The sequence below is a fragment of the Gymnodraco acuticeps genome, unplaced genomic scaffold (assembly GCF_902827175.1).
Source record: "Gymnodraco acuticeps unplaced genomic scaffold, fGymAcu1.1, whole genome shotgun sequence".
Classification (NCBI taxonomy): Eukaryota; Metazoa; Chordata; class Actinopteri; order Perciformes; family Bathydraconidae; genus Gymnodraco; species Gymnodraco acuticeps.
Window position 1 is genome coordinate 241,028 of NW_022992062.1, and position 66,303 is coordinate 307,330.

A 66,303-nucleotide genomic window follows, 5' to 3' on the forward strand; every position below is an offset into this window, starting at 1 on the left:
TGTTCAACTAAAATTGGTTACGCGGCTGGCAATACATCAAACTTGCACACTCATTTGAAAAGGCATCACCCGAACGTGAATATCACCGGGACCAAAAGAAAAAAGACTGAAGTGCAAACCCAACTCCTGCTAGCATGTAAGCCTCCACCACTCGCAGAGAATTCAGACCGAGCCAAAGCTATTACAAACACCAAATATCCTTATGTTGCCATGTTAGCAAAGCGCTACCTGGCTGTATCTGCTACCTCTGTCCCTAGAGAGAGGGTTTTCTCCACATCAGGAGACATTGTTAGTGCCAGCAGATCTGCCCTTTCAGCAAGCAATGTGGACAAGTTCATTGTTCTTTAAAAAACATGAAAATACAATGACAAGCAAGTCATAATGTCAAACTGGCTGCTTAGGTACAGTACAGTTCAAATACAGATTATTTCAATTCATTGAAATGCTGCACCTTAATGTTTATTTTATTATATTTTGTATTTATTTTAGTGAATACATTAGTCACAGTTTAATAATAATTTAAAAAATATATTTTATGTTTTGTGATAATTGTTTCTGCTGTACCGAAAACGTACCGAACCGAACCGTGACCTAAAAACCGAGGTACACCGAACCGAAATGTTTGTGAACCGTTACACCCCTAGTATGTAGTGTCTCTACATGTCTCCATGCTTTAATGTTCAAAAAGCTCTTAATTGTTCTCATACTGTCTGTGCTGCAGCACCTCTCTGTCTGAAACCAGAGCCCAGTCTGCTCTGATTGGTTAGCTGGCCGGCTCTGTTGTGATTAGTCAACCGCTAAGAGATGTCCCGGGGCAGGACATCTCTTAGCGGTTGACTAATCAAAACAGAGCGTACAATGTGTTGGAGCGCTCGCCAATAGGAGCGGGAGTGTTACATAGTCAAAAAATAAAGAAAGGAGTCCAATGGAAGCGTCACATGGATTCTAGCCTTTGCAGACCATTTACATGCACAAAAACAGGAAAGGGAGAACCCCCAAAAAAGCATATTAGGGCCTCTTTAAAACAAAGTTTTGCCACTTTAAAACTGCATTGGTTACATCCAGGTTAGCAGTCATTCTTATTGTTGTCTTTTATAGCTGAATTATGGCAAGATATGCTTTATGGCACAAGTCAAAAACATTTTTATGAAGGTTTCTTCAAATGGTAAAACGACTCCATTCTGCATTTTTATTTCACTTTCATCATCGTTTTCTTTATAACTTCCTCTCCATCCCCAGCATGTCAAAACAAACTCCCCTGGTCTATTTTTGGACTGTCTTTTTTTTAATGACCCTTGTGTCACACCCTCATTCCATTAAAAGCATTGGACCGGTAGGAACATATATCTTTTTCACTGACTTGGACCTCAGTCCGTCGTCGCCTCCTCTGGAGAAATCATCTCAGAGGCAGGCAATACTCAGAGAGTGCTGGAAGTTAATTACCACATTAACTCTGAGCGCAGTTGAGTAGAGACGGAGTCAAACTCAAAGAACATATACCCAGGATTAATTAATTAAGATGACTTCAAGCCAGAATGTGTTTTTGCTATTCAATTCATTTAATTGTATCATTTAATTGTTTGTTTAACCATTTAAATGCATTTGAACGCATTTGAACTGTTGTTCAATTACACTTTTAGTCCGCAAATCTCAAATAATTACAATCTTCATGATAAGTCAATTACAAAATGTATAGAAAAATATAGTTTTTAGTCTCAAGGTAAGAATTGAACAAAGTCAGCGCCTGAAATAAAAAGAATGTGTATTTTAAATGCTCCAGGGGCTGAACTAATAATACAAGAACAAATAGATGATAATATAAGAAATTAATATAATATGATAATTAACAATAATAAAATAGAATAATCTTTATACTATTAGTATAAAGATAGTACAGCGACCCTTTTCATCCTCTCACACACACACACACACACCGGGCCCGGCGCCACGAGGGGGCAAAGGGGGCATTGCCCCCTCAGTTGTATTCTTTGCCCCCTCACTTTGAGCATCATTCATCCATCAAAAAGTACAATAAATGTCACAATTATTAAATAACTTTAAATAATTATTTTCCCCAATACGCGTTACTGTGTTTAGATCAGATGTGTGGGCAGGCAGTCAAGCAACGTGTAAACAAGCCTCAACCCCAAGTGAGCTTGTCGTCTTAATGTTAGCGCATGTGCTAGCTGTAAACACAGTGGGATGGGTGACCAAAACGTCCCCGTTTTCCGGGCAGAGTCCCCGTTTTCGGTGGCCGGTACCCGGTTGAAACTCCCGAAAATGTTCCCGTTTTTGACCGTGCGTTAAAAAAATAGAGCAAGGTTAAATCAAATGTTACATGTCAGTAAAAACAGAGTAACAGTGTTGTGCCTGTTTGTAGCGTTAGCGTATTTCTTCTTCTACTATTTATTCTTCTTCTTCTTTTGTCTTTAATGGTGAATCGCATATATCGCCACCTACTGTTGATTTATCAAATGTTCATATTAAATGCTTGTCCTCAGAGCAGTGTTTTTGAGGAACTTGAAGATCAGCTTGTTTACTTCATTTCTTGATTTTCCTATATTGACTTGAAATCCATGTTGTTTGACATCAACAACAAATAAGACAGAAACTACAGAAAGCACCACACATGATGGTTACTTGTTATTATTTAGGGCTGCCTGTATGGATCAGGTTTTTGCCAAAGCGAGCCCTTTTACTAGAATAATAATATGTTATGTATTATATCAACCGTATTGGTACAATGAGCGACATCTAGTGACGGATTGTGGAACATTGATTTGATTTTTCTCATGGCAGTTAGACTCTAGAGACAAACCCGGGGACTTTATTTTTAATCTGTGTCTGTCCATTTGGTGTAGTGTTTGATCCAATATACATTTGGTTTATATATTAGTCACTTTCTTATGAAATGCCAGGTTTTAGGCCTTGGTTTGAACATTCAATCCTGAAAATAAAAAATCAACCAGATTAATGTTTCTTTAATCCTGACCTGACTAGAGGTAAGTGAATCTGTATAGGAAGACGAGTTAAGGGATAGAGGAGAAAAGGTTATGGTATCATTACAGAGCCTGTCCATTTATAAATTGAGGAAATCAATGTTAGTCTGTGAACCAAAGTGCAGCCATCTATCTATCAACTATCTACTATCTGTTATTAAAGATCAGAGGAAAAGAACAGAACGAGAGGGGTCAATCCAGAATAAAAATAAAGAAGCAAAGAGATTGTAGAGCAGTGAGAAGGAAAAAAGCTCGGTGTGTCAATTCATTTGTGAAAAAAAAATCGCCCCCTCTGATTTTTAAACGGCCCCCTCAGTAATTTCATCCTGGAGCCGGGCCTGGCACACACACACACACACACATACACACACACACACATACACACATACACACGTACACACACGCACACACACGTACACACACACAAAAAACACACACACATACACACACGCACACACACACACATACACACACACACACATACACACACACATACACACACGCACACAAAAACACACACACATACACACACACACACATCTCATACTCCAAAGTCAGTGTTAGTTGTAGCTGTCATTCAAGCCCTTCAATAGTGTTTTATTTGTCACATAGTATCTTCTATTTTGAGTTGTTTATATTGTATAATTGATTATTTTCTACTCTTTTCTTTACTAATTACGAATGAAAACATTCTCCCAGTTTGGGATTAATAAAGTATGTCTTATCTTGTCTTTTCAATCATAATGCATGCACCAGCCGATCGACCTTACCTAAAGTATTATGTACGTCTTTACAACTTTAGATAACTTTGGAGAGATTGTCCTCGGGGATCGGAGTTTTTATTTAACAGCATGAGGCTGAAGCAACATACTGTGATATGCATGCAGTGTGTCTTATTTGCTACTGCCATCTAGTGCCAGAAACAGTTCTAGACCACATTAGACCAGGTCCTGATCTAAAAACCGAGATGTGAAAAAAGCAGTGAAATCTCCCTTTTTTGCATTTTCACAAATGAAGGTTTCACAAATCTAAAACTGTGTCATAAAGAATCTTTAGACTCTCTGGGATAATCCAGTCTAAATAAATCGGCTATGCAGCGATTTAAGAGGTTCAAAAACGGAGGATTGTTGGCTCAGCGCTGTAAATTAAATGTCCCTTAACTTTCCCCTTAACTGCCGAATCGGAAGCTCGGAATCGGAATCTAATTTCAGCGACGTAGAAAACGAGCTAATGAGCACATTGGGCCACAGACCAGCATTTGACACACCTTATCTAGCAGTCTGTGATAATTATAGCATTGTTAAGAAATACATAATATTTTCTACTCACATCATATTCATTAATGTACTTTCATGGGCTTGAAAGAGGCGTCATGCAGATTATTGTATTGTGTCATGCACTGAAAAAAAAGGCTGTTGGATTCACATGATTTTAATATGGACATCGGTTGCACATATTAAAATCATGTGTTCAAAACTATTCCATTATGTTAAAGACACACAACTATGTTTTGTTAAAGAAACATTACATTGTTATGTTAATGGAAATATTTCCTTTAATATTTGGTATATTCATTTACCCTATGTTTAACCAACATGACTTTTTAATGTTCATTTGATATCTACAGCATTTATCACAACATTTTAAAACAAAGTCAATAAAGACAAACACATTTCTTTGAACAATATTCATGTATTTTTCTCAAAAAATAAAACAATATTAACAACCACCACACATCCAGATGAGCTTTTGGTTTCTCAACACTGAAAAAAGGGGAAAGTGGGGTTGTTCAATTTGCAAATATGCAGTTATATGAGACATAATTTATTCATGTTTCTCGTCGAAACATGAATCAATCATGTAGAACTATTTTAATCTTGAGGGGTGTAGTTCTATTAATCTCAATCATGTTAAGAAATAAGAAAAAAGTTATGTTTGTCTCTGTAACTCCGCCCACTGAGCACATGCGTCAGCAGCTTGCTCTGCAGCGATTACTCAGCTTCTAATTATTATTTACAAATATTGTATCATAAATTAATATGGTCGGACTCAAACCCGTACTTTAATAGTTTCGTAATTGAACCTGAACAATATGGCACTTTAATGGACAAGATGTAAAGCAGAAAACAATTGCTAAATATATTTATTTTTAAAAATGTGAAGCTTTTTCTTTTTTAAACAAAGGAGGGGGGAAGGGGGTTCTACCATCTTTTCCTCCCGCATCGGAGGAGTAAGCTGGTTCTGTCCCGAGAACATCTCTACAAGGTAAAAGTTCTTTGAAGTTATTTAATGTCATCAAATGTTCGTCATATTTACAGGTTATCACAAGACGCATTGTTTGCAAAAAGCAGAGTTCACATTTGCCGTTACAACGAGCAACGTAAATACAGCTGTCAATTTGTAAACATTGTCATTCACTGGTGTTAGCTAGGATAAAGCCATGAACATCATAAAGTGAGTTTATATTGATTGACTTGTGTTTAGCGTGTTTTTATACTGTGAGTATTTGTAGAGCGTAAGTCCGACAGTTGCTTGATTCACAATATTTAAAACTATGAACCTTGCCCAAAGTGATGCACATTAAACCGAGCTCAGTGGGGAGGGGGGAGTCATAGATGATGGATGAGCTTGCGGCATGTTTGCATTTCTATACGTCTTGTTTAAAATGATTGTTCATGCTGTCAGGCGGTGGAGAACTTTACTGCGTCGGTCCGGCTCTGCATGTCTACTCTTGTGCCGACTTTTAAGGGCGCTGATGCAGGTTGTAGGCCTACCTTACGTTAAGCGACCATCTTTACCCATTTAAGGTGTTGATTGTTAAAGATACAGTATTGTCTGTGGGACCGCAGTGTTTTCCCTAAAAAACTGTGTTTATGTCTCTGCTTTGATCCGCTCTGTGTTCATGTAAATACCGTAAATACACACAGATCAAAACAGAGACACAATATTGTGTGTGGGGGTGTGTCCCGGAAAGCGACACTTGATACTGGAAAGTGGAGGATATTAATGATTGTGTTACATTTTAGCAGCGGTGCACATACCATGAATATGGGGGACATGCCGGACAGATCAAGTAAGGGTGACGATCCACCCGCTGTGAAATGAACTTATCTTCCATATTTGCCGTACACTTGTGTTTACGGAAGTTGAGATGTTTCTCGGTTGTGATTGGTTGTTCCTCGTCACATGACGAGCGGTGCGCGCTAGTGATGGCAAACTGAAGCTTTGAATGAAGCATCGAACCACTTGGACAATTGTGTCGGAAATAGGTTCATTTCTCGAAGCTTCAGTTACAGCGACCTCTCCTGGCGAAGTGCAAGGCTGCAGTGGGTTTAACGTATCTTTGCCTTGAAAAATATTCGATGCACACACACACACTAAGACTGAATATCATGTTCTATTTGCAATTAAAGATTGATAATTGTGTGTATTGGGTTATTGAGAAGAGAGAGAGTGCTAGACATGTTTTTGGGCGGAGAGGGCCTTTTATCAGTTATTAAAGTTGAAAAGCAATTATTTATTCAGGGATTTGAACCAGCTGCAGGAGGACATCGCCGCATTCGGGCTGCCGGCTCTATCCACTGGGCTATCTATTCCTTAAAATATTTAACTGTTTTTATATTACTCATAATTGTCTTTTTGTTCACAACTTCTCCACATTTCGAAGTGTTTCCCGAGCCAGAACGACCTATCTTTCTTCCTGGCTTGCTCTATAATGATATATGCAATACCAACAACAACTCAACAGCAACAAAGCAAACTACGACAACAACCCACACATTGTGCATTGTTTAGAGCGGTCATAAAGTGTTGAAGCGCTCAAATTTGAAACTGTTTCAACCTGTCACCTGTCAGAATCGAGACGAGGCAGTGCATTGAATCGCGTGAATGGACCGCGAACCAGTCAAGTGATTCATTCAGGAAATGAAGCAGTTGCTGCTTCGGACGTCACATGTCACGTGATTTGAAGCAAGCTTCGAAGCACTGCTGATATGGAATAGGAAGTCCAGGGTTGAAGCTCCGTTTGAAGCTTAGCTTCAGTGTCAAACTGCCATCACTAGTGCGCGCTGCTGCAGTGCATGTCTCCATTGAAACCAATGGAAATGAGCTCGCAACGCTGATGTGTGCTCCGTACAAAGTTGTACTCATTGCATTAGTGTAGGCTACTGTAGCTTTTTACACTGGAGGCGCCCATCTCGGCCGAAGTCGGTTCATATTAACCTAAAGGTACATAATTAAATGGTAAATGTCTTCTTTAAGGAGCAGAACAGTTTTGTTTTATTTGTGTGTGAATAATGAAATAATTTCCAATATGTTTTTCTGTGATAGGTCATTGGTGTGGAGAAGATTGACCTCAGCCTTGCTTTGAACATTGTTCCAAAGGCTCTGTAGTAAATGGTGAGTATTCAAATGTTTTGTGTGATTTACTTGACTAACTTAAACTTGATCTTTCACTAATTGAAAACTGGTATTAGTTTGACAATTTCTGAATATGTATTCATAACATTTACATACTGCAAACATTGCAGGGATATACACATGTTCTGATTTATTAGGCAAAAGTTATTCAGTTGGCAAAAGCCAAACATTCTGCGATAAAGCCTCCTTCACAAAAATGATCATGTTTTGTTTGTTGAAATGGCTATAAGGGTGTTTCTTGTAGTCTTATATTACAGTAATACTTACTTTAAGTCGCTTTGGAAAAAAATGTAAATGTAATGTAGTCTAACCTGGTTGTTCGTACTTGATATAAAAAGTTATTCTCACTATGGAGCCAACACAGGAGTCATGTGGTCCCTTCTCCGTGCTCTGGTCAATACATGTTGAATTAGCTGAAACAACTTCACTGACTTGTTGGTACACCCTGATAATAAAGAGCTACAATAAGCTAGCCTTGAAGTAACAAATGCATGGACTAGTTTCTCTGCATCGTTTTGAGGCAAAATATGCCTGGTATGTGATTTTGTAAATACATTTAGCACACAACTACAATCATAACCCTGCACCAACCTGTGAACCTTCGGGGATAGAGCCTTCAGTATGGCAGCCCCCACTCTCTGGAACGCTCTCCCTGCGGAGATCCACAACATCCCCACACTTGACGCCTTCAAAAGGGCCCTCAAGTCCCATCTGTCTGCCAAGGACTTCGGCCCCAAATCTATTTGTTGTTTTGTCTGACTGCCTTTTGTTATGTTATGTTTGTTTATACTCCTGTTCTTCCTTGTAAAGCGACCTTGTGTATTATGAAAGGCGCTATAGAAATCCAAGTTATTATTATTATTATTATTATAACATCATTAGAAAATGAAATGATTTCATGATTTTTATGACTGTGATATTTAGTTTTCTTTGATAAATGCGGAGTTTAAGCGCATAACAACCCTGCCCCTCCAATCAAGAGTTCTCTCTCAGCTGGATGTGCTGTCTGACAAACTTCTGAAGGTTTTTGAGAAGAGAGGAGGACAGATAGGCCAGCGTCTGAACTGTATTATGTCAAACATGACTCAAGTCAGAATTCATTTTAAGGAAATATTAGGGCCGGGACTCGATTAAAAAAATTAATCTAATTAATTAGAGGCTTTGTAATTAATTAATCGAAATTAATCGCATTTTTAATCACATATAAATATTTGACCTAAGAACAGTGAGAAGCAATTTTTTTCACATGGATTTTAGTATACCATTAGGCGCATTCACACCGCAGTACTTTTCCCACAAAGGTTCATGAGAACTTAGTTCATGAGAACTCTTTGAACCTGGGGGTGGATTAGTCAAATTAAGCCGCTGACGTCACTTCTTCTTCTTCTGCTTTGGGTTTACTGGCAGGCCGCAAACCACTTCACGGCGTATACTGCCGCCCAAAGTCCCCGGCCGGAAGTCCCCGGAGTTGGGGAAGGCTTCAGTAGAAGCTGCTGGGAGTCCCAGCAGCCTTCCGAGTAAATCGCCAGAACGCCGACACCTCCTCATCTCCACCGCTCCCATGTTTTATTTTGTGTTGCCATAAGTTAGTCTCTCTGCGTTTCTGCGCTGGGCTAATGCTAATAATGCTAATGCGAGGATAATAAAATGGCGGCTTCACAAAACTTTTTGGGAGTTTTACGGGGCGTGGTTTGCAATCCGCCCAGCCAATCAGAAATATAGCTCTTTTCTCACAAGAGAGCCGTACGAAAGTCCCTGCTCTCTAGCAGCTCTCTGCTCTCTAGCAGGGACTTTCGTGGGGGTAAAAAGGTTCTCATGAACTAATTTTAGTACCGGCTCTTTTTGGTGTGAACGCGATAAAAGAGGCTAACGTCCACGCTAGCTGCTATATGTTTTGCATTGAGGTGATACTTGAGGCTTGATGTGCTGCGGTGATATGCGAATTCCTTTTTGCATAATTTGCACACAACCGTGCTCTTATCAACGCTTCCATCCGTCCGTTTTTTAAAACAACATTTCCCACTGTTGTTCACTGTGGTTTGTTGTTGTCTGAAGTCATGAACGTTAGTTGGTGCTCCAGTATAATCGGTACGCCTGAAACTCATCCAGTGAGAAACGTTCCGCGGTGCAAAAATAAGTGCGATTAAAATGCGTTAATTTTTTTAACGCGTTAATTGTTGTGTAATTAATTAATCTTAATTAACGCGTTAAAGTCCCGGCCCTAGAAATTATACATCGAGTCAATAGTGTACACATTTCATTGAGCAAAACAGATTCTTTCTTTTCTTATTCCCTTTCACTTAGGTTGATGTCGATTTAGGGCGGGAATGTCTTCTCAAGGGGCTGTGTGTGCACCTCTGTGTGTATACCCCAATGAGGACCCAGAAGTGCTGAGAGAGTTTGTGGTCAGTAGAAGTAATATTTGACCTTTTGATTTTTTTGTTGGACTTTAAAATATGTATTTATTGAAACACCACATAGTAAAAAGCCTAGTGTGTGAACATCCCTGTTTTTTGTTTAATAGCCAGACTACACTGAAAAGCTAGAGGGCTTTTAATTTAAAACGGATACAGGAAGTGAAACATTTTTTATCAGGTCAGACAGGAGTATATCAGATAACAAGGAGGCTTAAAAGTACTGAAATCTGACCAAATGTACTTGTTAAACACAGGGCCTTAGTAATGGGTATATGTATTGATTTGTTAGATCTCACTCTGTTCCTTTTGTGACTGTGCTCTGCAGGCAGAAGATGAAGACGTCATTCTGCGGTCCATTCAGGGGATTATAGTGGGCCTTTATGTTGTCAAACACAATTCCACCATGAGACCAGAGGACAGAGGAGACCAGAGGACAGAGGAGACCAGAGGACAGAGGAGACCAGAGGACAGAGGAGGACAGAGGAGACCAGAGGACAGAGGAGACCAGAGGACAGATGAGAGCAGAGGACAGATGAGAGCAGAGGACAGATGAGACCAGATGACAGATTGTCCTGGAAGGCCAACAGGTACTAACCGATGTGGACAACATTGCATTAGCTGCTACCATGCAGTTTGGACTCATGTATGCCATGAACCTGAACTACCCCCCTAAACTAAATTGCACGTTGGAAGTGCTCCAAAAAAATGTAATGGAGCTAGACGGCAACATGCTCTCCAAGAAAGCACAAGCGTTTTTCAACGTGCATTTGAGTGAGCTGTTGCCATGGACCATTGCTGATTGGTCCACCTGAAGATACAGGAGTATTTCAGCTGCAGCCATGTAGTCCATCTGCCCTCTCACCGACCTCTCCTACTCCCAACTCTGTGTCTGTGGTAAAAGATCTGATCTGTTGTTCTGTGTTGTACATTTTTGTATTATTGTAAAGCTAAGCTATAATGTAACCTGTCTTGAGGACACGCTTTGTTTTGTTTAGGAGTGAGAAACCCTTTTCGTTTGAACCCCTTTTTCTCCTGTTTTTCTGGTAGGAGTTAGGTAAGAAGCCTGTATTTTATTTTTATTTTTTTCGGCTAGGCTTTGGCGTTTTTTGTTAATGAGTTACAAAAATAAGCATTTTTTGGCCATTTGGCCGAATAAACCTTTATCCTAGTCGGGAGAATAGTTTCCTTTAAGCTTCCTTGCTGTGTTCTAACACAATAATGTATATATACATCACAAACATTTTCTATTTATTGTATTTCTTTATTTTCAATGTATTTGTTAATTCTCCTGGCATACTTTAGGCTGCATGATGGAAAAACCAAAAGCTCATCTGGATGTGTGGTGGTTGTTAATATTGTTTTATTTTTTGAGAAAAATGCATGAATGTTGTTCAAAGAAATGTGTTTGTCTTTATTGACTATTTGTTTTAAAATGTTGTGATAAATGCTGTAGATATAAGAGATTAGGATGGATCCTGTAGAAGAATGTACGAAATGCCTCTAATTACATAAAATCAATAATCTTATGTACCCCTTGAGCACTAGGTAGATTAAACAGAAAACTATAGCATGTAATTTAAACAAAACATTAATGTGGCTTTAACAGGTACAAATGAAATATACTGAGCATATTAAAAGCCTAAAATGAACATTAAAAAGTCATGTTGGTTAAACATAGGGTAAATGAATATACCTATATTCAAATGAACATAACAATTTACTGTTTCTTTGACATAACATAGTTGTGTGTCTTTAACATAATGGAATAGTTTTAAGTTCACATGTTTTTAATGTGTGCAACCGGTTTCCATATTAAAATCATGTGAATCCAACAGCCTTTTTTTCAGTGTAGGAGAATTAACAAATACATTGAAAATAAAGAAATAGAATAAATAGAAAATGTTTGTGATGCATGTACATATACATTATTGTGTTCGAACACAGCAAAGAAGCTTAAAGGAAACTATTCTCCCGACCTAAATAAAGGTGTATTGGGCCAGATGGCAAAGAAAGGCTTATTTTTGTAACTCATTCATGTAAACAATTAACAGAAAATGTCAACGCCGAAAAAATGAAATGTTCTTGCAAATCCATTATTGAAATAGTAACCTGCTAATATGAAAGGGCACTTTAATACAAGAAAGAAATGGCATTGCTTTGGAAAAACACATGAAAGTATAATAATGGCCTGGTTTCTCACCACATATGCACTAAAGAAAGTATTACAAATAAAAACAAGAACTGACATTTTGAAGTAGCGCAATTAGATCAAGACAATTCTGCAAATCTGACATCGCACTTTGATGCAAGTGGTACATTCTGAAACACATGGAAAAACACACATTTTTTAAACATGCAAATCAATACAGCACAAAGCATGAGCAAAGGAAGTGCAAGACAGTTGTATCGATGAAAGTCCAGTATGAATGCTGTAAAAGTGCACAATGGTCCATGGCAACAGCTCACTCAAATAGCTTGTTTTTAAACGCTTGTGCTTTCTTGGAGAGCATGTTGCCGTCTAGCTCCATTAACATTTTCTGGAGCACTTCGAACGTGCACTTCAGTTTAGGGGGGTAGTTCAGGTTTATTGCATACATTAGTCCAAACTGCATGGTAGCAGCTAATGCAATGTTGTCCTCATCAGTTAGTACCTGTTGGCCTTCCAGGACAATCTGTCCTCTGGTCTCATCTGTCCTCTGGTCTCATCTGTCCTCTGGTCTCATCTGTCCTCTGGTCTCATCTGTCCTCTGCTCTCATCTGTCCTCTGGTCTCATCTGTCCTCTGGTCTCATCTGTCCTCTGGTCTCATCTGTCCTCTGCTCTCATCTGTCCTCTGGTCTCATCTGTCCTCTGGTCTCATCTGTCCTCTGCTCTCATCTGTCCTCTGGTCTCATGGTGGAATTGACAACATAAAGTCCCACTGTAATCCCCTCAATGGACCGCAGAATGACGTCTTCATCTTCTGCCTGCAGAGCGCACAGTTGCATGATAGGATCAAGGGGAAGTACCCAAAGAGTACAGTAGAGGGTGGAGCCTGTGAGACATATGACTGCTTTACCTGTCTTTATCAATATCAACAAAAAGTCATACGGACATCATACGGAAATGTTTTCCTGGGGCGCTTCCCCTTAAGAAAACAAAACAAAATGAACTCAACATTAGAGACTCTTTTATATTTGAACCACCAAATGAAGCCAACATTTGCCACTGGTATAAATAGCAAAGGGTCCTTTCTGAAAAACATCTTGAATTGGCCATCAGGTCACATCTGGCACAGTGATAAACACATGCTGTATATAATCTGTATTTCTGCCCTGAAGCTGCTAACATTACAACACAAAGAAGCAGATATTGGCATTGTAGAAACCATTATTGTTTCTACCAATGTAACAAACAGATGCAACAATCCCACCACCTTACAAAACATGTGGTAAAACAGCTCTTTGTCAGAGATTAAAACTATGTCACAGAGAATAAGCCAATTCAACAAAATCATGATTGTATTCTGAGAGCTTTTCTGCAAATGATTGACATTTATTCTGAGAGGGTGCAGTTGCACTGGCCTTCAAAATAAAACACTATTCTTGTATGGAGGATTGTATCTGTAACTGATCCTGTCAAACGCCTCAGGGTAACTTAGCTATTCTTCTCTGGACATTATTTTGTGTTAATACATGATGAAATTATGTCAATGGCTCTTTTATGAAATGATGAATGGCACCGAAAACCAGGCCCGGTTCTACGGGGGTGCATAAGGGTGCATTGCACCCTCAGTTGAGTCGTTATGCACCCTCATTTGAAAAATTAAAAGTGAAAAAAAAAAAAATCAAAAGTGAAAAATATTACATAATAACAATAATAATAATAATAGTAGTAGTAATAATAAGAAGAAGAAGATAGTTGAAATAAAATAAATTGTGGTTAAATAACATTGTCTGCTGCATTTATTTGGTCAATTTAAACGGTAAGTAACGTTATAATGTCAGGTGCGCGTGACATGTGCCGCTGCGCGTTCGTCATCTGCAAGGTGCTTACACAGCAGTCAATGATGGACATCAGAAAATGGTTAAAACAACCAGCCCTTAACACTGCATCTACTGCAGGTAATAACAGTTCAGATCATGGGGACATTACGTTACCCGCGGCCACTGTCGTGGACACTACCGTCCTCCCGCCCGCCTCGCCAGCCGCAGCCGTCTTTGTTGCCCCAAACACCGCCACCCCTCGGCGGCCCGCAAGTGCCAGAGGACCTCGGCAAAACAGAGCCTGTCCAGATATATTTAAGAAAGTACCCAACTCGCCTGTACAGTGGGGTAAGGCGCTCATTTTGCTGCTCATGGTTTCAAAACAGAGATTGGCTGGAATATTCCTGTAAAAAAGATGCCATGCCTGTAGACATTTCGGTCTTAAAAGGGGAGTGATTTGTAAAATATCCATAAAGAAAAAGTAAATCTGTTTACAGTTGTTTCAAATGGGTGTTGAGATGTATCCATAGATCTCTTAATGTTGCTCTCAAAGTGCACCAGATTGATGCTTTTAACTTCAATATTTAAAAAAAAAATCTTCCTTCTACCCTTCTTAAACTTGACCCACTTATAAAAATAGTACTTTACCACTGCACCCTCTCTAATCTCAGATGCACCCTGAGTCATTTTGTTCTGGAACCGGGCCTGCCGAAAACACAGGAAAAACAAACCCAACTCACATATAAATGCACGTGGCGAATGGCAAGGTGAATTCAGTCTGAATAAAACACGACATTTAGATATAATAGAACAAATGTAAAAAACATCCATGTATAAACAGAAATTGAAATATGTGGAGGAGGGGGGGGGGGTAACAATACAGTACAGCGAGTGTTGAGAGCAGTGCATTCAAACTGAAAAACACACATTAATAGGTATATAGAGGATATCCAGGTAGAAATGTCTATCTGACCAACAGTGGTAATACAAGTAGTCTATAACAGAAATGTGTAACAGTACAGTAACTCACAAACACTGGACTCCCAAACCAAATGATGTGGAATGAACAAAAGCTGATGTTTTTTGTCGTTTTTCTCTGATGTGTTTTTCGCTCACACACAAATCACTGCCAGTGTCCCGGGTCAGCAGGGGGTCCTCGGGGTGCTGCCCTCCTCTCTCTCCTCCCTCTCAGGGTGAGCCACAGTGGGTGAGGGGCTCTAGGCCATGACGTCCTCCAGCGCCGGCAGGAAACCCTTCTCCGTCAGGTGAGCCTTCAGGGAGTTGAAGATGTGGAGCTGCTGGTCGATGCGCAGCGCCAGGAGCTGCTGGATCACCTTGCTGGGGTCCGGGCCCCTGAGAGGAGAGGGGAGATAATTAGGGAGGGAAATTACTAAGATTAGAACCGTCAAATCTCTCCATCGATCCCAAATAAATTGATGGGCGGTAGAAGAATAAATACGTGTATTTATTTATTTGTATTATATAAACTATTTTGTATGTTCTTTCACAGTATGACTATGTATGTCATTAAGTATAGTATTGCTGTCATGCTATGTTCTGTCTTTGTTATCTCTTGTTGGCTGTTCTGTTTGTCTTCTATGTTGAAAAGAAGTCTGTACCATTGCTAACACTTGTATGCTTCTTCTCAATGAAAATATTTGAAACAAAAAATATGAACATGTTAAACTTGAGGACTCCTTTTCTGAGGGTTCAAGCTGGAACCACGTGCTTTATCTGCTTTGAGTTTGTTTATAAAAAGTGCTGGAGCTTGACTGCATAGCATTTTTACAGCCTGATCTACATCGTGAACTCAATATGAAGTTACATTTAAAATCTTTGTTTTCAGTAATCATGAAGTCTCAAAGGCACCCTACAGACATTAAAAGGGATGGTTGGATTGTTTTGAAGTAAACAAACGTGTCAGAAATCCCTACTTTGATCTTGAAGGCTCTCTTGAAGCCGCTGGCGAAGAATCCTCCGAAGGGTCCCATGATGGAGGCGAAGGAGGAGAGAGCGATGCTGCGGATCTGGAACAGATACAGACGCACCGTGGTCTGCGGAGACAAGGAACATGTGTCAGACTGAAACAGTGACCAGCAGTTCAGTCAAACTAAACTAGTTACTAGTTGTTTGGCTAAAATAGGACTTGCATCCCCAGGCTTTTAGTATCAGAATCAAACCTGGCTGAGAAAAATATGATGAGGTTGAAACATATGATACAAACCTGGTGTTAAACGGGACTTAGGTTCTGTTAATGTGTACTCTAGAAACAGCATTTAGATATATTTTAACTTTACTTAATGAGTAACACAGGATGAAAACTAAATAACATAGATGACACAATTAAAGTGTTTGAAAGGTTGCGACACAAATACATGATTCTACAAATATTATGGATCCCTCTTGTTTTTTGGCATACTGGATTTGCAATATAGTGATTTTATTGTTTCATAGTTACATTCATGTTTATATGACTTGTGATGCCAGAAAACAGGAAAGACAGATGAAGGTCAGGAGAGTCTTACCCACCCGGTGAAGGACTCCAGGACGGAGGGCATGGTGTAGTCCTGCAGCTGAAAAAGCTCCAACGGCTCGCAGTCCACCTGGAACCGGTTGGAGTCGCTGTTGAACTCCACCGGGCAGACGAAGTAACGCCAGCCGGACATCACGTAGGAGAGCTGGGGGAGAACAAGCTTCAAACACTATCACAGTTTCTTTCTTGTTAATGTACAACTTTATTATGAGTTATTTCCCAGACTAATACACCCTTCCGCTGGCTTTTAACCGACATAGGTCCCAAAACACTGTGATATCCTTCTCTATGTGAACATAGAGCCTGGATTATGAACAAACATCACAGGATTTATGTGTCTTGTACGCTGAGTTGATCTTATCCGCTTCACAAATGTTGTCCTAGATGATTGCTTTCCCTTTGATTAAACAGGCACTGATTTTTCTGCTTGAATATTTCTAGCTGTGAAAAAAGGCAAGATAATAAACAAGGTGACACAGAGAGATATTTCTGGCTGTGAAAGACTTGAGCTGTGTTTATAAGTGTTTAAATCTGCAGTGTATCTTCCAGTCGTCTCGTTAATAAATGTCAGACTTGCAGTGTGGTATAAAAGGCTAAATAAATCAATAAAATGCAGAGCGTTAAATGTGTGCAGCGGGCGACGCCATCTGGTCACAGCTTTAAATATTTTACCATGTTTATGTGCAAATGAAGAACTCTCACTGGTTCAGAACCTTTTCAAGTGAGTCACTTTTCTTTTCTGACTTTATGGGTATTTCACTTTATATTAAATATATAACAATAACAGTGCAGAACATCTAATACACTTCACTCTGAATCCAGAACAATACAACTGCAGGAGTTTGGATACAGCCAGATGTTTGCATTCATTTAGAGCAGAATCCAGCAGAGTGGATCGTGCCGTTCATCCTATGTAATCTATATGCAAAGAAAAAAGTCTAAATATTTAAAATAAAGCTGTGAAACAATCTCAACAACTGGCAGCAAAAAAAATTGTTTTTTTTAAAATGGAATAAAAGTATACATGTTGAGATAGGAAGTTCTAATATCTTAAGAGAAGAGCTTGAATATTAAAAAATATAAACTCTTCTGGCTCCTTCCTGTCTTTGGGTCTTTCTTGGCTTTGTGCTGGCTATCTTCTAGCTCTATTCAGGCTTTTTGGAGTTTCTTTCTCGCTCTATCCCTGATCATTTTCAGAACCTGAAGGCTCTATACGGACTATCTTCTGGTTCTCCTCTGGATCCATCCACTATCTCTTGTCTCTGTCCAGTGAATTATACTTGTGTTACTGGAGCAGGTAAAGCATACAACAGATACTTTCAGCATCATCGGAGCACGAAGTGGAAGCTTGGATGAAACACAGCGGACTTCTAAACAATGAACACCCACAACTTAGAAGAAATAAAGTTGGGTTTTATGAGTTCTAATATTGCAATGCAAACCCATGATGTAATGACAGTAATTAAGAATAATGTAATCATTGAATGCTCATTTCAGTAGATTTAATCAAACAAAACATAAACATATTGGACATGACCTCAAGACTGTAACCTCTTCACATTCTGTTGAAATAATCAATTACTAGCCATATCTTACATATTGCTGTTTTGAATCATTAATATGTGGATGACAGTTGAACTGAATGATGTAACATGTATGCCATCTGCTGGAAAGAAGACGTATCGCTCTGTTGGCGTCGTTTAGACACCAAAAACAGAGTGAAGCTCTCATTTCATAAACAATCTTTGAGTACAGACACCGTCCTGCAGAGAGCACACAACCCAACAACACGTTTTTGGTCTAGCATCACTTTACAAAACGTTTGCATTAAGACACTAAGACTAGCTGGTCATTTGTAAAGGTCAGTCCACCTTAAATAACGGTAACGGGGTACAGAGTCGCTTAGATAAGCGGGGAGTGCATCTGACGAAGAGATAGGTTATTGTGCTCCCTATCTCTGGTTCTTATCCTATATCTATAGAACTGCTCGGGTCTTGATAGATTGAGTGGGGAAGTTCATGAGATCTTTCTAGAGGGTTATCAAGAATAACTTTTATCCAATGACCTTCTCCCTCTCTGTCTGTGTCTGTGTATTCTCTTGTTCCGATTAACCCAGCCAAATCTTTGTTCTTGTTTTGTATCTATATCTACGCCGGGATCCAGAGTCGAGGCTGATCCTCTTGCTGTAGTCCTGTGTCTTGGATCCTCTATCCTGAGTTCTGAATTAAGTCGTGGACTTCGGGTCGTGGCTGAACCTGTCTCTGCGGTCCTGCCTTGGGTCTCGTCATGCTGCTTCCCTGATGGCTTCCACAGGATTGTAGCTGACATCCTCGTGGATTCATCTTCTTATTACAGACACATGCATTTCCTAACATTCGGTCTATATGCTGTAAAATGTATTATCTCTTTGATTTACACACGGCATCTATTGCACGTCTGTGCGTCCTGGGAGAGGGATCCCTCCTCTGTTGCTCTCCCTGAGGTTTCTCCCATGTTCCCTTTAAACTGTGGGTTTTCTCTGGAAGTTTTTCCTTGCACGTTTTTCTCATACTGATATTCTGAACAATCTGTGCTGTTGTATTAGCTGTAAAGTGTCTCTACTGTAGGCTATTTTTATTATATGTACAGCACTTTGGCTCGACCAAAAATCGTTTATAAATGTGCTATATAAATAAAACTTGATTCGATTTGATTAAAAGAGCAGTGGGTGATCAGCAGGTGAAAGGCAGGACACGGGAACTTGGTCCTGAGGAGATGTATTAAACAAGAAATAGTTGAGTCAAGGGGTCAAAGAAATGAACATTTGTGATTGTTATCGAATTGGTTGCAGGTGGGTGAAAACAGGCTTAGGGAGTAACGTATTACATTTAACGGCATTAGGTCATCAGGATACAAAATAGGCAAATGTATTCCCTTACAGTTACAGAAGCAAAAACAATCAGATAACAGGTACATTTATGTAAAACAGGGCTCATTAACAGGATAGCAATGATACAAAACATTTAGAAATAAAGAACCATACATCAAATCATCCTATACAGTGGGGCAAAAAAAGTATTTAGTCAGCCACCAATTGTGCAAGTTCTCCCACTTAAAAAGATGAGAGAGGCCTGTAATTTTCATCCTAGGTACACTTCAACTATGAGAGACAGAATGGGGGGAAAGAATCCAGGAAATCACATTGTAGGATTTTTAATGAATTAATTGTTAAATTCCTCGGTAAACTAAGTATTTGGTCACCTACAAACAAACGTTTGGCTCTCACAGACCTGTAACTTCTTCTTTAAGAGCCTCCTCTGTCCTCCACTTGTTAACTGTATTAATGGCACCTGTTTGAACTCGTTATCAGTATAAAAGACACCTGTCCACAACCTCAAACAGTCACACTCCAAACTCCACTATGGCCAAGACCAAAGAGCTGTCAAAGGACACCAGAAACACAATTGTAGACCTGCACCAGGCTGGGAAGACTGAATCTGCAATAGGTAAGCAGCTTGGTGTGAAGAAATCAACTGTGGGAGCAATTATTAGAAAATGGAAGACATACAAGACCACTGATAATCTCCCTCGATCTGGGGCTCTATGCAAGATCTCACCCCGTGGGGTCAAAATGATCACAAGAACGGTGAGCAAAAATCCCAGAACCACACGGGGGACCTAGTCAATGACCTGCAGAGAGCTGGGACCAAAGTAACAAAGGCTACCAACAGTAACATACTACGCCGCCAGGGACTCAAATACTGCAGTGCCAGACGTGTCCCCCTGCTTAAGCCAGTACATGTCCAGGCCCGTCTGAAGTTTGCTAGAGAGCATTTAGATGATCCAGAAGAGGATTGGGAGAATGTCATATGGTCAGATGAAACCAAAATAGAACTTTTTGGTAAAAACTCAACTAGACGTGTTTGGAGGAGAAAGAATGCTGAGTTGCATCCAAAGAACAGCATACCTACTGTGAAACATGGGGGTGGAAACATCATGCTTTGGGGCTGTTTTTCTGCAAAGGGACCAGGACGACTGATCCGTGTAAAGCAGGGGTCGGCAACAGGCGGACCGCGGTCCGGATCCGGACCCAGACGCCGACCTATACGGACCCGGACCTATAATCAATACATTAATAGGGGATTTCAATTTTGACGGGCCGATTCTATTTTAACCGCTGCCAACAGGGGGCGAAAGAGACGGGTGAGCGATACAGGGAGAGAAACACAGAAGAAGAGACGAGAGAGCGGCAGAGAGAAGCGGAGAGGAAAGTAAGTGAAGACAATAATTAGCGATACAGGGGGAGAAGCGGAGAGGAGAGTGAACAGGCATGTTAGCGGCAGGGAGAGACAAATCATTACACATGGCGCTCTCCAAGAAGAGGAAAGTGGACAGTGAGAACCCTGAGTGGACGGACTCATTCATGTTCATCCTGCCCACTGGGAGCACAGAGCCAGTGTGTCTCATTTGTTCAGAGACCGTGGCGCTCATTAAAAGAGCCAAAACGCCACTATGAGACAAAACACAAAGTGTTTGACCAAACATTCCCTCTCAAGTCAGAACTGAGGTCACAACAAATAAGCAGTCTCAGAGCCCAATATGATCAGTCGACCAGGATCAAAATTAAAACTAAATATCGTTCCAGGGCAGGCTAACCGAGGCTCACCAATGAGCACCTGCATGTGTGTATGAGAATGGCCCTGACACCATTCAGCCCAGATCTAAACTCCTGGCAGGACAAGCTCCAGCTCAATTCTCGCACTGAATTAAAAACAAAGTGAGTGAGGGACTGCAATATAAGAGGGAAAGAAAGAGAAACTTTATAACTGTTAAATTGTTATGTGTAAAGACTGATATTGTTCTATAATCGTCTGAAACTGTTAAGTCATGATGTGAAACGGTTAACAAAGAAAAAGGGAAACTCAAGCTGCTGCTACACTTTATTTTATTTATCTAAAATTAAGCACTTTTAAGATGCACATATTTTCAAAAGCTATTTTATTTATTTTCTCTATTTTATTTTTAAATGCAGCCCGAGAGGAACATTACACATATCCACAGTATTTACTGTATATCTGTAGAGTTCAATGTTCATTGACAATACATATTGTTGTTTATTAATTGTACTTTCTTTATTTGGCAGTCAGTTGTTGATTACATGCAGACGTTGATACAGCTGCAGGCTACTTCAATATATATCACACTAATTCATAAAGCAACTTAGACATTTTGATGTTCCGGACCTTTGCATGGGGAGATTTTCTATAACTGGACCTCGATGAATTTTAGTTGAATACCCCTGGTGTAAAGGAAAGAATGAATGGGGCCATGTATCGTGAGATTTTGAGTGACAACCTCCTTCAATCAGCAAGGGCATTGAAGATGAAACGTGGCTGGGTCTTTCAGCATGACAATGATCCCAAACACACCGCCCGGGCAACGAAGGAGTGGCTTCGTAAGAAGCATTTCAAGGTCCTGGAGTGGCCTAGCCAGTCTCCAGATCTCAACCCCATAGAAAATCTTTGGAGGGAGTTGAAAGTCCGTGTTGCCCAGCGACAGCCCCAAAACATCACTGCTCTGAGGAGATCTGCATGGAGGAATGGGCCAACATACCAGCAACAGTGTGTGAAAACCTTGTGAAGACTTACAGAAAACGTTTGACCTCTGTCATTGCCAACAAAGGGTATATAACAAAGTATTGAGATGAACTTTTGTTATTGACCAAATACTTATTTTCCACCATAATTTGCAAATAAATTCTTTAAAAATCAGACAATGTGATTTTCTGGATTTTTCTTTCTCATGTTGTCTCTCAAAGTTGAGGTATACCTAGGATGAAAATTACAGGCCTCTCATCTTTTTAAGTGGGAGAACTTGCACAATTGGTGGCTGACTAAATACTTTTTTGCCCCACTGTATATTAACACCGTAGGGAACTCAGGTGTCTTAGCAGAAACAGCAATAAGGGTGAAACATAGGATAGGACAGATATTGATTCACTCAAGAACAATACAAAACAATTGAAAATAAAGTACTTTAAGAAATAATAAATGTTAAAAGACTTATGCATAACGCAAAAAAACGAAATAAATATTACACAAGTTTACGCCATTACTCTAAACACAAAAGATATCCCTCAATTTGAGGACTTTGCATATTCTTTATACTGTATAAAACACTGTATCTCTATATGTAAACTTGGAGCCCTCAATCCAAAATAAAATGGTTCATCAACAGTCAGTGGTTAAAGTATAAATCAGAAAATCAGTATGACAAAAACATTAAACATATTGTCTACTTATGTTAATAAAGATGGAGTTCATTTAAAGGGGACCTATCATGCAAAATGCACTTTTGTACGTCTTTTATACATGAATATGTGTCCCGGTGTTCCAGGGAACTCACCAAGTGTCAAAAAACACAACCCTCTCTCTTTTCCTCCATACCCAAATCTCTAAAAACGGGGCTGCAACGGATCTGATACAGACCGATACAGATTTTAATTTATCTGACGTCAGGAAAGAGGAGCTCCGCCTATATGGCCAACTCTCCACCTATCAGGGGAATGAGAGGTTGGGCCACGGCCGGCCATTGCCGCTCGAAAGCGCTGGAGACGCTGTAGTACATATGCCAGGCCTGTAAGTGGCTCTGTAGTCTGCCACAAAAGCAGCGAAGAAGACTTCCCGCGCATGGTTGCCCTTCTGTTTATTCTCCGCTGTGGCTCTTTTTCTCCCTCCCCGAGGCAAGCGTTTGCTGCTGCAGCTGTAATTCAATGCAATCCCTCCCCGTCGAGGCAAGCACTGTAATTCTCTCCAGTTAGTCCACCAGCAGATGACAAACACCCACCTCTCCGCCTCTTCCAAGGAACGAGGGGACCGTGCGGCAGAGTTTCAGTTCGCCGGTCAACATGTCCGTTAAAGTTGAAATCTTCCAGACAAAATTAGAAAAGTGCCGGTCAAAGGTCTTCTTTGTTATTTATTGAGCTTTAAAAACAAATGAATAATGACTCTATATAATCATATAAGAATAAAACACGGAGGACGGAGATCTCTTTTTCTCCCCCTCTTCTGACAGCCCAGCAGCTGATCTCAAAGCATGCTCCCCTCTCCTGCAGGGGGGTGTGGTCAGCTGCAGCTAATTTGCATTAAAGCTACGTCACAGAATCAGCTCCTGCAAAGACAGGGCTGGAAAGAGCAAATAGAGCGAAATGAGGCATGGCTAAAATGCAGGATCTGTTTGGTATTTTGAAAAAAAATATATATTTATATACTTTATATAGGTATGGCATGTGTGAACTGTCATACAAGTTATTCATTGTCCTCTCCATCAGCTTCTGTTTCCATGTGTTCAGCTGAGCTCTTGATTGGAGACTCTGCCTCTCCGTTATCCTCAGTTTGAATTTCATTAAGCTGTGAGGACCAACGACCAACACACTTGTGTCTTTTGAAATGACTACGCCATTTAAATCTTTTGTCACAAACATTGCAGCTGTATATTTCCTCTCCTGTGTGGACTCTCATGTGTTCCTTTACATTTCTATTATTTGAAAAAGCTTTCTTACAGACTGAGCATCTGTGTGGTTTCTCTCCTGTGTGGATTCTCATGTGTGCCTTTAAACTTCCACTCCGTGAAAAAGCTATCTCACAGACTGAGCAGCTGAATGGTTTCTCACCTGTATGGATTCTCATGTGTGCCTTTACATTTCTATCATTAGAAAAAGCTTTCTTACAGACTGAGCAGCTGAATTGTGTCTCACCTGTGTGGATTCTCATGTGTCTCTTTAAATCTATATTATTTGAAAAAGTTTTCTTACAGACTGAGCAGCGGTGTGGTTTCTCTCCTGTGTGGATTCTCATGTGTTCCTTTAAACTTCCACTCCGTGAAAAAGCTATCTCACAGACTGAGCAGCTGAATGGTTTCTCACCAGTGTGGATTCTAATGTGTTCCTTTAAATTTCTATTATTTGAAAAAGCTTTCTTACAGACTGAGCAGCTGTGTGGTTTCTCTCCTGTGTGGATTCTCATGTGTGCCTTTAAACTTCCACTACGTGAAAAAGCTATCTGACAAACTGAGCAGTTGTGTGGTTTCTCTCCTGTGTGGATTCTCATGTGTTCCTTCAAATGTATATTCTGTGAAAAAGCTTTCTTACAGACTAAGCAGCTGTGTGGTTTCTCTCCTGTGTGGACTGTCATGTGTTGATGAACATTGCTTCTATATGTAAACATTTTCTTACACACAGAGCAGCCAAATGGTTTCTTTACAGCACTACGTTGTGAATCACTGACAGATTCTTGTCTATTTTTCAGTGAGTTTGAGCCTGACGCAGGTTCTCTGGTCTCCTTCCAATCCGCACTGTCTTCAGTGTCAGGTTCAGAAGAGTCTCCAGTGTCAGGTTCAGAACAGCCTCCAGTGTCGTCCTCAGTCTTTGGTTGTAAACTGCTCTCTGGATCTGTGTTCCTGGCTGGTTCTGGTCCTCGACAGTCATCTCCATCAGCTTCTGTTTCCATGTGTTCAGTTTGTCTTTGATGAGGCTGAGAGGACTGAGGTTTCTCTTCATCATCTTCACTCTTCACAGGGTCAGGAGTGAAGATGAACTCAATGATATCAGCCTCCTCCAGCCCTTGAAGCTGCTCTCCCTCCTGACTGATCCTGAGTTCCTCCTGTTCTTGCTTAATGTATGGGGGGGACTCTGGGTCCTCCTGGTCCAGACTGGTGCTCCACTCCTGCTGGTCAGGGAGAAGCTCTTCTTTAACCACCACCAGCAGCTGGACGTCTGCAGGAAACAGGAAACACACAGTCAGAACAAACTGTTAAGTGTTAGCATTTAAAAATCGAATCACCATTACAATAGGAGACTTTTTGCAGCCCTAATTAATGCCTTTGTTTTTATACTTTCATATTATCTTTCTTAGTCCCACCTATTGTGTATTTGTGTTGTCTCAATTCACCTTATGTAGCCCAACCCCTTTCCACTTCCAGTTAGAAATGACTTCTGGCGTAGCACTAGCTGCAATGTAAACAATACATTGTATTTGGGATCGTTCACAGATAGACTACGCCTATAGAATGGTAATATTCTGTTACAAATTAAAATCCTGCATTCAAACCTTATTTAAGTAAAAGTATGCAAGTATCATCAGAACATTTTACGACACCTTCTTATGTAACAGTAATGATGGTGCAGTAAAATGTTCCCTGTCAGTGTTTAGTTTATGATGTTTGATTATTTTGTATGTTGCATTTCACTGCTGTACATGTTCAAAGTTGCGCTTGTATAAATGATTATAGATGAGGGAACCTGCTAAATATTAAAATGTGTGTTTTTTATATACAGTACCAGTCAGAAGTTTGGACACACCTTCTCATTCAATGATTTTCGTTTATTTAAATTAGTTTCTACTTTGTAGATTAATACTGAAGACATCACAACTATGAAAGAAAACATATGGAATTATCTAGTGAACAAAAAAGTGCTAAAAAAATCAAGAATATGATTTTTATTTAGATTCTTCAAAGTAGACCCCTTTTGCCTTGATGACAGCTTTGCTCACTCTTGGCTTCTCTCAGTCAGCTTCATGAGGTCGTCACCTGGAATGGTTTTCAATGAACACATGTGCCTTGTCAAGAGTCCATTTGTGGAATGACTTGCCTTCTTAATGTGTTTGAGACCATCAGTTGTGTTGTGCAGAGGTAGGGTTAGTGCACAGTGGAGAGCCCTATGTGACTGTTGTAATCCATATTATGGAAAGAACAACTCAACTCAAAGACAAACGATCACAGAGCTCAAGGAGCAGACAATCTTAACCTCCACTGTTCAGAGGAGACTGCGTGAATCAGGCCTTCGTGGTCCAATTGCTTCAAAGATCCACTACTGAGGATGAACAACAAGAAGAAGATTGTTTGGGCCAAGAAACACAACGATTGGACATTAGACAGTGGAAATCTGTACTTTGGTCTGATCGATCCAATTTAGAGATTTTTGGTACCAACCTCCGTGTCTTTGTGAGACGCGGAGAAGGTGAGCGGATGGTTTCTGCATGAGTGGCTCCCACCGTGAAGTATGGAGGAGGAGGTGTGAGGGTGGGGGGGGGGGGGGGGCTTTGCTGGTCTCACTATTGGAGATGTATTCAGAATACAATGCACCCTTAACCAGCATGGCTACCAAAGATGCTTCCTGCTTTCTTACAGTGCAGACGCTTTTCTGCTTGCTCTTGCCTCTGCTTACTTTTTTATGCTGATTTTCCTATTTTTCTGAAAACTAAAGAAGACTTTAAATGTTTGTTGGAAACTGTCGGCTCTCTACATGCGGAGGTGTTCATCAGTGGCCCTCTACCACCAGTCAAAAGAGGAGTGGAGAGATTTAGCAAATTGTTTGAACAGAACACGTGGCTTTCAACGGCCTGTACTGACCATTCTGTTCATTTTATTGACAATTGTAACTTTTTCTGGGATCGCAGACATCTTTTCAAGGCAGATGGAGTTTGCCTGAACAAGTCAGGAGTGAAATTGTTTATCTCTAACATATTCAACTGCCTGCGTTATCAATCTGTGCCCTCTGCCAAGGACAAGCAGCAAGAGAAATCAAAACAGGAGAAAGACACAACACATCGCGCAGAAAACCTTGAAGAAGTATCACTGCACCCGCCTGAGGAATGTCTTGATTATGGGAGACCTATGAGACACATGGAGGAGTCTCCACCGCCCTTCACCCCCCCTATCACCTTTGAGGATACTCTTCCTTCATCCCCCAGCTCTCTCTACTCTCCATTCACCCTATCACCCTCACTCCTGGAGTTTGATGACCACATGAAGGCGACACACAGGGTTGGCAGCATGTCCTTTACCCCCGCCCCTCAACGACGCCCAGCGCAATCATCGAAGCAGAGAAGTGCACCATCTCCCCCGTCTTCATCACCGTGCCTACGTCAACCACCTCCCCCCCTTCAAGACAGCCTCTGCGGTCTCCGAAGCCTGATAAGGATGTGTGTGTACAAAACGCAGCAAACTCTAACTGCTGGGTCCAGGCTCAAGGGCGTATGGCACTCTCAACTCTTTCCAGGACATGCCGAGGCCCTGCCTGCCAGTAGCTTTGCCGATATCTGTGTTGATAGGTAATAGATTAAGAGCGGTGAATCAGCTTAGAAACAGGAAGTGCTCAAACATTTGTGTGAGTTTATCTAATTTAGCATTGATTCCATGTCAGCCACAGCTTGTTACAAAAAACCTGACTGATAGTGTGTTTAACAAACTTAAACTAGCTTTATTAAATGTCAGGTCTTTGGCAGGAAAAACATTTTTAATCAATGATTTTATCACTGAGCACAATCTCGATTTTATGTTTTTAACGGACACTTGGATTGAACAGAATAACAGTGCAGCTGTTCTTATCGAATCAACCCCTCCCAACTTTAGTTTTATGAGTCAGGAAAGAATGCATAAGAAAGGGGGTGGAGTTGCTATTCTGTTCAATGATTCCCTTCAATGCAGGAAGACATCGTATGGAAACTTTGATTCTTTTGAATATGTGGCCCTTCAGCTGAAATGCTCCTCTCAATCTCTGTTCCTAACCTGTTAAGCCCCAAAGCGGGTGCTTTTTTTGTGTGTGTCTCAGGGCATCTTAAAGGTCACATGTCATGCTTTTCCGGTTATTACCCGTCCCCTTGTGTGTTATGAAGGTTTTTCTGCATGTAAACGGTGTGCAGAGTCAAAACCCTCAAAGTACACCCTGTATCGAGTAAAACTCTAACACAGAAAATACCTCCCCAAAACGCCTCGTTGGAGATACGTCACTGTCCATTTGATTCTTCCGGGTACGCATGATGTCATCCGTACCCGGAACGAAATGGACCAATCCGTGGAGCCGTTACGTTCGCGGAGCCGTTACGTTAAGCCCCCGCTGATTGGTCCTTGACCAAATTGACCAATCCACGGACTTCCTCACACACTCAGTGCAGGCAGCTCTGCTGATCTCTCCTCCCTGGCTGCAGGCTGATAACAGACAGTTGGGATTGCGGCGAAATTCTCTCTCTACAGACCCATTCTCTCTGCTGACCCATTCTCTCTGCTGACCCATTCTCTCTGCTGACCCATTCTCTCTGCAGACCCGTTCTCTCTGCAGACCCGTTCTCTCTGCAGACCCGTTCTCTCTACAGACCCATTCTCTCTGCAGACCCATTCTCTCTGCAGACCCGTTCTCTCTGCAGACCCATTCTCTCTACAGACCCATTCTCTCTGCAGACCCGTTCTCTCTACAGACCCATTCTCTCTACAGACCCATTCTCTCTGCTGACCCATTCCTCTCTGCAGACCCATTCTCTCTGCAGACCCATTCTCTCTACAGACCCATTCTCTCTGCAGACCCATTCTCTCTGCAGACCCGTTCTCTCTACAGACCCGTTCTCTCTGCAGACCCGTTCTCTCTGCAGACCCGTTCTCTCTACAGACCCATTCTCTCTACAGACCCATTCTCTCTGCTGACCCATTCTCTCTGCAGACCCTTTCTCTCTGCAGACCCGTTCTCTCTGCAGACCCATTCTCTCTGCAGACCCGTTCTCTCTGCAGACCCATTCTCTCTACAGACCCATTCTCTCTGCAGACCCGTTCTCTCTGCAGACCCATTCTCTCTGCAGACCCATTCTCTCTGCAGACCCGTTCTCTCTGCAGACCCATTCTCTCTGCAGACCCATTCTCTCTGCAGACCCATTCTCCCTGCAGACCCGTTCTCTCTACAGACCCATTCTCACAGCGTTTATCAATCTTTTTCTTACTCAATATCAAGCCACACTTATTGTTTTTACTTAGGCTGTGACTTTGTGTGTGCTCAGGATGAGTTTGGCTGTGTTTCGCTGTGTATCGCTAAACAAGGAAATCACACCTCCACGGAGCTCAGCGCGATTCACAACGTCCAGACTGGTCCCGACCAATCGGAGCACACTGGGCTCACAGGGAGGGGGGGGCAAGAGCTGCAACGAGCCGTTTGGTGGAGAGAGTGAATACTGCTGAATACACATACTTTACAGAGATGCTGTATGTGAAACCAATGTGAGTTTTGAAAATTGCACAGTATAAATCTATTCTAGTAGACCTCAACAATGGAATTATGATCAGTGGAAATGGCCATGACATGGGACCTTTAATATTTAAGAACCTATTAATGTGTTATACCAGATTAACGGGAATAATCTCAGCTAACTGACGATACAAACCATTTCCCCTGACTACATTAACAGACTACAGTGGACATTTTCAATGGGCTGGGTCCCAGGAGGATATTATAATTATTATAATAAAGTACATTTGTCTAATAATACTTACATACTTGTACTTAAATAAGATATGAATGCAGTACTTTTACTTCAGGATCTACTACCTGCAGCAAGTGCCAATAAAGGGTCTAAAGTGTTATTAATGTGATAATAAAGTGTTACTGAAGAGTAAAGGGAACAGACCTGCTCTGTGTATCCGAAGCTCAGGCTGTAAAACAGCGTCCAGTAGTTTCTGGAGTCTCTCGTTCTCCTCTTTGGAAAGAGACAGCTCCTCCTCGAGCTCTGCTATCGTTTTTTCAAACAGAGCAAATATCTCTTCAGCAGCAGCAGTGAATCGCTGCTTCTTCAACGACAGCAGCATTTGGACTTTACTCATGTTTACTAGATCACCTTTTCCTACAAACTCCGTTAAACACACCGTTTCTCTCTCCGTCAAACTCTCAATGTGACTAGTGTTGCTAACGTGTTTCCAGCTAGCATGCTAAGCTAGCTCCTATAGTCCGAGGTAAACGCTCCAGAAAAAAGAACACTGAGTCCATTCGGAGGTTTATCCAAACACACAGATGATGGATCAGTAGAGCTGGAGCTCACACACACTTTATCGGGAACACAGAGAGAGAGAACCGTAGCGACGAGATACCACATGGATCCAGATTAGAAAGAGCTGGGAACTTAACTTCTTCTTCTTCTCTTTTTTAATGGCGGATCTCAAACAGCTTTTAGTTGCATACCGCCACCTACTGTACATGAGTGCCATGATGAAGCCTCAGATGAACCTTTTAGTGAACCGATTTGCTGGAAGCAGAAAGTGCTTTAGATCGGTTGAACTACAACGCTCATATTACCCATGGATGTATAATAAAAACCATATTACCCCTCCTGTACCCGGGCCGGTGACACGATGGAATTAAGAGAGCTCAGATTCTCTTATATAGAGGTTGGAACATGTTTTAAGTATAAATAAATAAAAGTAGGAATAAAAACATCAATGAACAAATAAATGAATAAATACAGGAATAAATAGCGTGCAGTGTTTTCAGATGAATTCAGTGTGTGGGCTGTGGCTCAGCTGGAAAGCAGTTGACTCACGACCGCAGGGTCCCTGGTTCAACGACTGAACAATACGTCTTTTTTGTTTGTTTATAAAAGCTACAGCTAAATTAGATAATGTAGTTCATAAATGTATTATTTGATATGGTTTAGCATTTCTCAGGCTACAACATGGTTAAGTTTACGAATATTATTAAGGAATACAAATCCCTCTTTCCAATGTTTACCAGCCTCCTTAGGCTTTTCAATCACAATCATTAAACTGGAATAAATACAATATTGTTAACATGAAAATATGATTTTATGTTCGTTGTTTTGAGTTATTAAGGCTTTACTCATTGGGAACTCGGTATGAGAGAGCACACTGTTGAGATGTCCAATCTGCCTGTTTTACACACTTTGACCAACAGGGGGGTTGTGTTCAGATGAAGCCCATGATGAAGCCTCATGAGATGAAGCCTTTTGCGAACCAATTGGCTGGAAGGCTGGAAAGCTTCAAAGCTTCATAAGGCTTCATCTCGCCATCACTACAGGATACACAGCCTCAATATTGCTGCCCAGGTGAACACAGTCACCAGCCACAAGGATCTCACCCACACTACCAGGCTTCACCAAACAGGAAACACAGAGCCTAAATACACACCCACTAATCAGCAATTAGACACAGGTGAGGGGGGGAGCAATTAGACACAGGTGGGGGGGGGAGGAGACAACACAGGGCACCAGGTGAACATAATCAGGAGTAACAGAAAGAACGGGAGGGGGAACACTTTTCAAAATAAAAGACATGTGCAATATACAAGGCCCGGAGCAGTCAGTGAACAGTGAAGAAGTTACCTTCGTCACATACATACATGAGTAATTAGTCCTAATTTCCTTGGAGGGAGAGGTGCTCAATGACTGAGATGTCCTAATTTTAATTTGTAAAATGTAATATATGTGTGTGTGTGTGTGTGTGTGTGTGTGTGTGTGTGTGTGTGTGTGTGTGTGTGTGTGTGTGTGTGTGTGTGTGTGTGTGTGTGTGTGTGTGTGTGTGTGTGTGTGTGTGTCCACACTTCCACGCTCACCGGCAGGCACCGACTGGCTATTGGGAGGACCGGGAGGGTGTGTGTATGTGTGGCCCGAGCGAGCGAGAGAGAGACCTTACGTGCATTGTTGTTGTTAGCATCTGGTGCTAGCTAGCTGCGCTAACGGATATAAGGAGCTGTTTAAATGAAAACAGAGGAGCGACATTTCGCCACAACTGCGCCGAGCACTTGACTTTATGCAGGAAGCCAGACAGTGGGACATTGTACGAAAAGTCAGCACACTCAGCACGGGTAGTGCGCAACATGACTGCAGCGTCCAGGCAGCTCCAGTTCGAGCATATGCCTTGAGTTACACACACACACACACACACACACACACACACACACACACACACACACACACACACACACACACACACACACACACACCCAGGGCTCGACATTAAGGACTGCCCGATGGCCCGGGGCCATCTAGTATTTAGCTCGGGCAATGAAGCCTCACTTGCTGGTTGCCCGATCGGGCAATCTATTATGCCAGTATCATGCAGCTCGCGGATCCAGTAATGAGTGACCCGACAGTAAAACTAAACATATCTATAACTAGTTTCGGTAGTTTGAGAGGTAATTAAAATAGCTACGTGTGATATTCTAACCTGAAGTGTGTGTTTTGTCCGCTCACCGCTGCATGTGATCATGCAGAGCTGCGTGTCGACTCGTCAGCAGCAGCTGATCTCTCTCTCCCGTCAGATTAGACTTCACTCGCGTTTATGTCCATATCGATCAGATCCAGCTAGTTCTAGCTAATGATAGGACTACCTGCTTATTAAAAGACACCTAAACAATAAGTGTCGCTATGCAACTGGGTGAGGCCACAAAGTATAGCTCAGCATTATGCATTTGTTTACATGCCCATCGGAACCCCGAGGCATTACCAACAGATCAACGCACAATCAACCCACACAGGACATCTCTTTCTCCACATTAAGTGTTAGATATTAGAATTGACTATTCTTGTCTGTCACATAAGTGGCGCAACTGAAGCGGTATTGGGCTAAAGGGAAATTATTTTGACCGAAGAGATTTAGATTTGCCGGCTAACGGGAACTCTGACGTCGCCATTTTGTGTGCTTCGCGGATGCGCTCGGCTCCTCTCGACTGCTGCTCGGGTCTGCTCGGTCAGCTTCCGGATGAGGAGGCATTCGTTCGACCAACTTACAGTAGATAACATTACAAACATTTTTAACAGGGGCCATAATAGTGTAAATAATGTTTGTTTTGGCAGTTATAACTGAATGTAATGTTTTCTACTTTTTTACATCTGGGAAGGCATTTGCCTTCATCAGATGGAAAGTGTCTTTACCAACAACTTAAGTATTTCTTATAGCTATGCAGGGCATGCAAGCAAGCAAACACTAACAAGAATGTTAGGGAAATAATGATCATAGACGCCAAGATGTGACATACAGGACAAACCTTGACGTCTGTTTACCTCCTTTAAGGACACAGGCTGCTTCAGCCAATAATGTTATTGTTCCCATTCTGTGACCGGTCAATACTGGATCACAGATGGTCTGTATTGTGGGTACACTGGGACAATTCCTTCTCTGTTGTCCGAGGACTCCAGGGCATGACATATCCAAGGCCATAAGTGGCGGAAACTGGTAACTTAGTGTGCCCAAACTATCTAAAGCTATCTTATCAAAACATGTTGATGACTCTCTGTGGAACCAGTTAAATGGGCTGGCAAGAGAGAGGCTCTCCAGAATTGACGTGGCAACCCACCTGTGCAGTCTCACCGGGACTGCCGTGACTTGTGATGTGAATGCTCTGGCCAGAAACTCCAAATAAATCACAGTGGTTTGACATCAAAGCTCCGACTCTTCCCGTGTCTCCTTCCTGAGTCGGTGACTCCACTGCATTGCTACACAGAAGTTTCCTCTACAAAGAACAAACAAACAAGTGAAATGAAGAATAAAATTGAAATTGTACAATATAATATTGTGGTGGCTCATCTTATAATTCAGTCTAGAGAATGCACCAGACAGCATCTAACACCTGCAAAAATCTAAATGTTCTATGTTCTAGAGCAGGGGTGGGAACCTTTTTCCTCTCAAGGGCCATTTCAATGTTTACAATATCCTCAGAGGGCCGTGCAAATTATTGACCTCTGCTTAAAAAAACTAAAATCACAGCCCATTCATTTCATGCTGTGCAAAGAAAAAGCAACCTCTTAATCCAGATATCTGCATGCACGTGCACAGTTGTGGCATGACCACCAAAACAGAAAGATATGGACACAAGATGTGTGCAAATGTATTTAGTTTCCTATCCATGTGAACATGATTTAAGTGGGGGGGGGGGGACCGGGGGGCATGCTCCCCCGGGAAGATTTTTTTTTAAATGTTGAAGTTAAAAGCATCAATCTGGTGCACTTTGAGAGCAACATTAGGAGCTCTATGGATACATCTCTCAACACCCATTTGAAACAGAACTGGAAGCAGATTTTCTTTTTCTTTATGGATATTTTACAAATCACTCTCCTTTCAAACTGTATTCTTGTTTATTAATAACAACTTTTTTTTACTGTCATATTGTATTTTATACCCGTTTACTTTATTCTCTTTTTTTTATTTATAATAATGATCATATAAAGATGTGCCTTTACCTCACTGGTTGGAGAAAAAGCTTCTTATATTCGTTAGCATAGCTAGCTAACCAGATGCTAATAACAACACAGTTATTGACTGTATGATCAGTATGACAGATCGCGACTGGGCTTTCAGCTAAAGACACAGACACGCAAAAACTGCGGCATGTGTACGGCTCCTTATGGCTACTGCAATTTTTGGAAGTGCCGGAGCGGAGTTCTGGTGCTCTCGGTCAGAACTACACCCCTGTCAGACGAGACATATACCACGTGATGACACGTTAGGCTCGTGTTGTGTTCAAGGACCCTGACCTTGGCCAGGAAAAACAGGCACTCGCTTGTTTAATTTTTTTGCGGTCTAGATTTCTTTCATTTTTTTCTTTTTTGCGTGTGTTTATAAATTACCCATACCAAATGGTCTCGCGGGCCGTATGCGGCCCGGGGGCCGGAGGTTCCCCACCCCTGTTTTAGAGGGAGGCCCCCCAAACCCTTGAAATGTGCGTCATTTCGTCCGCGCGCATTTTTCAGGGCAATCTCTACTGGGCTCAGGGCCATCTGTAAATTAGCTTAGATAGCCCACAGGGGCTATTGACCAAAGCCACGCTAGGTGTTGTTCAAGATAATTACAACATCATAAAAACAGAAAAAGAAAAATTGTACTCCAATAATCAGACAGACTTTTGTTTCCTTATCACAGGAGTGGGGACAGCTTGTGGTGAGACTGGACATCTGGCACCTGATGCGACGTTTCCCAGCAGGTGTCACCACAGAGAGCCACGAGCTGTACCCCGCCTTCATGAGGCAGCTGTCTCTGTGCATCTTCGAGGTGGACCCCGGAGATGCCCGCCGTCTCACTGAAGCCAAGCGGTCCCAGCTGGAGGGGAAGCACGGGATGGTCGGCCTGACCGACGCCGAGGTGATCCAGAGGATCACCAGGGAGGAGTGGAGGCTCCACTGCCGTCGTCGGATGCGTGGGGAGGAGGAGACGGCGCTCCTGATCCAGGACCTCCTCCAAACCTTCGGCGGTACGGCAGGACGCGACAACCTGGACATCCCGTTGCTTGACTCTCTCCGCATCCAGGACATATGGAGTACGCAGAGGCCCCACCTCAGCTGCATCGAGGACCCACCTGGCGTGCAGCTGTACACGCAGACCGGCAGGCTGACAAAGGGCGGAGTAATCCTGCCGGTCTATCGCTGCGTGAGGGGCTCCACGTCTTTGGAGTCCTTCCACCTCCACCGGTTCATCCCAGGTACAGCTTGTGATAAAGTCTATCATGAATTCACATTTCACGCAAATGTCAATTCATTTCTGATCTGATACCTGCTTCCTCAGGAACGCAGGCGAGTGCCAAGCACTTCCAGGCGTTCCTGGTCCATGGACTGGTGAGGTGGAATGAGGACCGCGCAGCGGCAGCTACGGGAGAGGTGGAGCCTCTGCACTCCACACCAAAGGGTGCTTGGCCGTCAGCTGGTTAAGGACTTCACCAAGCCTGCCGAGTACAGAGGTGGGTGATGTGAAAACCCTATTCACTTTATTCAGACATCATAACTGTGAGGAAAAGGAGCATTTTGCAAATCCTTTGCTTCCTGTCTTTTTGCCGCGTGACAGGGGAGCTCATCGGGGTGGAGTTCCTGTACAGGCAGACAGGCAAAGTGCTTGAGGACCTCAGCTTGGACCCCGACATTCCGGACGAGGCTGCTGCCATCCAGTCGCTGGAGGAGGTGGACGAGGGTATCGAGGAAGACGTGGAGGACCCGACCGTCTTCCAGACAGATATCCCCTCCACCAGCACAGCAGCCCGGTCGGGTGATCCGGCTGACGCACCCAGGTCTGAGCCATCCGGCCCGGCCGCCCCTCACCAACCTGACCCTCCCGAGGCCCCTGAGGCTCCTGCTCAGCAGTCCTCCTCAGACTCTGAGGTAAGTTCACTAACACACTACTACTGATAATGATAACAATAATAATTATATGTATTCAAGACTCCACAGCAGCACTTCTCTCCTCCTCCCTCCTTCCTTTTCTCCTCAGGAGGAGATGCAGGGTCCTGATGGCCAGCCAGGATACCAGCATGTCCTGAAGCTGGCCAAGGCCCTGCTCAGGGTTCGTACGGGTGCTTGAAATCCTTGAAAATGCTTGAAATTTGACGTGGTGTTTTCAAGGTTGGGAAAGTTTATTGAGATAAAGTGCTTGAAAATGTAAATGCTTTACTTTTACAATAAATTGCTGTCTGACTGAATAGTTCGCTTTTTAGATTAAAAGAAAAAGAATTGCTTCGCTTTTACATAAAACAAATCCGCTGCGGCCAGGAGGTTGCCGTTTCAACGAGCGTTGGCTAGCAGAAGACAAATACAAGCCATGGCTAAGACGAGGGTCAAGCCCACGAGTAGCCTCCTGCAAAGTATGCAAAAATAACACATGTTTGAACTAACGTAGCAACGGCAGGAACTGCTTCGATAGTGTTTTTGAGGAGCTTTTTGATTACAGATTTGAAAACATCGTTGCTTGCTTTAAAAGTAGCACAATTCATTATGTCAAACCTTGGAAAGTATCTAGATATCCCTGCCCTAATGCCAAAGTTAATGCACACTGAATATGTGTCGCCGTTTGATGTCTATGTCTGGACCGCTGCGTAAAAATGAGGGTTTCTGCCCCATTACTTCTCTTCTTACTTCTATAAGACTAAAACACGGAGGACGGAGATCTCTTTTGCTCCCCCTCTTCTGACAGCCTAGCAGCTGATCTCAGAGCACGCTCCCCTCTCCTGCGGGGGGGCGTGGTCAGCTGCAGCTCACAGAATCAGCCCCCTGCAAAAACAGCGCTGGAAAGAGCAAATAGAGCGAAATGAGGAATGGCTAAAATGCAGGATCTTTTTGATCTATATAGTCTTCTATATTTTTTTATATAAAAAAAACTATATTTATATACTTTATATAGGTCGATACAGTAGCCCCTTTTCTTTTAAATAGTTTTTATAGGTGTTGCTATCTGTTTTGTGTAGCGTGGTTCTACAAGCAAGTCAATGCATTCATTGGGTGGTATCAGAGAGTTACACGGGTCTGTAAATGCAATGAAAACAATTGGCCACAGCAAATCATTTATATTAAACATGTAATTTTTACTTTTGAATACCTCAGTACAAAGGATGTATTGAATAATTTAAGTGATATATGTGTACACATATAAATCATTAGTCAAAACAGGGCTACATTTGATTTAATTAAAAGGTATAATAAGTGGTAAACTGAAGAGCCGTTTGGGAGCCGAAAGAGCCGGCTCTTCTTGGTGAGCCGAGCCAAATGATCCGGCTCACCAAGAAGAGCCGGAATTTCCATCACTAGTGTTCAGAGGATGAAGCACTCACGGCATTTCGTGTTATAGTCACGAAATATAATCTATTGATTCGACACAGAGCGATTTTGAAAGCAATGTATTTCTACTGGTAGTATGTTTCGTCCCTAAACCAAATGTAACTTGCTCTATCGAAATCAGTCACATTGACCCGAAGACACATTTTCGTTTGTATTACTGGTCTGGGGGAAGCTCGTGAGTGTGTGTGTATTTTTGCGTTTGTGTACCGGGGAAACACTCATAAGAAACACCGGCTGTTGTTATGCTTGCTGTGATGTTACATTAGTCCGTTCTCTGCTTGTAATTATGCCGAAGCTTCAAAGTTGTATTTATCATCTGAATTTGCCGAAACAAGTTTAATATTCTGAAAGCCAAGACTTTGTTTATTTGAAAACAGATGAAAACAAACTGTCTTTTATATAAAATTGAAGTATTATACAAGTAAAACTACATTTTGCTTTAATCCCATGTAATTGTAGAATGAACACAGTCTTCCTTTGAAGATGTATAAGTCAGGTGTCTTGAGTAGTCAAAATTACCTTGTGGATTTACTCCAGGTGGAACTAAAGTCTGATTTAACCAGTGGCGAACCGTGTCTATCACAACTGGACCTTCTGTAGACACGCACACCCCCCGCAACAACTTCATCTTCACCTGTTGCACTTGTCATTTCAACGTTAAAAACAATAAAACGGCATGAATTGCTTCGTCGCATTCATCTAGATCTGGGGTGCCCAACCTTTTTTGAACCGAGAGCTACTTTTAAAGTTGCCAGTCTGCCGAGATCTACCAGTCCAAATAGAGAGGCGTAGCCATTACTGACAGCCTACTACCAGGTAAATACACACTTCTACTTGTATAAAACTGACCTTTGTACGATTAATACTTCATAAAATACTGTAGATCCTTTATCTCACCTCTTTCTAATCTACACACATACAAGTATTTAACTGAAGTTACACAACAGTGTTGTTGATACAGAGTTGGAGTTTATTCACACGTCACTACAGTGGTCATGTTTTCAAGAAACATTGAACAGTGCTGCCACATATGACACAGGGAAAAAAGAAAAGACTCTGAACCCTTTCTTTGCCATTATATAAAAATAGTGTTGCTACAAAAGTATAAATGAGGCTTACTAATAAGACAACTCAGATCTGAAGCTGCACAGGAATCTGCTGCAACAGTGCAATAAAAAAGACAAAATTAATAGAATCAAACCCTTTTTTTGTTGCATTTTAGTAGATTATAAAAAGAAATGCCTTTTAAAATAGGATGCAAGCAACACTAGTTTCTTAACCTGAATTGATAATAGACTATAATCAATTTAAACAGAACAGATCTTAATGTTTGCATTCTTATACCATTTTGTACAATAATTATAATGAATAAGTTCAAACAAACTAAAACTTACAGCTGATTAATAACGGTATCTAACTTGAGTTTTTATTATATCAAAAACCTGTTGAAATGCTACTGTTATTTTTACTGTCCCCCAAAAGCTCATCGGCAGCCTCCAGGAATGCTTCTTTCACAACTTCGCCGTCTTTGAAAGACTTCATGTGTTTCGCAAGAACGTGCCTGACTCGATAAGATGCTCTGGTAGCAGCCTTGCTCTTGTTGTTGGGCCTGGTGAAAATGGACTGCTGTGCATTTAGCTGTCCTTTCAGGCCCCTCCCCTTTTGGGAGCGTAGGGCAGAATTAGGAGGGAATTCCGTCTCGTAGCGTTTGTGCACTGTTTTGAAATGCCGCTCCTAAATTACCCTTCTTCGATAAAGCCACGCTCGCATTGCAGATGAGACAGATGGACTTTGAATTGGAATAGATACACAAATAATCATCCTCCCACTCGGAGTGAAAATTATATATTTTGGGCTTTTTTGCTTCTGCCATAATTGCGGTCTTGTGTGTGTGCGGACTGTCGCTCCTGTTGACATGGACAACGTCAGCGAAATACTGCCCACTGCCCACCAGCCACGCCCCGACACATGGGTTCACGCCGGCCAATCACAAAGCTTTGATGCGTTCATGTGCATTATTCTGCACAGGAAGATTATGTTACAGGACATTAACGATACAACAGAATGTTGCTGTTCTATTTTTAGACACATCTCGCGATCGACTGGGAATCTCCCCACGATCGACCGGTCGATCGCGATCGACTGGTTGGGCACCCCTGATCTAGATCCTCTGTCTCGAGCCAGTTAACTAGCGGGCCTTCTAGAATACCCTGGAACCGAGGGGAACTCTGAAAGAATACGCCCATTGGCTACAAATCAATATATGATTGGTTGATCAAACTGTCAGTCCAAACGTACGCTCTCATTCAGTCCAACGGCCAGGGGATTCTATCAAGGATGTAGAATACCTTGGTTGAAGGATATTCTACCTAGAGACCCAGAACAAGATCTGATTGGTTGCTTTCTTTTCTAACACAAAACCACTGAAATGCGTAGTGCATGGTCCGAGAAGGACAAACAAATCAACGTAACACTGTAATATTGCAGATCATCAACACAGATACGATTCTCATTTAATATACATTTTATTTATATAATTAAATCGATTTTTTGTTTGTTTTATCTGAGTGTTCCAGGGTATTCTCTGAATACCTTGAAGGCCCTGAGGGTTCGCCACTGGATTTAACACTCGATTATAATTCACATCATTCATCCACATCTGTGAAGTAACTAAAGGTATTAAATACATGTAGTGGAGGAAAAGTACACCATTTACCTCTGACTTATGTTCACTTCCAACATAAAATTACCTCAAAAATAGTAATCAATAATGTATTGAAAAGTTATTTGGCTGATTGTTTTATATTGGCTCAGACAGGTTATATGGGATGCCCAGTCTGTCACGGTTTGTGCAGGAAGCAGGACCCAAATGCAGACTTAAGTGACAACATAATTCCTTTATTTCAAGGCTACAAATATCTAGACACAGAACAGAACACTCACCGCAGAATAACTCAAAACACAAGACGAACCGACAAAGACAGACAGAAAAACCAGAACTTAAATACACCCAGGACTAATCAAACAAACACGAGACAGGTGAGGAGGTAGGAGAAAACACAGAGGCACCAGGTGAACACAATCAGGTAATCAGGGAGGGGAAACAGACAGAAAGCAACAGGCAGGAAACGGGGGTGAAGAATTTACAAAATAAAACAGGAAACCCAAAGATAGAAAAATACAAGACAAAACAACAACACAGACAGATCGTGACAGTACCCCCCCCCCCTCAAGGGACGGATCCCAGACGTCCCAAAACAAAATTACAAAAGTCCAAAACCTTAAGCAGGGTGGGTGGAGGGGGTCTGGAGGATGGACGCATCACTAAGCCACCAGGGTGGGTGGAGGGGGTCTGGAGGACGGGCTTGGGCTGACAGCCCAGGGGCACGGCAGAGGACCAGGAAGGGGTCTCGGGTGGACGGCCCGGGGGCAAGGCAGAGGACCAGGAAGGGGTCTCGGGCGGACGGCCCGGGGGCAAGGCAGAGGACCAGGAAGGGGTCTCGGGCGGACGGCCCGGGGGCAAGGCAGAGGACCAGGAAGGGGTCTCGGGCGGACGGCCCGGGAGCAAGTGGACCAGGAAGGGGTCTCGGGCGGACGGCCCGGGGGCAAGGCAGAGGACCAGGAAGGGGTCTCGGGCGGACGGCCCGGGGGCAAGGCAGAGTCCAAAATGGGGTTATGGAGGGGCGAAGGCCACCGCGGGCGAACTCAGGGGGCCGAGCATGAGGGCGAGGACTGCGGCCGGAAAAAGTCAGGGGGCCGAGCATGAGGGCGAGGACCGCGTCCGGAAGAGTCAGGGGGCCGGGCCCGAGGGCGAGGACCGCGGCAGGAAGAGTCAGGGGGCCGGGATCGAGGGCGAAGACCGCGGCTCTCAGGGGGCCGGGCTCGAGGGCGAAGACTGCGGCTCTCAGAGGGCCGGGCAGGACCCGGTGTCGGAGCTGGTGGGACAGGCCTCGCCAGGATCCCCCACGGAAGAGGACCAGGACACGGGATTTGCAGGATCCCCGGCAGGAGAGCAGTCGGCGGGGCCTCCAACGGCACAGTACATAGGATTGGCAGGACCCCCGGCAGAAGAGTAGACGGCGGGACCTCCAACGAGACAGGACAAAGGGTTGACAGGACCCCCGGCAGGAGAGTAGTCAGCGGGGCCTCCAACAGCACAGGACAAAGGGTTGGCAGGACCCCTGGCAGGAGAGTAGTCGGCGGGACCTCCAACGAGACAGGACAAGGAGCTGGCAGGAGAGTAGTCGGCGGGACCTCCAACGAGACAGGACAAGGAGCTGGCAGGACCCCCGGCAGGAGAGTAGTCAGCGGGGCCTCCAACAGCACAGGACAAAGGGTTGGCAGGACCCCCGGCAGGAGAGTAGTCGGCGGGACCTCCAACGAGACAGGACAAGGAGCTGGCAGGACCCCCGGCAGGAGAGTAGACGGCGGGACCTCCAAGGGGACAGGACAAAGGGTTGGCTGGACCCCCGGCAGGAGAGTAGTCGGCGGGGCCTCCAACGGCACAGGACAAAGGGTTGGCAGGACCCCCGGCAGGAGAGTAGATGGCGGGACCTCCAACGGGACAGACATACGATTGGTAGGACCCCCGGCAGAGGAGTAGTCGACGGGGCCTCCAACGGGACAGGACATGGAGTTGGCAGGACCCCCAGCGGAACCTCCAACGGACCAGGACATTGGGTAGGGACTTGAGACGTGACTCGAGAGGAGACTCGAGAGGGGAACCAAGGGGGAACTCGAGACGTGACTCGAGAGGGAACTCGAGAGGAGACTCGAGAGGGGAACCAAGGGGGAACTCGAGAGGGGACTTGAGAGGAGACTCGAGAGGGGAACTAGAGAGGGGACTAGAGGAGGAACTAGAGGAGGAACTAGAGAAGGGATCTCGAGAGGGGAACTAGAGAGGGGACTGGAGAGGGGACTCGAGAGGGGACTCGAGAAGGGACTCGAGAAGGGATTTGAGAGGAGACTAGAGAGGGGACTCGAGAAGGGATTTGAGAGGTGACTGGAGCGGGGACCCGAGAGGGGACCCGAGAGGAGACTGGAGAGGGGACTCGAGAAGGGATTTTAGAGGAGACTGGAGATGGGACCAGAGAGGGGACCCGAGAGGGAACTCGAGAGGGGACCCGAGAGGGAACTCGAGAGGGGACTCGAGAGGGAACTCGAGAGGGGACTCGGGTAGGAACTGGAGTGGGCACTCGGGTAGGAACTTTAGAGGGGACTTGAGTCGGTCGGTACGCCGACAGGACACGGGGAGCTGGCGTCGTCTGGGGAGCCAGCAGGAGACGAGGTGCTGGAGTAGGCCGGTACGCCGACAAGACTCGGGGCGCTGGCGTCGGCTGGGGAGCCAGCAGGAGACGAGGTGCTGGAGTCGGCCGGTACGCCGACAAGACTCGGGGAGCTGGCGTCGGCTGGGGAGCCAGCCCTGTAGCCGAAACTGGAGTCGAGCCCATGGCTTCCGGGGCCGGTACTGAAGCCGGAACCATGGCTGCGGGGGTCGGAACTGGAGCTGGAACCATGACTGCTGGGCAAGGAACCGGAACACGGATCCATGGCTGTGTGGGGTGGTACTGGAGCACGGTACCATGGCTATGTGGGATGGTACTGGAGCACGGAATCATGGCTGCTGGGTCCGGCACTGGAGCCGGAACCATGGCGGTTGGGGCCTGTAATGGAGCCGGAACCATGGCTGCTGGGGCTCGGGCTGCTAGCCTGGCCTTGCGACGACTCCTCTTAGCAGCCTCCTGAATACTCCATGGACCTCCATAAGCCTGACGAGTTCCGGAATACGACTCCTGGACAGGAGCAGGAACTGGGGCAGAAGCACTGGCTGACTCCAGACGGACCACACCGAGACGTTTGTAGTCAGCAGGCTGGAAATCACACACCCAGAGGAAGTTCAAAATCCAGCCAGGCAAGAACTTCACCAAGTCTGGTTTCTCCATAGCCAACCGGTGCGCCTCTACCAGAGCGGCCTCCCTCTGCCGAACACTGGACGCTCCACTCCACCAATCACAGCAGCAAGCCAAACCAAAGGAAAAATGCTGTAGCTCCACCTCAAATGGATCATCTGCTGGGTCCATTTCTGGTCGGTTCGTTCTGTCACAGTTTGTGTGGGAAACAGGACCCAAATGCAGACTTAAGTGACAAAAGAATTCCTTTATTTCAAGGCTACAAATATCTAGACACAGAACAGAACACTCACCGCAGAATAACTCAAAACACAAGACGAACCGACAAAGACAGACGGAAAAACCAGAACTTAAATACACCCAGGACTAATCAAACAAACACGAGACAGGTGAGGAGGGAGGAGAAAACACAGAGGCACCAGGTGAACACAATCGGGTAATCAGGGAGGGAAACAGACAGAAAGCAACAGGCAGGAAACGGGGGTGAAGAATTTACAAAATAAAACAGGAAACCCAAAGATAGAAAAAGACAAGACAAAACAACAACACAAACAGATCGTGACACAGTCTACGTACAGGTCACTCCTTTTGAAATATTAAACTTAGTTTTCATTTCTTTAATTTTTCATCCTCGTGTAGAAGGCTATCACGAAACACACATGTGGTTGTTTATAGCATAAAGAACATCTGATTTAATGTGAGGTAGGGAAATAATCATTTGAGTATGTGTATATAAATATGTAATTTACAACAGCTGTAAGCTGCTTGAAAAGCTGGAAAATGCACCTTGAAAATGCTTGAAAAGTGCTTGAATTTGACTTTGGAAAAGGTGTAAGAACCCTGCCTGCTGGAAGTCAGGAGCGTTCAGGGGCTTTCTGACAAGAGGGTGGACGAAGGGTCGTCTACCCTCGAGTCGTCTACCCTCCCAGACACCGGGAGAGGCAGCTGAAGGGGCGGTTCAAGACAGCGAAGGGGAAGAACACCTCCTGTCCTGGGAAGGAGAGTCTCCAAATATTCCTGTTTCCTATACTAAATATTTGCTGCCTATTAACCCTCACTGTCCTCTCCGTGACTCAGCTGTCTTCTCGGGCTGAACTCGGGCCCTGCAACATGGCCCAGCGCCAGCCGCCTGGTAGAGGCCATTTGCAGCCAGCTCTGCCGTCTCCACCCCGCGGCCACGCGGTTCGGAGGGATCATGAGGACTCGGTGGTCCCTCATCCTCACGGACTACGTGGCCATTAGAAAGGCAGTGCTGGCCAGCCCGAGGTTGATGGCTCAGACCGACATTCAGCTCTTTGAGCTCAACCAGAGGACCCTGTCCCAGTGGTGAGTTTAACCAGCAGCTTTGTTGGTGGTTTTGTAATCCGTACTGGGGTTTCTCTTTCCGTAAAAACATCTGCCTGGGTTTGTCTTACAGGTTCTCTCGGCGCCAGAAAGAGAGGGGGGTGTCTGTGCTGCTGCAGGGAGCTGGCGTCGTCCCTGCAGTAGCTGTGGCTTTCCAGCCTCTCCCGCCAGCGAAAGGGCTGTCCTTTGTACAGGTGGGACAAGGACAGCCCTTCCATTACAACATCCCAGAGGTGCCGGGACCTTCAGGGGTGGGTCTGCCTGCCTCATCTGGCCACACCCCCCCTCCTCCTCCTCCCCCTCCTCCTCCTCCCCCTCCTCCTCCTCTTCGGACACTGCTCCCGGCTGTCCCTCTCATGGCTGCTGCCCCTCCTCCTCCTCTTCGATTACTGCTCCCGGCTGGCCCTCTCATGGCTGCCCCTGCTGCTCAGCCTCCTCCTCTCCGTGTGCCGAAGACAACGGCCTACAGGAAGAGGAAGGCGGCAGAGGCTGATGCTGCAAGGGGTGGGCCGTCGCCCTGGAGCAAAGCCCGTCAGCAGACGGGTCAGTACACCTGCAGCAAGTGTGGCCAGGCCAAGAGGATCGACACTGGCCACACTCGCATTGCAGGTGTGTCTTACTGCGCGGCTGCCGGCGGGAAAACTGTGGAGGAATGGAGGGAGGAGATGAAAAGACTCAAAAGGGACCCAGAGGGGGGGAATGATGGCTCTTTTTTCTTTAATTGTCTTTTGTCTTTATTTATTTAAATCTATTTTTAAAATAAAACTCTGAACTGAACTTTGTGTGGAAACTTTATTTAGAATTCATTACACAACGTCTGATATTTTACTGCAACACGGGTCAATAAAACACAACATGGTGTATAAATAAGCACAGTAGAGATGATGAGATGATACACACACATATATGTATATATATATATATGTATGTATGTAGTATATATATATATGTTGCCACTCAATTATGATGCATGTTAGATTTGATATATATATCAAATATAACATGCATCATAATACAGCTCTGTAGAACAAACCTTTCTTTAATCAAATCAGTTTTATTTATTCAGATGTTATCTCACTGCACTTTACAGATACTCTTTGTAGTTTATCATCATTTACCAAAACCCCCTGTCTGAGAGGGGAGCTCTTCCTCATCTCTGCCACAGCTGGGGATCGAACCGCGGACCTTCTGCTCCGCGGAGCAGGGCCCACTTTCCTCTCCTTGCCCCCCTCCTTTCACAGAGAAGAATGGGCAGTATCCTCCACCGGGTGGATTCAATCGTTCGCCAATGGGAGGCGGATAAAGGTCCAAATCAGAGAATCAAACTTTTGGCGTCCAATCAGTGAGGCGGATTTCTTTCCAAATTCTCTCCTCCGTCCGCCATTGTTTCGACCTGGCATTCTACTGAGTGACTTCAATCAAGCGACACTGTGAGTAAAATGTGCATTAATTATTAGCAAATACACGTGTAAACACTGTTACAAAGACACTTCTATGTCCGACATTAGTCATACTGAGTTAGCCGTGGTGTTTGTACGGTATCCATACTTTGTGAACCGCTGATGAACTGCTGTGTGTGTTTACCTTTAGCTAGCGGCTAGTGGGACGCTACGGAGCCCAGCTATCCGCCCTCTGAAGCTTTTAGAGCCAACAGGGGGAGGAGAATGTCCCGCTAACGCTGTGTGTGTGTGTGTGTTTCACATTAGCGGGACGCTACGGAGCTCAGGTATCCGCCCTCTGAAGCTCTTAGGGCCGACAGGGGGAGGACAATACAACGCTGTGTGTATTTATCGCTAAGCTAGCTGGACGCTACGGTTCAGGTATCCTTGCTCTGAGGCATTTATGGTGGACAGGTTGAGGAGGATGTCCCGCTCCTGTGTGTGTGTGTGTGTGTACTAACGGAGCTCCGATGAGAGGGCTCTGATTATAGTTTTAATCCTCTGTCAAACTGCATGTTTTCTGCTATATTTGACGAGAGATAAAATGATTTTCTGCCACAGGAGTTTGACAGAGAATAACTGAAAAAGTACACAGTAAAATAACTTCATAGTAGCCTACTTGTGGTAAAAGTCCAACTAGTACTGACTCCAACAGTAAAGTACTTCATTGTATTTGTGGTAGTGGTCTAACTGAGTCCAACTCTGTGTAGATGGAACATCCAGTATTTCGGAGGGCCCCTAACGGGACTCTCCTCTTAAAGGCCACGGCCGAAGCCAGCACCCTCGCCCCCCGGCGAGCAGCCGGCCAAGCCCTGTACAGGGCAAAGAAGCCCGAGGAGGTGGACGCGGAGGCCTGGGCCCACGTCTCCTCCGAGGGTGGCTCCACCGCCAACGCCACCCTCGTCCTGAGCCGGTGGAAGGTCCAGTTCGGCCAGTACCAGGGAAAGATCTTCCACTGGCTCCTGGAGAACGACGTGGGCTACGCCATTAATCTGGTCGCCTCCCACCAGAAGGAGCGAGAGAGGACAGGGTCTCAGTCCCCGCTGATGGCCAACAAGGTGGAGTACTTCAGTCTGATTCACAATACCATTAAAAGAGTGACAACAGTTTTAACCTTATTTGTGAATTTACAGGATGCCTTCACCCACTACTCCTCAGCGTACCCTGACTTTCTGGAGGCAGTCAGGTTCCACCGGGCGTTTGAGGAGGCGCGGGCCTGTCCCTCCTGCCTGGTCAGGAGGGACAGGCCCTTGTTGGCTTCGGGGACTTTAAATTTGAGACCCTGGACAGCCTGTACGAGTCTGTGGACCCCAAAAAAATCCGGTATGTCGTAATATCTATATATATATATATATACATGTGGATTCTTATTCGGTTGATAAGAATCACGTGACAAATTGTCTGATTTTTGTAGATTTGTCAACTACCTCCGGAGGAAGATTCCCACACCCGGCACGCAGATGGAGAACGCCATCTGCTACCAAGAGCCGAGACAGACAGAGACCTGCTGCTGTTGCTGCTGCTGCATCCACCACCACCAGCACAGTCTCTGTCTCTGGCCAGAGAGCGAGGACTGCATCAAAGTACGTGTGTTATTTTAAAGCTGTCTGAGTTTGACGTACCTGGATGACCTTTCTGAAGACACAGGGTTTCCCACACGTAGACTATACTTGGGCGGGCCGCCCAGGTATATTAACGGCCGCCCAGGTATATTTCGCGACCCATTTAGTTTTTTTGTTTTTTTTTAATACATTTTTTTTTTTTATTCGTCCGTGACCACGACGCCATCTGCGATCGATTAACTTGTAGACAATGATCCCTCGCTCCCTTGCTCTGATCTCGCCTCCTTCTGGCCTGTTAAGTGGCCTGCCTCACACAGGGTGACTGGCTGTCCACATGATGTGGCCTGCCGACATGGCCACTGTCATACAGATCATAAATCAAAGCCCTTGATTGGTCTCTGTGTGTCATTCAAGCTCGGGATAACCTCAGCTCAGGTGAGGTAAAGGACTCTCTGAGTGTTTAGATAGTTAACTTAGTCTAAGTTCTCAGTGGGTCTCAAACGGTGTGGTCACCATTTATGTAAACACATATTTCCATTTGAGAGGGTAGTGATTGGTCTAATGGAGAGTGAGGTGGGCTGAAGATCGGAAGGCTGTGAGTTCAAATCCCGCCAGGAACACCACCACTAGTGTGCCCTTGAGTAAGGCACTTAGCCCTCAGTTACTCCAGGGAGAATGTCCCTGTAATCGGTCATTATAAGTCGCTTTGGATAAAAGCGTCAGCTAAATGAAATGTAATGTGATTAGTAAAATATGCATGAATAAATAAATAAAAAGTTAACTAGGTGAAAAAAGGTAAGATACACTTTTAAAACTTGTTGAGAGAAAACTAGTCTTTGCTGCTGCCTCAAAGAGGAGCAGGGGGAGAGGATGGAGAGGGGGGAGAGGATGGAGAGGGGGAGAGGAGGGAGACAGGAGAGGCTGATTCAGGAGCTCAGACACACTCACAACTATAAATGAACCAAAACTAAATTAATAAACAAGTTTCAGTGTTTTTTTCATATTGGTATGTTATTGGTTATGGCCTTGATTTTATGATTATTGAAATGTATACAGTTCTGTTTCATATAGGTGTTTCCATAGATCTAGTCTCTTTGTTTCCCCTCAAAATGCACCAGATTGATGCATTTAACTCCAAAATAAAAAATAAAATCTTACCGGGGGGGCATGCCCCTGGACCCCCCTAGAGGATTTGAGGTCGACCCCCACTAAAAATCACATGGATAGGTTCCTAAATACATTAATAAATACATTTATTTTTTAAAATAGTAACCCATTTCCATATGTTCATGTGTGGGTAGTAGATTTAAACTATAGGGCTATCATTATGGAACCTGCCTGTACCTGTTCCTGTTCGCTCTGCCATCGCGTGAAGGGTCTGCTAACAAGCGACCAACAGAAAGGTTAATGTTGTTGCACGTCACCTCAACCCCCCCCGCTACCACCACCCCCCAAAGCAGGCCCGGACTGGCCATCGGGAGGACCGGGAGGTTTCCCGATGGCCTGGCCTGTTAAGTGGCCTGCTGGCCTGAGGATTTTTTTTTTGTATGTATGTATGTATGTATTGTATGTATTGTATGTATAAATGTGGGTCTGACTCTGCCTCACAGAGGGTGACTGGCTGTCTACATGATGTGGCCTGCCGACATGGCCACTTTCATACAGATCATACACTAAAGCCCTCGATTGGTCTCGCATTCAAGCTCGGGAGGGTGTGAATGTGTGGCGGGCGCGAGCGTGCGCGAGAGAAAGCGCGCGCACCGGTTACGTGTTTTGTTGTTGTTAGCATCTGGTGCTAGCGAGCGGCGCTAATGGATATAATGAGCTGACTGTCAACAAGGTGGAGGAGAGTCCTCTCCTGTCAGACTGAGAGACTGATAACTACAGCTCAGGTGAGGTAAAGGACTCTCTGAGTGTTTAGATAGTTAACTTAGTCTGAGTTATCTCAGTGGGTCTCAAACGGTTTGGTCACCATTTATGTAAACACATATTTCCATTTGAAAGGGGAGGGATTAGTAAAATATGCATGAATAATAATTTAAAAAAATTAACTAGGTGAAAAAAGGTAAGATAAACTATTACAACTTGTTGAGAGCTAAAACTAGTCTTTGCTGCTGCCTCAAAGAGGAGCAGGGGGAGAGGGGGGAGGGGGGGGGAGACAGGTGAGGCTGGTTCAGGAGCACAGACACACTCACAACTATAAATGAACCAAAAACAAATAAATAAACAAGTTTCAGTGTTTTTTCATATTGGATATGGTATGTTATTGGTTATGGCAATGTACTTATGATTTTATGATTATTTAAATGTATACTGTTCTGTTTCATATGGGTGTAGTCAGGCGCTGGTGTAGTCTCTTTATTTCCCCCTCAAAGTGCACCAGATTGATGCATTTAAGTCCAACATTTAAAAATAAATAATAAATCTTACCGGGGGGGGCATGCCCCCGGACCCCCCTAGAGGAATTGAGGTCCACCTCCACTTAAAATATGTTCACATGGAGGTTCCTAAATAGATTTGCAAAACATTTTTAAATAGTAACCCATGTCCATATGTTTATTCTGGGGTAGTAGATTTAAAGTTTAGGGCTATCACTATGGGCAGCAAGGCTGTAAATATTGACAAATAAATCCAGGAAAATGGCACAAAAGAAAACTGGTAGTGGCCTGGCTGGGTGTATAATTCCCGGCCTGACTTATTGTCCCAGTCCGGCCCTGCCCCAAAGTATATTTCAGATCTGTGGGAAACACTGGCAGTTAATGGACCAGCACCAGAGGCATTCCCATACACACAGGCGTTGGAGCTGTTCTTCATGAAATCCCAGAAGGATGAAGTGCTCTGACAAACAGTGCCATCTTTGCGCAAAATGATTATACCGGAATGAAAAGTCAATAAATAATGTTGTTAAAACTTTTTTTTTTTTTCGCGCACCCCCCCCCCCCTTGCCACCACCCGCCCAAGTATATTTCATATCTGTGGGAAACACTGAGACACGTTGGTGTTTTTCATGCTGTGCATTCTAGATGTTGTTCTGTCTCATAGGCCTCTTGGTTCAGCGCTTGCAGCCTTCGTGTCCGGGCGGCGTTCTCTGTCTGCCGTGGAACTGCAGGCAAAGATCAAGAAGCTGGTGGTCCCTAAGCCTGCATTTCCAGGCAAGTCCAGCCTGAATGAAATGCACAGTTTAACCCTATTCGTATTTCTCATGTTCACTGTATATTTTCTTCTCACTCACGTTGCGATTACAGCCTCCCTCGGATCAGCTCTTCCCTCCAAGCCATCGGAGGAGCCTTCGGATGACGAGCTGATCAGGGCGGTAGTTGACATGGAGGAGTGTAAGTAAAAACTCAAGTAGCATTCATGCAACATGTTGTTGATAACTGAAAGTTTGACTTCCTTTGTGACCCTTCTCCCTTTATTTTGCTCTATAAATATGCCCGTACTCAGAAGGATATGACCTGGCAGGTAAGTTTGCTTTAATGAAAAACTATCCGCCTGTTGCAAGTCTCAAATCACCAAGCTTCACGCCGACCAATCGCCTGTCAGATCCTCACTAACGAGTGCTTGTAGAGTAAGCTCATCATCCTCTCCCTCGTAAACCTGCGTAACCCCTCCAACCGCTCGCTGCCTGCATCGCTCCCTCAACAAGTCTAATCTGGTGCCGTTGTTTTGTCTCGTCGTCACTTTCTCTCTTTAAACAACCTTCTGTGCTCCACTAGGTTTTAGTTTTCTGTGGCTCAATATTAACGCAACACACATCTAATTCTTTCATGTTAATGAAACATTTGTGTGTCTTTTTTATACCTCTGGGCTGTGGGAAACAGTATTTCAATCTTTCTGTGTGTACAAACATATTTTGAGATTGACATAAAGTTGACTTTGATTTCCCTTTAAGCCTCAGATGTACAGGCCCCTCTCCCACTCCATCCGCCTCCCGCCGCCCCCTCCTCGGCACCACAGAAGGGGGCTGGTGTCTCTGCTTTGCTGGGCGAGCCCACGGACGAGGAGCTGCTGGAGGCCACGCAGGAACAGGACCACGCCCTGCGACCTCCAGCAGTAGTCCAGCCTGCACCAGCTCCCTCCTCGCTACCGCAGCCACGGCTTCCCCCGGAGCTGCTCCCGGACAGGAGGAGTTGCCGGGGCCAGCCTTCCTCCCTCCTCCGCCACGTGAGGTAAGACTGTCTGTCAAAGCAAACGCTGCTCATCTGCTGCCCTGGAGCGATGTCCTCAGATGTAAGTGCCCTTTACGTTGCTCTGGTTCTCTCTCCAGCTGCTGCCCGTGTCCTGGCGGGCAGCTCTCACTGTGGAGCAGCAGCAGTGGATTGGTCGGGTGCTGTTCACCAGGGACCAGTGGGGGAGGCCGAGCCTCATCCCAGACTTGAATCTGTGGTGGAACCCCCCCCAATCCCGGCCGATCTACCACCAGCCTCCCGCGTCCCCCGACCCCTTCTTTGCATGTCGGCTGTTTCTCTGGATGCCACACCGGATCTGGCGTCTGCAGCTGACATGCCCCCAGCCTTCATGCACCGGGTCCATGGTGAAGGCTGGGCTGTACAGGACCATCCGGAGGGTCCTGGACATCGACGGCTGGTATCTCATGGCCACCGAGTACCTGGAGTGCCTTCGATGCAAGAAGAAGGTCGGCGGGTGGTCACAGGGCATCATCAGGCAGCTGGCCCCCACCTACAGCCGCCAGTTCCCAGCAGTACTTACGTACAAGTGAGAGGAATTGACAACATACCGTATATATAAATAAACGCAATGAATGTGATGAAGGGAGCTGTATATAATGCTTGTTTTGTGTTTCTGCAGGCTGTCCTGTGACCATAGGGTGGTTACCCAGCTGAAGTCCCGCACTCTGGGCAACAGTGCCACTCAGCTGTGTAACACCCTGCGGGAGCAGCATTTGGATGCCCGGATGCGGAGAGCGATCCAGTACCTCGGCGTGTGCGAGCAGTTCCTGGCCTTGTGCAGCGTGAGGGGGCAGTTTCCACCACCGCCCACAATGCCCACTCTGCCCTCACCCATCTGGCTGCTGACGGTCTACGGCTACGACATAATGACGCGGCTGGATGAGTACAAGGCCAGGATCACGTCCACCTTCGGATCCATCCTGAAGATGGATTCCACCAAGAAGGTCAGTATAGTTTGGCACAATTTCATTTTTTTTCTTACAGCCAGCCGTGTCGTGTGTTTATGCGGTCACCTTTGAAATATCTCTCTCTCTCCTGTCCAGGTGACGAAGAAGCTCAGCCGGGTATCGCTTCCGACACGGCCCCGCCTGGGTTACCAACGTTGGTAACGAGTACGGGCAGGTCCTCATCAGCGTCCTCACCTGCTCCGAGGGCGCAGAGGGCCTGTCCAGTATGGCGGCCGGACTGATGAGGCGGTACCGACTCGCCGGGGTACCACCCCCCAGCTGATCTACGTGGATCGGGACTGCTGCAACAGAGACGGCGTGTCAAAGACAGCTGCCTTGTTTCAGGTCTGGCCTGTCAACACTAGTACTGATAATCATAGTAGAATTATAGCAATATTATTTATATATATATTTATATATATAAATATGTATATATATATGTATATATATATATATATATATCAAATATAACATGCATCATAATACAGCTCTGTAGAACAAACCTTTCTTTAATCAGATCAGTTTTATTTATTCAGATGTTATCTCACTGCACTTTACAGATACTCTTTGTAGTTTATCATCATTGACCAAAACCCCCTGTCTGAGAGGGGAGCTCTTCCTCATCTCTGCCACAGCTGGGGATCGAACGGCCGACCTTCTGCTCGGCGGAGCAGGGCCCACTTTCCTCTCCTTGCCCCCCTCCTTTCACAGAGAAGAATGGGCAGTATCCTCTGAGGCGGCGAGGATAATCGGGCCTGCTCAGTCTCACTCAGTCTCACTTAGAGTCCCGCCCCTCACGTTCATTTCTATGGCATTCTCGTTTACATCTTGTGTCCACCCATTGGTCGTCTCACTTAGTTCTAGTACTCTGATTGGATGACGTCTCATTCAGCGGGGATTGTCTTCACTGTAAATGAACAGCCATCATAACTGACCGGCTTTTGAAAAGGTAACATAAACTCTGCTATTACTCTTATCAAGACAGTCCGTTATAATGTAATATAACAGATGAATGCCAATGTGTTGTCTTGTAACGTTCGCGCATATTAGCATTGGTAACAAGTTGCCGCTAAGCCAGAAACACACCGGAGCTTTCCGGCCGTTTAAATCCGTAAATACTTGTCATTTGATGCTTATTGCTATGCGCTAACGTTTATGAAGTCGGACAGCGTCTCCTGGTGATAGGGCGTGTTTTGTCCATCCGCTGGGTGGCTTCAAGTGAAAGGAGCGTCAGAGCAGTCTGGGAAAACTACCGAGTGCTTCATGATCACTTCACAAATGCTGCAAACGACACGAGCAGGGATTCCAGAGACAGAGCAAAGTACAAGGGCCTGGATGATGTGCTCACATCTGCAACGTTTGTCAGCAATCTGGGACTGATGTACGATGCGCTCACAGAGCTCAGCGACCTCTCTCGGCAACTCCAAAAAAGAGAGATGACACTGCCTACAGCAGATAGGCTCTTAACTCGAGAAATACGAGTTTTTGAATCCATGGTCACCATGCCTGGCCCACACATGACTACAGTTCATACAGCTCTAGCTGAGAAGTCCTTCAAGGGTGTTGCCCTGCGTGAGAATGGCAGGCTTGTACAGATTCATGCAGGTCAGTTTTTCCGCAGTATGGTAGAGAATCTGAGACACAGAATGACTTCCACAACCTCCTCTCATGTCAGCACAAGAGAAATCCCATTACATGGCCGGGAGGCCCGGGACAATCAGCTAATCCAGGACATGAAAGTTATCCATCCTGGAAGTTGGCCTGAAGAGGAGTTAGACGTACAGTATGGGGACGTAGAGGTGCTACGTTTGTGCGAAGTGCTGAAAGTGGACAGAAGAGAGACTGTTCAGGGCTTTCGCGAATACAAGGAAACCAGGGCATCCCGTACACCTGCTGCCATGGAGCCTCTACTGAAAGCAGTCCGAACCATCGCTGTCTCCACTAGTGAGTGTGAGCGGGCATTCAGCTGCATGAACGATATCCTTACTGCAAAAAGGAATGCTCTCTCTGTCAGCCGACTGTCCAGCCTGGTTTTCATTAAATGTAATGGACCATCACTAGGACAGTTCAATCCGGAACAGTATGTGAGGTCCTGGCTGGCAAAGGGAAGGAGAAGTGCTGATGAAAGAGCCTGTCCAGCTCCAGCCCCTGATACTGATGTCCCCAAGGCCTTCTGGAGCCTTTTCTAACAATGTGAAGTATATTGCAAAGCAGCTCACCCAGTGAGAAGACTTTTGGCATAATGTGCCGATTTGTACAGATCCTGGAGATAGAAGGACTTCAGACCAACCAGGGAGTTATCTGATCAGCTTGGTGTTCAATGTAACTCTTTACCATGGCTCAGACTTTGTTACTTGCAGTTACAGTTTCTCATTTTAGATTGTGCAAATTTTGCATTTGTTTTTACATGTTCTTTGTTCATGCTCTTTATCATTTTTCTGAGTTGGAAAGTTAGATTGCATCATAGTTTACTTTATACATATTTGTATTCTTCAGTGGTGAAGTATATTGCAAAGCAGCTCAGCCATGTGAGAAGACTTTTGGCACTTTTTCGTTTTTCGTTTTCTGAGTTGGAAAGTTAGATTGCATTCAAAATGTACAGAAATACTTAATTTTGTTAAAGCTTTTTATAAAAAATGCTTCTGACCAGAGCTTTGTTTCCTTGTCATTAATGTTGAACACCACCAGAGGGGCTCTCACCTGAAAGGTCTCTGCTTCATGTGTCTTCAGCAGAAGATCTAGACTTTGATTGCTATATTTTCAGTTCATATTGACCTTACTGAGCTTTAGCCATATCCGCTGCCTATCATAAAAAATGTTAAGTACAGTGAACCTTTCTAAAATATACAGTAGTAAAGAGACAAACCCACCAGCATTATAGTAGCCAAATTCTTGTTTGTGGGCTGTATATATAAAATTGACTTGAAAAAGTTGCTGATTTTAGAGTACTGGCACCTTTTTCATTCCAATTCAAGCACTGCCCGGATGTGTAAGTCTGCTGTAGATGTTGCACAAAGAACTGTAGCATGGCGTCCGGAGCACGATAGCAACTCTGCGATCCGCCATTGTTGTTGTTGTTGGTGGCGGAACTACGGTGGCCGGCAGGTGCAAACGCGGAACAACGGCCCAAAACGCATACATAAGCAGGAAACAGCTGCAAATAATGAAATGAAAAACAAACAAACCCTGAAAACAAATACAACAGAAAAACGCTGCATTTACAGAAATGTTGCAAACTAAATACAACACACAAACCCCGAAAACAAACGCAACAAAAAAAACGCTGCAAATACCAAAATGATATGCAAAGTCCAAAGCACGTACAAATCCCAAAACACATACAAAAAAAACATTCCGGAAGTGCTCCAGGCCTCTAGGGGGCGCGCTACGTCGAACAGATTGATGTCTGACCAGACATAGAGAGAACGAACAAGAGTGATGGAAATCGAGAGGAAAGAAAGTTAATTTAAGTGGAGAAAGATATAAGAAGGTAAGTTTTGTTTTAATACATAGAGCGTCATATTATATAGCTAGCGTTAGTGTGCCTAACTACTACACCAGCTGAGGAGAGGAGAGCTTCACGTGAAGAGAAGATAAAGTGAGGGAAGAACATTTTTAAAAGAGATGACAAATCAAGTGCAGGCAAATAACACGGGCCATAGTGAGTACCGCGGAAAAAGGACATTTGAATTCTTAGCAGTTTGTTTATATGTATATATTTGTGTATAGATGTTGCAACTATACAGAGCTTTAGCAATTACCTGTAACTATGGTCATGCTAATAAAGCTATTGAATTGAGAGAGATGTGACAACATGTGAAGAGGGACAAAGTAATGACAGGAGAGTAGTGTGCATTAGACATGCTCAAGAACAAATATAGAGACATTCAAGGAGAGAGAGAACACAGATTCAACGGTAAACATGATGTATCTTTCTATTTATTTAGCTAACCACTATTTAGACTATGTGTTTTTGATGAACTTGATTAAATGGATTTACTACATCAATGTATGTCTTTTCAGGCCGCCATGTTGTGTCCTTTCTGTGGCCAGCATCTGGGGACAGTTCAAGTGTTCTGTGGCTCCTGTGGCAAACATGTACAGTTTGTGGCAGAAGTTGAACACAACAGTAAGTTCACTTTTTTTATTGTATCTGTTTCAAATGCAAGAAATAAGGATTCAACACACTACTCTGTTTAGAATACGAATTGGCAGATGCGTATCACTAGTTATCAGCATGAAGGACACATTTTTTCATTGTCTGTTTATGTGAAATATGTAGAAGCCATCATTAAATTGTAGACCAACGCATGATTAAATACACAAAACAGCTTATATTATACATTCATAATTGTGTATTAGTTCTATCTTTATAGAGAACATTATACATTTAGAATCAGATTTTGAGACAGTGAGCGGCTGGGAAAGTCACACCACCATGGGGCACAAACAGTTGCTGACGTGATGTTTTCTTCATTCTCAGGCATTCCATAAGGAGGGTCAGGAACTCACGCTTGGGACCACCATTGTCCCCTCCATCCTCAGTGTGTCCCTCATCATCAGTGAACTTAACTGACATCTCATGAAAGGGATCGAATGAGGCACCTTTGAAGCCGCGGATTGCTCCATCGCACACACTGGCTCTATTAATATTGAACCTGCTGCAAGATGTATTTGTTATTTTTGCAGAGAGTTCTGCAACAATGTGTGCCGCAGTCAGGTATTCTGTGCTGGGAAAGACAAAGTGATGTATTGTAATATTAAATGATGAAGCTAGTAATAAGATTTACAGAATAGAATAGAAAAATTAAGTGGTAATAGTAACAATTAATACCTTTGCTCCATTGTGTCTTCTGGCTCAGACTGGCTATCAATAATGATAAGTGCATACACAGTTGTGTAGTTGCTGCAGTGAGAAGACAGTTGAATAATTACTTTCAAATACCTAATATATGCATGACAGTCATATTTACAAAAGGATGTCGATCCTCTTCCTGTTTTTTCAATACATTGGGTTCTAAACTGACAACAGCACTTTTGTCATACTCCTGCACAATCCTTGTAAACATTTGAAATGGATGCAACAAAAAATATCTGATCTTTGAAAAATATTTGTGGGTGTTTTTTGTATTGTCTTCACTAAGATGTCAGATGTTGTGGGTGTCATTTGGAAATGTATAAAAGTATAATTGTTCTGCTTCCTGGCAATGTTACCCACTGTGATTGGAGGCTATACAAACAAACAAATGTAAAATAAAGATACACAGCAAACAACTGTGTCACGATGCAACTGTCAACCTCGTTTACCTGTAGAAGTGGTTCTGACCCGGGGCAGACTGGACCTCTTCCTGGAATGGGGTTGGTGCTCCATCCTATTTTTACCCAGGAAATAAGTGCACACAAAGGTATTTATTGATTTCATGTTCACAAATTCAAACCTACATGGTATAATTACATTTGTAATTAGTCTTACCTGATCAGACGCTGGTTGTGGGTGCCTGAGAGGTCTGATAAAGGTTAACAACAAATATATTCAAACTACTGTACTGTTAAAACATTCTGCTTCTTGTGGCACAAAATAATATGTTGACAATGTTTTATTTTACCCTGCAAACTGTTGTCCATTCGTGGAGTGCTCACTTTTGGAACATTTGGAATGTCCCACACCTGCATACAACACACAAATGACTGACTGAAATAAAATAAATTCACTTTAATTAAGAATAAATGCCACGATAAATCCAAACTGACCAAGGTACATTATATTGTTGACCGTCCTTTAACTCTCACATTAGGATTTACATTGAAGCACAATAAACCAACTCCTCTCTGCACCTATAATATATCTATATGATGTCAAGAGTTACATTTAGGTGCACAGACAGTGCTGTCTCTTGACTTGCAAGCTCTTTCACCAAACAAGCTAACGCTAGCTGGGTAAATATGACGCTCTTTGTATCAAAACAAAACTTACCTTTTTATATATCGTCTTTTTCCACTTCGATCAACTTCGTTTCCTCCGGCTTCAATTTGCAGCACTCTTGTTCGTTCCCTCTATGTCTTCCGGAATGTTTTTTTTTTGTATGTGTTTTGGGATTTGTATGTGCTTTGGATTTTGCATGTCGTTTTGGTATTTGCAGCGTTTTTTTGTTGCGTTTATTTTCGGGGTTTGTGTGTTGTATTTAGTTTGCATCATTTCTGTAAATGCAGCGTTTTTTGGTTGTATTTGTTTTCAGGATTTGTTTGTTTTTCATTTCAGGATTTGCAGCTGTTTCCTGCTAATGTATTTGTTTTTGGCCGTTGTTCCGCGTTTGCACCTGCCGGCCACCGTACGGAACACATCAGCAATGGCGCGGGGTACGCGGAGGTGAGCAGCAGATGTGGGGAGAGGCGGGGCTATTGCGCAATCATTATCAGAAAATGATCGTATAGGGCGCACACACGGAGCCGTTGGACCCCCCAGAGCGTTGCGTATGCCATTCTATCCACCTTGGGACCCGTTATCGTTTCCTCAGTCGTTTAGTGCCGTATTCGGTCGTCCTCGTATGGCCGAATGGTCTATATGACACTAAACAGTAACGCAAACGGCCGTTTTCGTCCTCGTGTGGCCGGGTGAGAGACTGATAACTACAGCTCAGGTGAGGTAAAGGACTCTCCGAGTGTTTAGATAGTTAACTTAGTCTAAGTTATCTCTGTGGGTCTCGAAGGGTTTGGTCACCATTTATGTAAACACATATTTCCATTTGAGGGGGGAGTGATTGGTAAAATATGCATGAATAATACAAAAAAAATGTTAACTAGGTGAAAAAAGGTAAGATAAACTTGTTGAGAGCACAGACACACTCACAACTATAAATGAACCAAAAACAAATAAATAAACAAGTTTCAATGTTTTTTCATATTGGATATGGTATGTTATTGGTTATGGCCATGTTTTTATGATTATTTAAATGTATACAGTTCTGTTTCATATGGGTGTAGTCTCTTTATTTCCCCCTCAAAATGCACCAGATTGATGCATTTAAGTCCAACATTTAAAACAAATCTTACCGGGGGAGCATGCCCCCGACCCCCCTATAGGATTTGAGGTCCACCTCCACTTAAAATATGTTCACATAGGTTCCTAAATAGATTTGCACATTTTTTTAAATAGTAACCCATGTCCATATGTTTATTTTTGGGTAGTAGATTTAGAGGGCTATCACTATGGGCAGCAACGCTGTCAAAATTGACAAATAAAACTGGTAGTGGCCTGGCTGGGTGTATAATTCCCGGCCTGACTTATTGTCCCAGTCCGGCCCTGGATCCGGCTCACCAAGAAGAGCCGGAATTTCCATCACTAGTGTTCAGAGGATGAAGCACTCACGGCATTTCGTGTTATAGTCACGAAATATAATCTATTGATTCGACACAGAGCGATTTTGAAAGCAATGTATTTCTACTGGTAGTATGTTTCGTCCCTAAACCAAATGTAACTTGCTCTATCGAAATCAGTCACATTGACCCGAAGACACATTTTCGTTTGTATTACTGGTCTGGGGGAAGCTCGTGAGTGTGTGTGTATTTTTGCGTTTGTATACCGGGGAAACACTCATAAGAAACACCGGCTGTTGTTTTGCTTGCTGTGATGTTACATTAGTCCGTTCTCTGCTTGTAATTATGCCGAAGCTTCAAAGTTGTATTTATCATCTGAATTTGCCGAAACAAGTTTAATATTCTGAAAGCCAATACTTTGTTTATTTGAAAACAGATGAAAACAAACTGTCTTTTATATAAAATTGAAGTATTATACAAGTAAAACTACATTTTGCTTTAATCCCATGTAATTTTAGAATGAACACAGTCTTCCTTTGAAGATGTATAAGTCAGGTGTCTTGAGTAGTCAAAATTACCTTGTGGATTTACTCCAGGTGGAACTAAAGTCTGATTTAACCAGTGGCGAACCGTGTCTATCACAACTGGACCTTCTGTAGACACGCACAACCCCCGCAACAACTTCATCTTCACCTGTTGCACTTGTCATTTCAACGTTAAAAACAATAAAACGGCATGAATTGCTTCGTCGCATTCATCTAGATCAGGGGTGCCCAAACTTTTTTGAACCGAGAGCTACTTTTAAAGTTGCCAGTCTGCCGAGATCTACCAGTCCAAATAGAGAGGCGTAGCCATTACTGACAGCCTACTACCAGGTAAATACACACTTCTACTTGTAGAAAACTGACCTTTGTACGATTAATACTTCATAAAATACTGCAGATCCTTTATCTTACCTCTTTCTAATCTACACACATACAAGTATTTAACTGAAGTTACACAACAGTGTTGTTGATACAGAGTTGGAGTTTATTCACACGTCACTACAGTGGGTAATGTTTTCAAGAAACATTGAACAGTGCTGCCACATATGACACAGGGAAAAAAGAAAATACTCTGAACCCTTTCTTTGCCATTATATAAAAATAGTGTTGCTACAAAAGTATAAATTAGGCTTACTAATAAGACAACTCAGATCTGAAGCTGCACAGGAATCTGCTGCAACAGTGCAATAAAAAAGACAAAATTAATAGAATCAAACCCTTTTTTATGCATTTTAGTAGAGTATAAAAAGAAATGCCTTTTAAAATAGGATGCAAGCAACACTAGTTTCTTAACCTGAATTGATAATAGACTATAATCAATTTAAACAGAACAGATCTTAATGTTTGCATTCTTATACCATTTTGTACAATAATTATAATGAATAAGTTCAAAAAAACCTGTTGAAATGCTACTGTTATTTTTACTGTCCCCCAAAAGCGCATCGGCAGCCTCCAGGAATGCTTCTTTCACAACTTCGCCGTCTTTGAAAGACTTCATGTGTTTCTCAAGAACGTGACTGACACGATAAGATGCTCTGGTAGCAGCCTTGCTCTTGTTGATGGGCCTGGTGAAAATGGACTGCTGTGCATTTAGCTGTCCTTTCAGGCCCCTCCCCTTTTGGGAGCGTGGGGCAGAATCAGGAGGGAATTCCGTCTCGTAGCGTTTGTGCACTGTTTTGAAATGCCGCTCCTAAATTACCCTTCTTCGATAAAGCCACGCTCGCATTGCAGATGAGACAGATGGACTTTGAATTGGAATAGATACAAAAATATTCATCCTCCCACTCGGAGTGAAAATTATATATTTTGGGCTTTTTTGCTTCTGCCATAATTGCGGTCTTGTGTGTGTGGACTGTCACTCCTGTTGCCACGGACAACGTCAGCGAAATACTGCCCACCAGCCACGCCCCGACACATGGGGTCACGCTGGCCAATCACAAAGCTTTGATGCGTTCATGTGCATTATTCTGCACAGGAAGATTATGTTACAGGACATTAACGATACAACAGAATGTTGCTGTTCTATTTTTAGACACATCTCGCGATCGACTGGGAATCTCCCCGCGATCGACTGGTTGGGCACCCCTGATCTAGATCCTCTGTCTCGAGCCAGTTAACTAGCGGGCCTTCTAGAATACCCTGGAACCGAGGGGAACTCTGAAAGAATACGCCCATTGGCTACAAATCAATATATGATTGGTTGATCAAACTGTCAGTCCAAACGTACGCTCTCATTCAGTCCAACGGCCAGGGGATTCTATCAAGGATGTAGAATACCTTGGTTGAAGGATATTCTACCCAGAGACCCAGAACAAGATCTGATTGGTTGCTTTCTTTTCTAACACAAAACCACTGAAATGCGTAGTGCATGGTCCGAGAAGGACAAACAAATCAACGTAACACTGTAATATTGCAGATCATCAACACAGATACGATTCTCATTTAATATACATTTTATTTATATAATTAAATCGATTTTTTGTTTGTTTTATCTGAGTGTTCCAGGGTATTCTCTGAATACCTTGAAGGCCCTGAGGGTTCGCCACTGGATTTAACACTCGATTATAATTCACATCATTCATCCACATCTGTGAAGTAACTAAAGGTATTAAATACATGTAGTGGAGGAAAAGTACACCATTTACCTCTGACTTATGTTCACTTCCAACATAAAAGTACCTCAAAAATAGTAATCAATAATGTATTGAAAAGTTATTTGGCTGATTGTTTTATATTGGCTCAGACAGGTTATATGGGATGCCCAGTCTGTCACGGTTTGTGCAGGAAGCAGGACCCAAATGCAGACTTAAGTGACAAAATAATTCCTTTATTTCAAGGCTACAAATATCTAGACACAGAACAGAACACTCACCGCAGAATAACTCAAAACACAAGACGAACCGACAAAGACAGAAAAACCAGAACTTAAATACACCCAGGACTAATCAAACAAACACGAGACAGGTGAGGAGGTAGGAGAAAACACAGAGGCACCAGGTGAACACAATCGGGTAATCAGGGAGGGGAAACAGACAGAAAGCAACAGGCAGGAAACGGGGGTGAAGAATTTACAAAATAAAACAGGAAACCCAAAGATAGAAAAATACAAGACAAAACAACAACACAGACAGATCGTGACCAGGGGCACAGCAGAGGACCAGGAAGGGGTCTCGGGCGGACGGCCCGGGGGCAAGGCAGAGGACCAGGAAGGGGTCTCGGGCGGACGGCCCGGGGGCAAGGCAGAGTCCAAAATGGGGTTTATGGAGGGGCGAAGGCCACCGCGGGTGAACTCAGGGGGCCGAGCATGAGGGCGAGGACTGCGGCCGGAAAAGTCAGGGGGCCGAGCATGAGGGCGAGGACCGCGGCCGGAAGAGTCAGGGGGCCGGGCCCGAGGGCGAGGACCGCGGCAGGAAGAGTCAGGGGGCCGGGATCGAGGGCGAAGACCGCGGCTCTCAGGGGGCCGGGCTCGAGGGCGAAGACTGCGGCTCTCAGAGGGCCGGGCAGGACCCGGTGTCGGAGCTGGTGGGACAGGCCTCGGCAGGATCCCCCACGGAAGAGGACCAGGACACGGGATTTGCAGGATCCCCGGCAGGAGAGCAGTCGGCGGGGCCTCCAACGGCACAGTACATGGGATTGGCAGGACCCCCGGCAGAAGAGTAGACGGCGGGACCTCCAACGAGACAGGACAAAGGGTTGGCAGGACCCCCGGCAGGAGAGTAGTCGGCGGGGCCTCCAACAGCACAGGACAAAGGGTTGGCAGGACCCCCGGCAGGAGAGTAGACGGCGGGACCTCCAACGGGACAGACATACGATTGGTAGGACCCCCGGCAGAGGAGTAGTCGACGGGGCCTCCAACGGGACAGGACATGGAGTTGGCAGGACCCCCAGCGGAACCTCCAACGGACCAGGACATTGGGTAGGGACTTGAGACATGACTCGAGAGGGGAACCAAGGGGGAACTCGAGACGTGACTCGAGAGGGAACTCGAGAGGAGACTCGAGAGGGGAACCAAGGGGGAACTCGAGAGGGGACTTGAGAGGAGACTCGAGAGGGGAACTAGAGAGGGGACTAGAGCGGGGACTAGAGGAGGGACTAGAGGAGGGAACTCGAGAGGGGACTGGAGAGGGGACTCGAGAGGGGACTGGAGAGGGGACTCGAGAGGGGACTCGAGAAGGGATTTGAGAGGGGACTCGAGAAGGGATTTGAGAGGAGACTGGAGAGGGGACCCGAGAGGGGACCCGAGAGGAGACTGGAGAGGGGACTCGAGAAGGGATTTTAGAGGAGACTGGAGAGGGGACCCGAGAGGGGACCCGAGAGGGAACCCGAGAGGGAACTCGAGAGGGGACTCGAGAGGGAACTCGAGAGGGGAACTCGAGAGGGAACTCGAGAGGGAACTCGAGAGGGGACTCGAGAGGGAACTCGAGAGGGGACTCGAGAGGGAACTCGAGAGGGAACTCGAGAGGGGACTCGGGTAGGAACTTTAGAGGGGACTTGAGTCGGTCGGTACGCCGACAGGACACAGGGAGCTGGCGTCGTCTGGGGAGCCAGCAGGAGACGAGGTGCTGGAGTCGGCCGGTACGCCGACAAGACTCGGGGCGCTGGCGTCGGCTGGGGAGCCAGCAGGAGACGAGGTGCTGGAGTCGGCCGGTACGCCGACAAGACTCGGGGAGCTGGCGTCGGCTGGGGAGCCAGCCCTGTAGCCGAAACTGGAGTCGAGCCCATGGCTTCTGGGGCCGGTACTGAAGCCGGAACCATGGCTGCGGGGGTCGGAACTGGAGCCGGAACCATGACTGCTGGGCAAGGAACCGGAACACGGATCCATGGCTGTGTGGGGTGGTACTGGAGCACGGTACCATGGCTATGTGGGATGGTACTGGAGCACGGAACCATGGCTGCTGGGTCCGGCACTGGAGCCGGAACCATGGCGGTTGGGGCCTGTAATGGAGCCGGAACCATGGCTGCTGGGGCTCGGGCTGCTAGCCTGGCCTTGCGACGACTCCTCTTAGCAGCATCCTGAATACTCCGTGGACCTCCATAAGCCTGACGAGTTCCGGAATACGACTCCTGGACAGGAGCAGGAACTGGGGCAGAAGCACTGGCTGACTCCAGACGGACCACACCGAGACGTTTGTAGTCAGCAGGCTGGAAATCACACACCCAGAGGAAGTTCAAAATCCAGCCAGGCAAGAACTTCACCAAGTCTGGTTTCTCCATAGCCAACCGGTGCGCCTCTACCAGAGCGGCCTCCCTCTGCCGAACACTGGACGCTCCACTCCACCAATCACAGCAGCAAGCCAAACCAAAGGAAAAATGCTGTAGCTCCACCTCAAATGGATCATCTGCTGGGTCCATTTCTGGTCGGTTCGTTCTGTCACAGTTTGTGTGGGAAACAGGACCCAAATGCAGACTTAAGTGACAAAAGAATTCCTTTATTTCAAGGCTACAAATATCTAGACACAGAACAGAACACTCACCGCAGAATAACTCAAAACACAAGACGAACCGACAAAGACAGACGGAAAAACCAGAACTTAAATACACCCAGGACTAATCAAACAAACACGAGACAGGTGAGGAGGGAGGAGAAAACACAGAGGCACCAGGTGAACACAATCGGGTAATCAGGGAGGGAAACAGACAGAAAGCAACAGGCAGGAAACGGGGGTGAAGAATTTACAAAATAAAACAGGAAACCCAAAGATAGAAAAAGACAAGACAAAACAACAACACAAACAGATCGTGACACAGTCTACGTACAGGTCACTCCTTTTGAAATATTAAACTTAGTTTTCATTTCTTTAATTTTTCATCCTCGTGTAGAATGCTATCACGAAACACACATTTGGTTGTTTATAGCATAAAGAACATCTGATTTAATGTG

The 66,303-nt window shown here is 44.3% G+C and overlaps 1 protein-coding gene and 2 long non-coding RNA genes across 4 annotated transcripts; all 3 read left to right on the forward strand.

Annotated features, from left to right (window-relative positions):
- The first annotated feature begins 7,327 nt into the window (after positions 1-7,327).
- Positions 7,328-12,272, forward strand: LOC117537086. Of its 2 annotated transcripts, none has more exons than XR_004567672.1 (3): positions 7,328-7,397; positions 9,723-9,823; positions 10,161-12,272. It is a non-coding gene; the product is annotated as an uncharacterized LOC117537086 (long non-coding RNA). The 2 variants fall into 2 exon arrangements; XR_004567671.1 differs by lacking the exon at positions 7,328-7,397 and adding an exon at positions 8,369-8,507.
- Positions 12,273-47,556: 35,284 nt separating this feature from the next.
- Positions 47,557-51,071, forward strand: LOC117537076. The gene is made up of 3 exons (XR_004567669.1): positions 47,557-47,688; positions 47,780-47,948; positions 50,970-51,071. It is a non-coding gene; the product is annotated as an uncharacterized LOC117537076 (long non-coding RNA).
- A 154-nt stretch (positions 51,072-51,225) lies between these two features.
- On the forward strand, positions 51,226-57,640 carry LOC117537078. Its single transcript, XM_034202252.1, has 7 exons — positions 51,226-51,259; positions 51,372-51,389; positions 51,820-52,096; positions 52,195-52,643; positions 52,737-53,061; positions 53,161-53,181; positions 57,548-57,640. Exons 4-7 carry the CDS (start codon positions 52,399-52,401, stop codon positions 57,638-57,640), a joined length of 684 nt encoding a protein of 227 aa, XP_034058143.1. The 5' UTR covers positions 51,226-51,259; positions 51,372-51,389; positions 51,820-52,096; positions 52,195-52,398.
- The last annotated feature ends 8,663 nt before the right edge of the window (positions 57,641-66,303 follow it).

Coding starts and splice junctions, on each gene's coding strand:
- LOC117537078 (XM_034202252.1), top strand. CDS start 52,399: ATGCCACACCGGATCTGGCGTCTGCAGCTGACATGCCCCCAGCCTTCA. Junction 52,644..52,736: donor CCAGCAGTACTTACGTACAA/GTGAGAGGAATT, acceptor GTGTTTCTGCAG/GCTGTCCTGTGACCATAGGG. Junction 53,062..53,160: donor AGATGGATTCCACCAAGAAG/GTCAGTATAGTT, acceptor TCTCCTGTCCAG/GTGACGAAGAAGCTCAGCCG.